The sequence below is a fragment of the Python bivittatus genome, unplaced genomic scaffold (genome assembly GCF_059951505.1).
Source record: "Python bivittatus isolate LINGU-HERP-01145 unplaced genomic scaffold, Pbiv_v1 ctg000470_np1212, whole genome shotgun sequence".
In the NCBI taxonomy this organism is placed as follows: domain Eukaryota; kingdom Metazoa; phylum Chordata; class Lepidosauria; order Squamata; family Pythonidae; genus Python; species Python bivittatus.
The window spans coordinates 3674381-3735416 of record NW_028277065.1 but is presented as its reverse complement, the minus strand read 5'-3'; the positions used below and the strand labels follow the sequence as shown (position 1 = coordinate 3735416).

The following is a 61036-nucleotide window of genomic DNA, read 5'->3' as shown; positions in this document are numbered from 1 at the left end:
GCCTCCTTCTTAGGGGTTGCAGAAAGTGACTAGCCCAAGGTCACCCAGCTGGCTTTGTGCCTAGGCAGGATTAAAACACATGGTCTCTTTGTTTCTACCCTGATGCCTTAACCACTAAACCAAATAGGCTCTCATTTAACATTTAGGATACTCCTATTTTCCATATTTGTACACTGCATTTTCCTCAGGATTATCTTTCTCTCCAAGTGCCACATGATTGAAAAATAGCAGAGAATTTATCTGTTTTCAGTATAAACACTATTCAGTAAAGTGTAGAAATTGTCACAAAAAGCCAAGAAAAGGCATTTTTAATGGAATAATAGAAATCTCTTCGATTCATAGGGCTTCAGTAAAGGGGCCATTTACTATTAAACTCCAATGTTTGTAATAAATGAAAAATAAATACAATCAGAAAATTTTCTTACAAACTTCTACAACTGAACAAAGTCCGCTTTCTCTTTCTTGTTAAAGTACTGTGCACTCATGAGCTTTTGAACAACATATTTCTTATCTCAATGTATTTTCAGTTCATGTATGGATCTGGAAGGGGGATGCGGTGGCGCAGCGGCTTAATGACGCCGAAAGTTGCCGGCCAGAAATGGCTGACGCTTCGGCGGTTCGAGTCCAGCCTTCGCGTTAAACAGGGTGAGCTCCTGTTTCCTCCCCCCAGTTCCTGTCAACCCAACAGTTCGAAAACTTACGTGAGTAGATAAATGGGGACTCTCACTCCGGTGGGAGGAAAAATGCTGGCGTGGTGCCTTGCAAAAAAAAAAAGGAGTGGGGAGTAGTTGCCGGTAAGCGCGAAAAACCGCGTGCGCCCGAAAAGGGCGCTAAGCAACGGAAACCCCGCCTCCTGCGCTCGCCAGCTGGGCTCTGCCCTAGGAAGGAGGCTCTGGCAAACCACTTCCGAAAACAGTTGCCTTGAAAACTGCAAAGGACTTGTCCAAAAGCAGTCACTGCAGGGTCAGCCATGACTGAGCGCAGACAAAAAAAAAAAAAAAAAAATGGATCTGGAATGGCGGTAAGAGAAAAGAACCATCTGCTTTATTACTATCAGATGATTCCAAATGTACTTTATCAGTACAGAGGGATTATGAGATTACTTCAGCATTTTAAGTGGAACTGGATTGGATTCTTTCTTGCCAATGCAATGCATTTAGACAGTGTCATGCATGTCATCATTCCTGAATTTTTAAAAAATGGTATCTGTACTGCAAAAGTAGATACATTCATTTTTTGTTACGATGTAGAATATAAAAAATGTGCAACAAAATATTACTATCAAATCATGAATACCAAAGCCAACGTTCTGATTTTCAGTGGAGACATGCGTTCCATGATATTTCTGAGATGGTTGCTATCTTCTAAAGTTCAACATGTCATACAAAAACCCAAAGGTCATGTATGGCTTCTGACCACTGGGATGGAGCTGAAAACTTTGACCCAAAGGAAAGACTGGCCTATACGAGAATTCCATGGGGCTTTATCCTTTACAATTCATTCCCGTGAAGTCCAGGGATTCCAGGAATTTCTCCAGAAAAGAGACCCTTTGAATTCAGAAGGGGATGGTTTCATCAGAGATTTCTGGGTTCAGGCATTTGGCTGTCCCTTCTCGGACTCCAGGTTCCATCGTAAGAATGGGGATGCCTGCACAGGAATGGAAAAGCTGGAGAACCTTCCTGAGCACCTCTTTCCAATGAGGATCACAGGTCAAAGCTATAGCATCTACAACGCTGTCCATGCTATGGCTCATGCCTTACACATCATCTATTCCTCAATCTCCAGACACAAGGCAATGGGTGGAAGAGAGAGAAGGAAGCTTCTTAGTCAGCAGCTCTGGCAGGTAATAAACCCCATAGTTTAAGTGGAGAAGATGGCGATGATTTGTGGCCCTCTTGATGTTGCAGAGCTATAATCTCTGCCAACCCTGACCAGTATAATCAATGGGCATAGAGAGTTGGTTTTACAGGTCATAAAAATGTTACACTGGTCAGTTAAACCTTTACTGCTGCCCTGTATGCATTCCCATAAAATGACTAAAATTTCAATTAACAAAAAAATGTAGAAAATCTGTCCTGTGATGTTAAATTGTGAGGGTTTTTCTTAAGTAATATTTAGGAAACTCTCTGAGCATAACAAGGGTAAACCTAAACCACATCCTTTTAAAAACTTGTATTTAAAAGTAGGCAGGGAAAATGGTTTGAATCAGGAGATACGTGAATGGAAGTCTCTTATGCAGAGGATTTTCTATGTCTGGATCTCCCTATAGCTTAGCATCATCCCACCATCTAACATTCTGAGAAAAGTTCTGAATATATAGTGAGGGGTGAAGGAACCCTCACATTTGTAGAAAATTTTATTGGATGTTGGAAGCGGATATAGCAAGGAGTAAAGACAGAAATAGAAAACTCTTCAACCTCGGACATAATTTTGAAGAATAACATCATTCCCTTATTTTATTTCCTTAGATATTTGGTGTCATGGTTAAGTCATCAGGCTAGAAATCAGGATACTGTGAGTTGTAGTCCTGCCTTAGGCATGAAGCCAGCTGGGTGAACTAGGGCCAGTTACTTTCTCTTAGCCCTAGGAAGAAAGAAATGGCAAGCCACTTCTGAAAATCTTGCCAAGAAAACTGCAAGGAGATGCCAGGCAGCTGTCAGGAGTCAAAACTGATTTCAAGGCCCAAAACAAATAAGGAAACAAAAATTTATTGAAAGTAAACAGCTCTCAGCAGAGACATAAAAAGAACTACAGAAAAACTTGCCCTATAAACACTGACTTTAATAATAGAGGATTTTACTCTATACTTCATTTCTTTTTCAATAATTTTGTTTTAAGGCCATATTGAACTAATTTTTAGAAAAGGTTCATAAAATTAAATGTGTAAGAAGTTTTCGCAAATAAAGAAATGCTGTTCTGATGCTGAAATAAATGTCTTATATGTCTTAAATGTCAGGGGAGCCTCCTTCCAATGTCCCTCAATGTACAATTGGAGCCAACAGAACTTGAGTCATGTTTGTCCCTTTCTTTTCAATTCAGCTTTCTTATCTCCTGAAATCATTATTGTTTAACAACAGTGCTGGAGACAAAATTTCCTTTGACCAGGACGGCTATCTGCTTGCAGGATTTGACATCATCAATTGGGTCACATTCCCAAACCAGTCTTTCATTGGAGTGAAAGTTGGAAAGATGGATCCATGGGAACCTCCAGACAAAGAACTCCTAATTAAGGAAGAGGAGATAATATGGCATAGGGGATATAACCAGGTAGGTAAAATCTTATTACTATCTGTTGGAAACACTTGAGCGACATGATTTCTTTATTATATTCATATCATTAATTGCAGTAGATATAGTTTGAAATACACAGCCTTAATCAGGGCGTTCCAATATCAATTCTTCCAAAGAATACAATTTCTTCCTGCTTATAATTCTCCAGATTTCCTATGACTGCAGTCGATTAAAGGACAGAATTTATATCATTTTAACAAGAGCTTTAGATTTTTTCCTCAGGGTCGCTGGTGGCCCCAAAATGTAAAATCTTAGATTCCAGCACACCAAGAGCTCTCCGTCCATCATTCACAATTCCAACTTCAGAATTTCCATTGGGTTCAGCTTTCCGACAGAGGATTGTCTCCCTCTCACAAGATTCAAGCTTTTTCTTAAACTGTAGAAATCTCAGTTAAATCAATAACTTAATATTAGAAGAACATTGTTTCTTCTTCTTCATCCTAAACATTTCAGTAACAGTCATTCCATGTAGAAACTGGAAAAGCTCCTTGCATGTCATGTTCTGGCCTAAGCATTAATGATTCCAATGTCATGCCTTTGAGGATGATTTTCATCTGTTATTGCCAACAGACACAACCTATTTCTATGTGTAATGCCAAGTGTCAGCCTGGTTATCGGAAGGAAGCAAAGGAGGGAGAACCATTTTGTTGCTATAACTGTGTTCCTTGCTCAAATGAGTGGATATCTAATGAAACAGGTGAGATGTTGCCTGAGATATAAGGAGACTGAACGAAAGAAAGAAAGAAAGAAAGAAAGAAAGAAAGAAAGAAAGAAAGAAAGAAAGAAAGAAAGAAAGAAAGAAAGAAAGAGAAAAAGTTCCTATTGCAACTTGTTTTTTCTACAGCTATTTCCTTATAATATGAATAACCACATCATACTTCTGTATATGGTGTCCTACTTGTGTGCTGAAGAGAAGCCAATGTGCAGCAAAAATATTTCTAACTTCTGCTTAACACACTTGGATCACCTCTTAATTACGATAAATAGAAAATGGATTTAAATGATCTGGGTAATCCAATAATACTGGTCCCAAGGTTACACTTCCCACCGAGAGTTTAGGCTGCAGCACAAGCAAAATGTAGAAGTTGTAGTAGGAAGAACTTCACTCACCTTCAGCTAGTGTTCCATTTACACACCTATTTGAACCATAAAGCCCAGTGGCGGTAAAAAATTCTTTTATTGCCCACCCAATTGGACCAATCTTTGATCCTGTATGTGTGAGTGGCTTTGAAGATAACCATGAAGCTGCACCTGTTGTAATATTCAGGGTTAGAATTTTGGCGGTCAGATTCAACAGGTGTAGAAAAACCACAATATTAGTACTTTATTAATACTAGTGGTTACCAGGAAGGTTCTGCACCAAATTCAAAGTATAGGTTATTATCTTAAATGCAATATATATAGCATAGAACTGTGATCTATTAGTCAGTCTTGACATAATGGAATCTGCCTGGCTAGAGAGGAGCTCCAAGGAGCTAGGTACAGGCCTCCACAATGACAGTCTTTCCACTGTCAACAACCCTCCCTGTTGTGTGAATACATCCTATCCTGCTAGTGTTTCAGAAAGATGCACAATTGATGCTATTTTATGAAGCCTTCAGTTCTGCTTGACAATGGATTTCTATCACACTGATTATTGTATTGTATTGCATTTCCTATTTTGCTTTCAACATGCTTTGTTTGCAGTTCCTAAGTGTCCATACAGGTCTGGAATTATTGCAAATACTAAAAATAAATAAATACATACATAAATGGCTTCATCCTCCACAAAAGCACTCTCAGATTTGTCAGGAGATTTTAGTGCAAAAATCACAAATGGTGATATTGGTGTTTAATGTTAAGTCAGATGCACAAAAGAGAAGTTGTTATTAAAAAAGTGATAATCCTCCTTCATTCTAAGGTGTCATTCATTTAGTAACGGGCCAATTTTTATGTCTTTTCCCCTTGATCCCTAAAAAAAAAAAGAAGTAATTACCAATAGTAATATACTACTAAAAACTGTTTTATGTACTACTATCACTACTACTAATAAGAGAATGGAATAAAAATCACAAACTACTATTTTTTCCTACTAATCTTGGAAATTTTGCAGATATGCCTGACTGTTTCAGATGCCCACAAGATCACTATGCGAATGAGGAGCGGAATATATGCATTCCCAAGATCATAAGCTACTTGTCTTATGAAGAACCATTGGGTATCAGCATAGCAAGTTGTGCACTCTTGCTCTCTGCTATCACAGTTCTAGTCATAAAGACCTTTTGGAAGCATCACAGCACTCACATTGTGAAAGCAAACAATCGAGACCTTTCCTACGTTCTTCTCCTCTCACTTCTGCTCTCTTTCCTTTGTTCATTGCTCTTCCTTGGCAGACCAGGAACAATCACATGTCTCCTCCAACAAACTACCTTTGGGGTCATCTTCGCCATGGCGGTTTCCTGTGTGTTGGCAAAAACCATCATTGTAGTTCTGGCTTTCATGGCCACACAGCCAGGATCCAAGATGAAGAAGTGGACAGGGAGAAGACTGGCCAGCTCCATTGTTTTCTCTTGTACGTTTCTTCAAGTAGGCATCTGCCTTCTGTGGCTCACAACCTCTCCCCCCTTCCCAGATACTGACATGCTCTCCATGAGTGAAGAAGTTGTCCTCCAATGTAATGAGTCATCCCCCATCATGTTTTACTGTGTTTTGAGCTACATGGGCTTCCTGGCCATTGCCAGCTTCGGCGTAGCTTTCTTTGCTCGGAAGTTGCCAAACACCTTTAATGAAGCCAAGTTCATCACTTTTAGCATGTTGGTGTTTTGCAGTGTGTGGCTGACTTTTCTTCCAACTTACATGAGCACCAAAGGAAAATATGTGGTCACCGTGGAGATCTTTTCTATCTTATCCTCCAGTGCGGGTTTGCTGGGTTGCATCTTTGCTCCTAAATGCTACATCATTCTGTTGAGGCCTGAACTGAATAAAAGAGAGCAGTTAATCAGCAGGAAAATCTGAAGATTTCACAATGTTTGCCCCATGAATCTAACCAGGAATTGGTTGGGGTGATATAAAAGATGTTTATGTCAATTAACTGAGGATATTTATTATCTATTTTAAAAACAAAGAAGTCAACTTTTAGTCTATTCTGGTTACCCTGCTTAAAACTGTAGTCATTTCCTATGCACTGTATCTAGTCTTTTTTCTGACATGATAACTGTAAAATATGTTTCTGGTAGGTAATTCTGACATGGAACATTCAGCCCTGGAGATTTACTCCTATTCCTGGATGGATAGATATTAAACCTTGGATCCTACTCTAACTTTCCACTCACTGCCAAAAACCTGACAAACATTTGATATATAGATTGGTCATGTATCTTTACCCATCAAATTGAAGGCGAATATAGTTTACAAGAATTCCCAAACTTCATCAAATCAAATCAAATTAAATCACCTCTTCAAAGCTTTCCACACCAGTAATGAGCAGCTCAAAAGAAGAGTCAGTTAATCAATTTTATGACTCTCTTGAAGAAGAACTAAACTAATCTTTACTTGGAAAGTTATTTCATTCATTCACGTAGGCATGCATTCACTCAAAATATTTATATGGCCCCTCAACTTGTGGGGGACACCTCTGGCTGGTTAGAAATAGTAATAAAACTCAAAGAAAGAAAAAAATGCAAGAAAAATCTTCAATACAATCTATGTACCCAATCCATCTACTATGCCCTTTTAGCGATACAGTCACCTGGGCTCCAGCCTTACTATCCCAATGCCTGTGGGAAAAACCAGTTCTTCACGGATTTCCTGAAGGTTAACATGGTGGAGGCCTGACACATCTCAAGGGGAGGGATGTTCCACAGGTCAGGGGCTGCTATGGAAAAGGCAGGCTTTGTAGGTGCCATTAGATTGCAATAATTAAAGGGAGGGACATGGGACATGCCCACTCTATCTGAGTGAGTGGAGTGGGCAGATACAATCAGGGAGTGGAAGTACCACCAATAACCTTGGCCTGTGCCATGTAGGGTTTAAAAATGATAACCAGCCCTTGAATTACACAGAGAAAGAAACCAGGAGCCAGTGCAGCTCATACAGCAAGGGTTTCATATAGGCAAACTGAGGGGAACCCAGTACCATGTAAGCTGCCACGTTCTTGACCATTGTAACATCCATTTGGATTTTAGGGGATGTCCCATGAAGTATTGCAGTAGTCCAACCAGGAAGTGTCCAAGGCATGTCAGCATAACACAAAATACCTACTTCCCAACTTTTATGTTTGATGAAAGGACACAATGTGACCGGTGTGTACACATGGTACTGTAGTCCATTGAAACAGGCAAAACCAAACAGGCTCCTGTGCAACAGGCATGGAAGAATGGATTGATTGACCAAAGCAAAGCAAAAATGCCACTTTAATTATATAATTTAGTTAAGGTTTCCTCTTGACATACAGGTGGCTGCTGTGGCCAGAAAAGCAGTTGCACAGAGATATCCGGTGAACCTGTTGTGCGCATTTCTAGAATGGAAGGCCCTGTGGTAGTCACTCATGCCCCAGTCCTCTCAGGGATGGACTACTGCAACATGCTTTACATGGGGCTCCCCTTGAAGATTTCTTGGAAGCTATAGTTGGTCCAGAATGCAGAGGTTTGGGAGGGTCATAGGCATACCACATTAGTTCCCTGTGTCACCACTTCTTCCAAGACTATATTTGTTCTCATGTGGCCCCCAAGTGCAATTCAAGGTGCTGGTTATTTTTTTATTTATCCTATTTATATGGTTGTTCATAACACAAAAGGGACACTTTGTCCCTTATCACTTGGTCACTGTAGGTCATCACCTATACAGAAAGCCTGATTATTTGAGGGACAGCCTGTCTCCAATAGTTTCAGAGTGACCAGTAAGATTGACCAGCATAAGGATGCTTGAGGTCTTTTCAATTCAAGAATGTCATCCAGTGGGACCTAGGAATACTGCTATGCTGCAGCACCTGCCAGATAGAATAGGTTCCCTAAAGATGTCTTTACATCTTTACAGCTCCCATCATACAGAAGTTTGATAAGTCTCTGAAAACTTGGCTGTGCTTCCAGAGCTTAAGGGATCTGTAGTATCTCTGTCAGTTCTCTTTTGGTGTATCACATTGTTTGCTCTGGATATACACATGTCTTTTTCTTTCTTTCTTTCTTTCTTTCTTTCTTTCTTTTTCTCTTTCTTTCTTTCTTACTTTCTTTCTTTCTTTCTTTGTTCCCTCCCTCCCTCCCTCCCTCCCTCCTTCCTTCCTTCCTTCCTTCCTTCCTTCCTTCCTTCCTTCCTTCCTTCCTTTTCATTTTATTGTTTCCTAATTTTAATGATTCATGACCACAGAGTCACTGGGAATTGTGTGGCCTCTAAATCCAATAGGATTAATAAATAAATAGTGAATAACCTCACACAAGACCATCAAAATAGACATGGTTCCATTCAATAAAGAAATGGTAGTTCATGACATAATCTCACACCCCTTTGATTGCTCACCTCCGTTTTCCCTTGTAAGAGGTAGCAATAGAGGCTAATAAATGGCAACTAGGGATTTTGAGTATGTTGAGGCTGCTGGAAGTTGGGGCATCCAGGTTGCATTTGAAGCCTAGAAAGACCACAGCCACCTCTTAGGTTTGCCTAAACTTTTGCTCTCTTTCCTGGGGTTACTGAAGAGTGATGGGGTTCCCTGGAATCTGTTTTTGATACTAAGCTAAAACTCAATACAATCCTAATGTTCTACTTCACTACAATAAAATGTTCCAGCAACTGATAACGAGCACCCTTGTGAAACCTCTAGCTCGAACATGGGCTTGAGTTATTGGCATGCATAATTGCCTTTACATCTTATATCTATAAATTGCCCTCAACATATTCCAATACAAAGAAATCTAAGCAATTACAGACCCTATTAGAGGAAGATAGTTCTTTTCTCCTTTAAGCCTTCAGTCATTCCTTGATAAGCTGGACAGGTCTCATTAACTGTGCTGGAGGTCAGTAAATATATGTCTTGTTTCACTATGGGTGGAAGGAAAGAAGGGAGGGAGGGAGGGAGGGAGGGAGGGAGGGAGGGAGGGAGAAAGAAAGAAAGAAAGAAAGAAAGAAAGAAAGAAAGAAAGAAAGAAAGAAAGAAAGAAAGAAAGAAAGAAAGAAAGAAAGAAAATGCCATCAAAGCACAACTGAGACATTGGATACTGGAGACTTTTGGCATCCCAACAATTATCTACCATATACAAATCTGTTAAATCACATGTTCTCTTTTTCCCTAAACATTATCTTTAATTTAAAAGCCAATGACAAATAAAGAAGAGAAGAGGTGGTAATTTCATGAACAGAGCGGGGTGGGTGGGGTGGAAACTCCAGTAATATTATTGCTAAATTAACATGAAGAATTTTTTTCCCCTCTGCTGTTATTACTGAAACCTGCTATTTAGCAATGATACAGGGAATACAAGATTCTTACTGCAAAGGGACCAGAATCATTTTACTTGTAAAATCCTCTCTGGATCAGTCACAGAACTGCTGTAAGAGATTCTCATGAGAATTCAGGAAATGGGAGAAATAAGGAATGAACCTTCACAGGGCAGATGTGAATGTAGGATGTTGATATTAATACTCCTGCTGCTACTGTTTCCTGAGTTAATGAGACAAGCTCAGGTTGCTAAATGTAAGGCATGGCATTTCCTGCCAAGACTTCACAGATATTCACAGTCAGGGGATTTCATCTATGGAGGTATCGCTTCATTGAGCACCTCCGAAGCCAACCAAATTTTCTTCAACCAACTTCCTCCTGGACCTGTCTTATCTGAAATGTTGGTATTCCTTCCTTTTTTTTCCTCTTCCCTACTTATGTCTCATACTTGGTAGGGCCCAACATGTAGGAAACATCTCTAGCACTCCTTACACAGCATTTCTATTCCTTCCAAGAAGGCAAAGGGTAGCTGCCTTGGATGTTGATGTTATCTGTGAAACAATTTCTGCATTCAGGCACTGACCTATTTCATTTGAAAACAACTTTAACAAATCAAAAGGAGTTTTCAAAAAGCTTCTCTTCTTCCATGAAGTATTTTTTTTCCAAAATATAAATCTGTGTATATATATATATATTATCTCTGTGTGTCCTTTTTGAGTCCAGCCTGCCTGGACTAGTCACTGCAATTTTCTCGGAAAGATTTCAGAAGTGGTTTTCCATTGCCTGCTTCCTAGGGCTGAGAGAGAGTGACTGGCCCAAGGTCACCCAGATGGTTTGTGCCTAAGGTGGGGCTGGAACTCATGGTCTCCTGGTTTCTAGCCAGGTTCCTTAACCACTACACCACTCTGGCTCTCTGTGTTTATCTGGTTTGGGTTACTGTTGTTGCTCTTATTGCAAGTTGAACTTTGGAATTAAACTGTTAATTTATGTAAAGTTTTTTCAAACTGTGGAAATTTGGACAAAGATAATCAGAAGGAGCTTTTGTCACGATTATATTGCAGTGTATCTGTTATTTATTTCTGAAATTTGGGAAAACTGATATGGATCTGAATTTCAATAGCATATTACCTCTGAAGGTGTGATTCAGGACCAAGATGGAATGCCGCCAATGTATATACTTGAAATATGCTGCTGTTTTCAAATATCTCCTGACAATATTGGGTGAAATTGCCTGCTTAAATTATTATCATTTAAATTCTTCACCAGTTTATAGCTATCTTCTGAAATAGTGTTTCTACCATCAAATCTTTTTCTCATACTCTTTAGGAGTAATGGGCTAAGTCGTCTGGCTAACATCAGTAAAAGTTAAGCTATTCTGCTCCCACGTAACTCCCCCAAATATATCCTTACTGTAAACAAACTTACTAAGGTGGTCCACCATGTTCCCACTTAGATTCCCCAGATTGCATTGCATTCTGTCTTTTCCCCACATCCTTTGTAACTGTGATCATTAAAAAAGTGTTTCCTTCTCCATGTAAATTAGGCTAGCACACTGCTGTTAACAGGAGAAAAAAGCTGTTCTAATACTAGGAAATTTATGCCCTCAAGTGCAATACATCTTAAAAGAACAATTGCCTTCTTAATCAACATCTCACATTATTTTAGTGAACAATAAAGAACATTGTAATGAACAATATTGAAAAATTGACAGTACAAAACCAAACAGAAAATCTGTCCAATGCTAATAATATTTAATGGAAACCTTTTTGCAGGGTAGTGATGGAGAATTATCAGCACATCTTAGCTTTGGCTTTTGCTGTAAAGGAAATCAATGAAAACCCCAAGATGTTACCCAATATTACACTTGGATTCAATATTTATGACAAGTATTTAACTTCCAAGTGGACCTATCTTGCTGCAATACAATTTATCTCCTCCAACAACAACCTTGGGCCTAACTACAAGTGTGGCATCCAGGATACCCTATTGGCAGTTACCGAGGATCTGAGCTCTGAACGTTCTCATTGGAAACTCAATATTTTGGGCATCTACAAGATTCCACAGGTGGGACATGTATATAGAGAGAATAAGGTAGAAACTGCATGAGAGTTTTCATGCTAGCACATATTCCTTGTAGTTGCTCTTGAGAGTAGGGAGAAGGAGAAGGAGAAGGAGAAGGAGAAAAGGAAGAAGGCTCAGACAAAAATCAGTGAATGGCATTACTAGCTGGAGCATCCGAGTCATCTATGCGGGCACTGAAGTCAATCTTTTTTAGAGGAGAAAGAGAAATTCTGCCCATATATATGATGAGGCTCCAACTACCTATAGTCCTGAGTTTTATATTAATTAGCCTTAACGAGTCCCCCATTAGGGGACATGGGCAGCATACAAATTTAATAAATAAACAAACAAACAAACAAACTGGTTAATACTGCTGCTAGTGATTTGTAGCATTTTTTAATGCTGCCCAACCTTTGTTTCAGCTTTCTTTGTTTTCTGTTTAGGATACTCCTACTTTATGGACTTTACCACAGCCAGTTATAGAACAACCATGATTGATTTATTTATTGATTTGTTTAAGAAATTTATTTCAGCAATGTATTTGGCCTCTCACCTCACTCATGGTGACTCCGGGTGGCTTACAGGAAGCACTGGTGATCATCAGAGTTTACATCTCTTAATTAACATGGGTGATGGGATACATTTGACTAGGCCTAAGCGGCTCTGCTTTTTAAAAATGCCCAATATGTTAATTGCTGCTAAATATATGCAGTGATTTTTAATATAATATATACATTTGTTTTACTTTGCTTTATTTATCCCATTATTATCCATTCAATTGTGCCTGATTCTCAGAGACTGCCTGGACAATTCCCTGCAGTTTTCTTGGCAAGGTTCTTCACAAGTGGTTTCACACTGCCTCCTTCTTAGGACTTGGAGAAAGTGCCTGGCCCAAGGTCACCCAGCTGGCTTTCTGCCCAGATGGGACTAGAACTTACAGGTTCTATGTTTCTAGCCTGATGCCTTAACCACTTAAGCAAATTGGCTCTCATTTAATATTTAGGATACTCCTATTTTACATACAGTATTTGTACACTGCATTTTCCTCAGGATTCTCTTTTCTGAGTGCTACACTACTGAAAAGTAGGAAAGAATTTCTCTGTTTTCAGTTAAAACACTATTCAGTAAAGTGTAGACATTGGAAGTCAAGAAAAGACATTTTTAGTGGAATAATAAATATCTTTTCAATTCATAGGGCATCAGTAAAGGGGCCATTTACTGTTAAACTCCAATGTTTGTAATCAATGAAGGAGAAAAAAAACACAATCAGAAAATTGTCTTTCAAACTTCTACAACTGAACAAAGTCCACTTTCTCTTTCTTGTTAAAGTACTGGGCACTCATGAGCTTTTGAACAATATATTTCTTATCTCAATGTATTTTCAGTTCACATATGGCTCTGGAATGGCAGTAAGAGAAAAGAACCATCTGCTTTATTACTATCAGATGATTCCAAATGTACTTTATCAGTACAGAGGGATTATGAAATTCCTCCAGCATTTCAACTGGAATTGGATTGGATTCTTTGTTGGCAATGGAATGCATTTAGACAGTGTCATGCATGTCATCATTCCTGAATTTTCAAAACATGGTATCTGTACTGCAAAGGTAGAAACATTCATTTTTTGTTATGACGTAGATTATGAAAAATGTGCAACAAAATATTACTATCAAATCATGAACAGCAAAGCTAACGTTCTGATTTTCAGTGGAGACATGCGTTCCATGATATTTCTGAGATGGTTGCTATCTTCTAAAGTTCAACACGTCATAGAAAAACCCAAAGGTCATGTTTGGCTTCTGACCACTGGGATGGAGCTGAAAACTTTGTCCAAAGGAAAATACTGGCCTATAGAAGAATTCCATGGTGCGTTTTCCTTTACAGTTAATTCCAATGAAGTCCAGGGATTCCAGCAATTTCTCCAGAATAGAAGCCCTTTGAATTCAGAAGGGGATGGTTTCATCAGAGATTTCTGGGCTCTGGCATTTGACTGTCCCTTCCAGGGCTCCAGGTTCCATCATAAAAATGGGGATGGTTGCACAGGACTGGAAAAGCTGGAGAACCTTCCTGAGCATGTCTTTCCAATGAGGATCACAGGGGAAAGCTATAGCATCTACAATGCTGTCCATGCAGTGGCTCATGCTTTACACATCATCTATTCCTCAGTCTCCAGACACAAGGCAATGGATGGAAGAGAGACAAGGAAGCTTCTCAATCAGCAGCTCTGGCAGGTAATAAACCCCATAGTTTAAACAGAAAAGATGATAATGATTTATGACACTTTTGATGTTGGAATCTATGGTCTCTGCCTGTCCTGGCCAGTATAATTCAGGGGCACAGATAGTTGGTTTTACAGATAGTGGAAATTTTATTCATGTTGGTTGGAAGTTTACCTACTGCCTTGTGTGCATTCCCAGGAAATAACTAAAATTTTGTTGTTGTTCAGTCGTTAAATCGTGTCTGACTCTCCATGATCCCATGAACCGTATCGCGCTAGGCCTTCCTGTCCTTCACTGCCTCCCTGAGTTTCCTCAGTTTCATGCACATTGCTTCAGTGACGTTATCTAGCCATCTCATCCTCTGCTGCCCTCTTCTCTTTTTGCCTTCAATCATTCCCAGCATCAGGGTCTTTTCCAAAGAGTCCTCTCTTTGCATTAGGTGACAAAATTATCTGAGCCTGAGCTTCATTATCAATCCTTCCAATGAGCAATCAGGGTTGATTTCCTTTAAGATTGACTGGTTTGACCTCCTAGCAGTCCAGGGGATTCTTAAGAGTCTTCTCCAGCACCACAGTTCAAAGGCCTCAATTCTTCAGTGCTCAGCCTTCTTTATGGTCCAGCTCTCACAGCCATACATTGCTACTGGAAAAACCATAGCTCTGACTATGCAGATCTTTGTCGGCAAGGTGACGTCTCTGCTTTTTAATACGCTATCTAGGTTTGCCATAGCTTTCCTCCCAAGGAGCAAGCATCTTTTAATTTCATGGCTGCAGTCTCCATCTGCGGTGATCTTGGAGCCCAAATAAATGAAGTCTGTTACTGCTTCCATTTCTACCCCTTCTATTTGTCAGGAATTGATGGGTCCAGATGCCATGATCTTAGTTTTTTTGATGTTGAGTTTCAAGCCAGCTTTCACAGTCTCCTCTTTCACCCTCATCAAGAGGCTCTTTAGTTCTTCTTCACTTTCTGCCATTAGGGTGGTATCATCTGCATATCTGAGGTTGTTGATGTTTCTCCCTGCAATCTTAATTCCGGCTTGTGATTTTTCCAACCTGGCATTTCTCATGATAACTAAAATTACAATTAAACAAAACAAAAGAAAATCCTTTGAAATGAAAGAGTGATGTGCTAATATTATCAAATATTTATAAGGAAACATGTCAACTGATAGTTGGGAAAGCCCAAATGAGTAATAAGCTATTTAAAGCCAATAAAGGAAACAATCTTAAGTGAGACATAAAGACAACTGGAGATTAAAGTTGTGTTAGAGATAATGATTTTCAGATAGGGTATTTCCATTTCTTCTTTGTTTTATTTTTTTAAAAAAAGAAGTCTGTTTTGATGCTTAGTCAGGGGTGTCTCCTTTGAAACGTCCCTTAATGCAAAGTTGGAACCAACAGAACCTCAATCACTTTTGTCCCATCCTTTTCAATTCAGCTTTCTTCTCTCCTGAAATCGTTATTGTTTAACAACAGTGCCGGAGACAAAATTTCCTTTGACCAGGATGGCTATGTGCTTGCAGGACTTGACATCATAAACTGGGTCACGTTCCCAAACCAAACTTTTATTGGAGTAAAAGTTGGAAGGATGGATCCATGGGTACCTCCACATAAAGAACTCATCATTAATGAGGAGGCAATAATATGGCATAAGGGATTTAACCAGGTAGGTAAAATCTTGTTAGGATCTCTTAGAAAGACTCCAGACACTTGATTTCTTCATTTATACGTATTTCATTAATTCCACTGGCTGTAGATTGAAAAACCTCCCTGGATAGTCTACATCATTCCTCCAAATTTTCCTGAATCAATTCTTCCAAATAATATGATATGTTCCTGCATATCATTTTCTAGATTTCCTTCTAAGTACGGCCAATTAAATGGAAGGATTTAGACTATTTTATTAAATGCTCTTAGAATTGAAGACATCAATAATTCTTCATTGATCATTCACAATTAACCCCCAAATGTGGCAGTAGCAGTCTTATCGATGCTATGATTTTCAGGATGCTGTTCCAAAAGCATCACAATTGCAGCCTTAATTATTCAGAAACAATTATAACAATTTACTTATATTATAAACTCCTTTTTTTCCTTCTTTTCCTTGGTTAAATTTTCAATAATAACAATAATCCTTCTTATAAACAAGCAGAACCTCATTGCCCCAGGTATTAATGCCTCTGAGACCCTAACTTTGAGAATGATCCTTTTCATCTTATATTGCCAATAGGCACAGCCTATTTCTATGTGTAATGCCAACTGTCAGCCTGGTCATCGGAAGGAAACAAAGGAGGGAGAGCCGTTCTGCTGCTTTAATTGCATTCGTTGTCCAAATGGATGGATATCTAACAAAAAAGGTGAGTTGATACCTAAGATATATAGAGACAGAAGCAAAAGACCTACCTGCCTTTATAATGTCGTACTTTTGTGCAGAAAAAAGTGTAATGGGCAGGAAAAAAAATGTTTCTGTTTTGATACTCTTGGACAACTACTGAACTATGATTACTAGAAATTCTGTATAGATTTATTGGACAATCCAATAATCCTTGTCTCGGTACTGTGAAGGAGCAAGGTTGCATTGCCCACCTAGATTCCAGGCTCCAGCTTAAGTAGCATGTTGAAGTTTCAGCCAGAAGGCTTTCACCCACCTTCAGCTAGTGTTCCAGTTACAACGTCTACTTGAATCTTAATGCATACATTGGTAACTCAGGCCTTTATTGCCTATCCAATTGGACTAATCTATGACACTGTAGGTGGGACTGCCTTTGAAGATGACCCAGAAGCTGTACCTCTTATAAAATGCAGGGTCTAGAATGCTAACAGTCCCATCCCATAAATACAGAATAGCAACAATACTAATGCAACTGTGCTGGCTACCGGTAAAATTCTGGACCCAATTCAAAATAATGGTTATCATGTTTAATGCCCTTTGTGGCACACATCCATTATATATCAGGCAATCCCTTGACATAATAGAATTGGTTTGAAATTCAAGAGTGGATCCTGTTGTGAGTTCCCTTCCTCAAGAGGTCCAAAGGGCTAGTTGTGGGTCTTCTTAATGGACACCTTCCAGCTCTCAACAACCGTCCCTGCAGACTGTGTGCCTCCTATCCTGCTTGTGTTCAGAAAACAAGTGCAGTTGATAATGTTCCATGAAGCCTTTGCTTCTGGTTGACGATGGATTTCCATTGGGTGCTTTTCATTAATAACATTAGTTGCTTGTTTTGCTGGGTCCTGTGTAGCACTTAATATTTTGCAGCTGCCTGGAGTTGCAGATTAGGATAGACTGTAAATACTACAAATAAATAATTTTCACCATCTTTATTGCAGTCATTAATCAGCACAAGGGAATTAGTGTTTCCAAAACTAAATTGACAATATTAGGAAAGGTCCATTCAAAGAAAGAATGTTGGCTAAAAGACAATATTATATCAGAAAATGCTAGAAGGCTTGCTCAGGCTACACATGTGTGCCAACAGAGAAAAGAGAAAAATTAGCAATTCAGGTAATGTAAAATTTAAAATTGTAAAATAAAATGCAAAAGCAAAGATATATGGGTAGGTAAAACAATAAAATTATCCAAAAGGGATTTGAGGATTATAAACTTCCCTTACAGACCCTGTCAAACCTGGGAAGAATATAATACAACAGCTGATATGGCATGTGCACACCAAAGCATAAAAAAAGAAGTTAAAAAGTATCCAATGGCTATCCATACTCAGGCAGCTCCCATTGCTCTTAATTATCCTTTCCCTGATTTTGCATGCTGCCACGCAAAACCTGGCAACCTTATGTGTTATTTAAAGGTTGATGTCAGAAAGTAGAAATTGCTTCTACTGTTAATGGGTGATTTTGGAATTAATTAATCTTCCTGTGGGAAGGTCCTTTTGTTTTGAATACCCTTAAAAAAACCATGATAGTGTTAGACTTTGAAGGTTGGACACTAGGAAGAACCAGAAGGAACTGAAGATTATGATTAAAGGAGAAGAACACTTAAATTTGACTCATTGATACAGAATGAAGCAAAATATATTAATGTTGGACACAATGAAGGATATTTTTGAACGAGGGACTCAGAATTTAATTGTAATAGTGCCTTCCCTATAAATAGACCATTTTTAAAAGATTTTTTGAAAGAGGAACAATTTTTTTTGACAAGATTGATACTGATTTAAAAGTGAATTTAAACATGACAGGCTACAAGAATGATATAAAAAAACTACACTGCTACACTGGACATACAAAAGAAACTGTTTGATATCTTAATAATTAAAAGGGACATAGAAATAACAAACGAAGAGGGTGACCTGGATAATTTTCCTCTACTGTATTTACAAATGAGGTTTGTTAAAGCTTTCAAGAATTTTGTGAGAAGGGACAAAGACAAAAATGAAAAGAAATCAAGTGCTAGGACATTATTTGAAAGGTCTAAAGATTAAGATTGTTAAAAGTAAAAGGAAGGAATATAAAATAGATTTATTTGATCAAGGTTAAAATAGATACATTGTTATCTCTGGTGACCCTTAACATACTTTTGCTGATTACAACTGAAACAACAGTGCTTTAAGGATTTGTTTGTAGATAAGAGATGGGATATGGGAAGAAGAGATTATTTGTTTTATTTTAAGAGAAAGTGATAAGTTAGTAAAATTGTTTATACTTGTTGTGATCAAGGGGCAAGTCATTTCTTTAGGTATTTCTTTTCTTTTTCCTTACTATATTCCTTTTTTTTTCTTTCTTTTCTTCTTTCTATTTTTCTTTTCTTTTTTGCACTTTCTGTCTTTTTCTTTTCTTTTTCTTCTTTCAGTTTTTTGGGGTTTGAATTAGTTTCCACCTTTTTAACTGTAATTTTAAATAAAATTACTATATAAAAAAGGAGTGGAGTAATTAGAACATTTTGAGGTTCTGTATAAAACTGGCAATAGAGAAGAACACGTTTGATAGTTTTGACCTGCCCTGAGTTTCAGGGACATATTCATAATGGATATGGTATTTTTGTATATCTTCCAGCCAGAAGTGCTGAGGGGAGAGCATTACATCAAGCTAAGGTGAAGGAACTTCTCTGATTGAGGAAGTTTAGTTTCTCATAGGTTATAACTATTAAGTCCACCTTAAAATCCATTTCAGTTATCTTCCAAGGAGCTTGGTTCTCTTCAATAGCAACTTTTGATTCCAATATAGGTTAAATAGTCCCAGCATTTCTTGAGCCAGTTTATAGAACACTTCCTTGAAAGTTGCCATGTGGGGCTTTCTAGTGATTAAACTTTGAAGATTTTTTATCTGGGCAAAATATAAAAATGATTTTTTCCCCATCACACGAAAGTCTATTGGAAGTTAATTAACTTCCAAAGTCTTCCTTTAAATCAATCTCATCCAAATCCTCAACATTCAAATACTTTCCAAGAAACACTATAGACCCCCCCCCCTTTTGTTATATATTGCAATAAATAAAGATATAACAATGGTGGAAACAAAGAATGTTCTTTTTCTTTAAATGGATTGAGGAGGAACTCACCCAGCAAATGCCAATGTGCTGTTCTGAAGGTTTTTCAATCTTGAAGAAGCACTGAGAAAAATATTCAAGTCCAAGATGATTAAATAGGTGAGGTGTAAGATGAACTTCTGGAATACATGAGAATAATCTCAAGATCTCTCTTTGATCCAGGGAGAATTATCGACAGTTTGGATCCACATCCAGCTGCCTTTTGGCCACAATGTCTCTCATGGAGCACAGGCATCAGTTTGCTACCTCACTGGAAGTGGGACTGGGCCTTCCCTGATTCAAGCTGGGAAATTCCATCCATAGCCTCCTTGGATTCTAATGGTTGCCAGATAGGAAGCTCTTCCATGCCAATATGTGGGGATCTGTGAGACACTGAGCTGTCTTTGTAGAGTTCCCTCTAGTGGTTTTCCCACACTTCTGGCAATATAAGGCTATCCAACTGACACACTGCAGGCTGCCTTCATTAACATGCCAGAAAAGAGATGAGTTATTTGTTTTAACTGAATGAATAAGACAAGTCCATGTTTTCATGTCCTCCATTTTCTTTTGCCCAATTAATTGCTTATAGCATCACTTCTGATTATTTATTTATTTGTTTATTTATTTCTCAAATTCGTCACCACACCACTCATCTCACTGTGGAATGATTTTGAGTGGTTTACAGTAAAAATAGAATTAACATTAATTAAAAGAGATAAATAGTAATTAATTAATTAAAATATGCTAAAAACACACTTCCTTTATACTACTTCCAAGAGGCAGATGTTAATTAGGTATTAATAAACTCAGGGAGCATCATCAAGATGCCAGCCATCCCCAAGGTCAATTGTATCTTTCCTCATCCGAGGCAAGTTGGCAGAGCCAAGTCTTCAATTCCCCCTGAAAAATTGGGAGGGTAGGGGCCTGCCTCACCTCTGAGGGGAGAGTATACCATAAGATGGGGGCAATGGCAGAGAAAGCTGTCCTCCTAGGACCCGCCGGTCAACATTCTCTCACTGACAGGATCTACAACATGCCCTCTCTGCCGGACCAGGTGGGACGGATTGATATGAAGGGGGTGAGATGGTCCCTCAGGTAACCTGGACCCATGCCATGTAGGACTTTAAAGGATAACCAACACCTTGAATTGGACCCAGAAACAAACTGGAATCCAATGTAGCTCCCGCAGCAAAGGTGTTACATTTGCCCTCCTTGGGGCACACAAGATTGCCCATGCGGCATTTCGAACCAGCTGTAGATTCCGGATACTCTTAAAGGGTAGCCGCATGTAGAGTGCATTGCAATAGTCTAAACGCGAGATGACCGTGGCATGAGTGACAGACTGGAGGGACTCCTGATCCAGGAAGGGGCATAACTGGTGCACAACACAAACATTTTTGTCCCACAATTTTGCTATTATTTGTCTTATATGAATTATAGCTAGCTATTCATCTTTTCCTGCACTGTGCGTCAAGCCATAAAAATCAATAAACTATTGCGTTCTCCTGCAAAGTTTTGGGAGATTTTGGTGAACTCCACAATATTAGTCTTTAATTTAGGGTCAGATTCACCACAGAGAACTTCTCATATAAAAAGTTATAGTCCTCCTTTGTTCCAAGGTACCATTTGCACAGTAACAGGCCAAGTATGATCTCCTTTTCCCTTCATATCTGAAAAAAAAAGTCATTACAGGTTCCACTACTACTGAACTACTACTACTATTATTACTACTACTATGAGAATGGAATGAAAATCACAACTATTATGTTTCTTAATTTTCTGAAAATTTGCAGATACAGCTGACTGTTTCAAATGCTCACAAGATCAGTATGCAAACAAGGAACGGAACTGGTGCATTCCCAAGATCATAAGCTACTTGTCTTACGAAGAACCATTAGGTATCAGCATATCCACTTGTGCGTTCTTGTTGTCTGCTATCACAGTTCTGATAATAAAGACATTCTGGAAGCATCACAACACTCACATTGTGAAAGCAAACAATCGAGACCTTTCCTACATTCTTCTTCTCTCACTTCTGCTCTGTTTCCTTTGTTCATTGCTCTTCCTTGGCAAACCAGGAACAATCACATGTCTCCTCCGCCAAACTACTTTTGGGGTCATCTTCACCATGGCGGTTTCCTGCGTGTTGGCAAAAACCATCATTGTAGTTCTTGCTTTCATGGCCACACAGCCAGGATCCAAAATGAAGAAGTGGACAGGGAGAAGACTGGCCAGCTCCATAGTTTTTTCTTGTACTTTTCTTCAAGTAGGCATCTGCCTTCTGTGGCTCACAACCTCTCCCCCCTTCCCAGATACTGATATGATTTCCATGAGTGAAGAAATTGTCCTCCAATGTAATGAGTCATCCCCCATCATGTTTTACTGTGTTTTGAGCTACATGGGCTTCCTGGTCATTGCCAGCTTCAGCGTAGCTTTCTTTGCTCGGAAGTTGCCAGACACCTTTAATGAAGCCAAATTCATCACTTTTAGCATGTTGGTTGTTTGCACTGTGTGACTGACTTTTGTTCCAACTTATACAAGTACGAAAGGAAAATATACGATCGCTGTGGAGATCTTCTCTATTTTATCCTCCAGTGCGGGATTGCTGGGTTGCATCTTTGCTCCCAAATGCTACATTATTCTGTTGAGGCCTGAACTGAATAAAAGAGAGCAGTTAATCAGCAGGAAAACCTGAAGATGCCACCTTCATAGCATTTGCTGTGTGAATCTAAGCAGGAGTGGGTTGGAATGATATGAAAGATATTTAAACCATTTAGCAGTGGATGTTCATTTTCTATTTCTTTTAAAACTTTTTTTTTTTAACTCTAACTTTTAGTCTGTTCTGGTTTCCCTGCTTAGAACTGTCGTCTTTATGTACTGTGCCTAATTTGATTTTTGACATTATCACACTAAAAGCTGCTTGTGGTAGGTAATTATGACAGGCGACAATCAGCCTAGAGATTCATTCATATTCTTGGAAGTGATATAACCAAATTGGACTTAATAGAGTTGGGGTCTGACCAGGGTCATAGACTACTGAATTTGCACCCCTCAACAGGACATGACAATGAGCTCTGTGGTTAAGTCTACAAATTGACTAGAACAGGAAGATGTTGATCGGGTGTGAAATCAGGTGTGAAGTTAGTTGGCACTCTGAGATTGAAGAAAAGGAAGAGAAAGGTAGATGTGAAACCAGACAAGACTTAAAATAAAAATGTTTGAAAACCACTAAGTCTCCCAGATACAGAACACCACCAGTTGTCATGGACACTGTTATACAGTATATGGTTTGAAAATGTGCTATGTTACAATGGGATGTTAGTTATTAAATACACATGCTCATCTATGTAACCAATCATGTATGATGCTGTCTTTGAAAAGGTATAAAAGATTCATGTTTCCTATTTTTGGGGCTCTCTTCTTTGGGAAGGGGTCCTCACTTTCTAAGCTGTCTTAATAAATGAGTAACTGAGTTACTCGAGTCCAGTCTTTCATTGGGCTGGGCTGGGCTGAAACCATGATTTTTGTGGCCAACAGAAGGGTAGAATGTATAATTTGGATTGTACTCTCACATTCCAGTCACTTACATGATGCTAATCTCACCATTCTAGTGGAAAAAAAATTATAAATCCTGAACTTAGTTTTCAAAGCACAAACATTCTTATGTAATTTTAGTATTTAAATAAAGTAAAGATAAAATATAATATAGGAATTCATGTTATAAGTTCTTTGAGGAGAACTTTGATTAGGAAAGGCTTGATATTAATAATGGTACCCAGTAGTGGATGTGAATCATACTAATCTGTCAGATTGAACTGTTGCAGTTTCAACTATCAAGTCTATTGGGGAAAAAATGTATTTCTGTCTGTCTGGCCATCTGTATAGAGAGATATAGGTCTCCACCTTGATCCCAAACCCTCTAAATCAGTTTCACACATTGAATATGTTTGTAAATCTATGTCAGATTGGAAACAGACCTCTTTAAAAGTCAAATAATTTATACAGTGATTGGAACAACACCATCACATTTCCAATGTTACTGGAATTATTCTCCGGCTTACCTTTCCAGTAATTGGTAGGTATTTCTGTCTTCACATTGATAACACTAATACTTTTCTGACAGCAGACGTGAAGCAAACAAATTAGATCTTGAGGTGCTTGATAATTGAACATTCCAGTGTTCAGTTTAGTCATGTGCTGCTGTTGTTGGACACTTTAAGGAGTCCTTGTTTAAGAATATCATGGACCGTATTCTGCCTAACATAAATGATCATGCTATCTCTTGTCCTTCCCCACTTCTTTCATCCCAGGAAAGACTGCAAGAAAGCTAGAAAGCAAGAAAGCAAGAAAGGAAGCAAGCAAGCAAGAAAACCTATTCTAAAAGCCTCATATTTTACTATTGTCTCAAATATTGATGTGAGAATTTCATTGTGAATCCTTTTAATTTGCTAGATTCTCCTAGAAATCTATTCGAAAAAACTGAGAGGAGAACAAGGATGCCTGGTAAATTGAGCAACTCTTCTCTTCTTCTTCTCTATCTCCTTAAATTTATCTAGTACTGTTTTGTCTCTCGATCTCGATCTCTGTCTCAGCAAGATATCCTGATGGATTTGGATTCAAATTAGGGAATCTGTGGTCATGAAACAAATTCAATGCCATGACCAAGGATATGGAATTCTCAACATTGTATTCCTCAGAGTTATCCTTCTGAAGATTTCTTTCATGGAGTCTCGTTCATATTGTTATACAAATCATTTTCCTTAGGATATTCACCTTTCAGTGATACTGTAAGTTTCAATTTTCCATATGGATCACATTTAGTTGCACCAGTGAAAAACATGATGAAGAAAGGAGCCTCTAGCGGAGAAAAAAGCTTTCTCTTTGCATAAGATCTACACCTGAGGTTGGGACATCCTGAATGTCAATGCTGGGAAAAGGATAGTTTGCTGTTCCAGGCAGGGTGGTCACCTGATTGTGTTGTAGTGACAGTGAGGGGAACAGTAGTGGTCCATGTGATGATGTCCATAGGCAGTCAAAGTGGAATCAGGCTAGAGGGGTGTTTGAGCACCAGGAGAGCTATCAGAAGCTCTTCTACCAGAAGTTGGGCTCCCGGTATTGGCCTTCATTTTGCCTTTATCTCACACATGTACTTTGCCCTTCCTGTAATCCCATTTTTAAAAAATCTATATTATTATGGTATCTATATTATCTATCTATAATTTGCCCTCCACGAAAGAAACCTAAGCAATTCCTGGCCATGGGAGCAATTTATGGCAGAATGTGTTTTGTCATCTACCTGATCATTTGTCAGGGTTAGTCCACTTGATATTGGTGCAATAAATAAGAAGATATGGCATTTTTCTTTCAAACATGAACAGGAATAAAACTTAACCATGACTTGAAATAACTACAGTTTTCAAAGTAACAGGGCTATAAATGAAACCTGATAGATTCTATGCTAATTTGCTCAGCAATACTATGAATCTAATGCAGCTTCAGGGTTAAAGAATGTTATGATTTCCTTTTTTTGCAAAATCAAACTGGAAATGATGTCATGCTACCACATTTCATTCTCAATGATTGGTGAAGTAGCTGATTCAGAAGGACCATTTTCCCTAACTATTTTTCAAAACAGTCCCAATTCCTTTGCTTTCCAAGGACAAAGGCTTCCCCCCACCCACCCACCCACCCACATTCAAAGGTAAGCATATTTCAGGGGATCAGTATAAGTTTTGATAGAAGGAAGGAAGGAAGGAAGGAAGGAAGGAAGGAAGGAAGGAAGGAAGGAAGGAAGGAAGGAAGGAAGGAAGGAAGGGAGGGAGCGAGGGTATTTCTAGCCATGTCATCAAGTCACTTGCTGGAGTCTCTAAGCATCCTCAAAAAAGAAAGCGGGGGGGGGGGGGGAACCATCCACTATGCATGAATGTATTAAATCCCCTGTTCTTCTTTCCCAAATATTGGTCTTCTTCTATCCACTAATTAAATACCAATGACAGATAAGGAAGATAAGGGAAATGGGATTTTATGGACATAACAGCTGGGGAAGAACTTCTCTATACTGTTTAAACAATCTGACGATAAACTGTGCTGTTATTACTGATAGCTACTATTTAGCCATACCAAAGGAACACAAGATTTTCACTCCAAAGGGACCAGAATAATTCTACATGCTAAATCCTCCCTGAGGTTGTAGTGACCAACAATAAAACTACAAAGTGTTGTAATCAGAGTTTCTCATGATAATTCAGGACACGGGGAAAAATAGGAATCAACCTGCTCAGGGCAGATGTGAATTCAGGATGTTGATATTAATACTTCTGCTGCTACTGCTTCCTCACACAGTGAGCCAAACTCAAGTTGCTAAATGTAAGGTATGGCAATCCTCGCCAACAGTTCACAGATATTCACAGTCTGCGGATTTCATTTATGGAGATATTGCTTTATTGAACATCTTCTTTCAAAACCAAATTTTCTTCAATCAACTTCCTCCTGAACCTGTCTTATCTGAGATGTTGGTATTCCTTCCTTTTTTTCCTCTTCCCTGCTTATGTCTCATACCTGGTAGGGCCAAACATGTAGGAAACTTCTCTAATGCTCCTTACACCTCGTTTCCATTCCCTCCAACAAGGCAAAGGGGAACTGCCTGGGATAGTCATGTTCTGGTGAAACAGGCTCTCCATTCAAGCTACGATTTGTTTGTTTTGTAGGCAACTTCAACAAATCAAAAGGAGAATTCAAAAAGCTTCTTTTTCCAATAAAAGACAGCTATATAGAAATTTTCGAACAGTATTATGTGCATATCTGGTTTGGCTTCCTACTGTTGTTGTTGTCATTATGATTACTGTAGCAGTAAATTCTCTTTTCAAATTAACATTTTAATTTAGGGATTAGGGAAAGTCCTTTTAACATACTACTGAGACATGTTTTAATCTGTTTTAAAATGTGAACATTTGGACAAAGATAGCTTGAATTTTCTCATGATTATAGTGCAGGGAAGTGGTTCTGTCATTCAGATCTGGAATATAGGAAGTCTGGTGGATAGCTGAATGTCAATATTTTATTTCTTCTTAAGATGCTATTAATATCAGTTCCAGAAAGAGGAAATGCCACCATGTATCTGCATGATTATGCTGACATTTTCAAATATGTCCTGACAATATTGTGTGAGATGGCCTGCTTAAAAAATTTTCATTTCAAATCTCCACCCATTCATAGATATTTTCTGACATAGTTTTTCCTCCATCATACCTATTTCTTATAGTTCTTAGACATAATGGACTAAGTCATCAGTCTAAAATGACTAGAAAGTAACCTATTCCAGTCACACATAACCTCCCAACATATCTGTTTACTATAAACAAGATTCCTAAAGCAGTCCATCATATTCCCACTTATATTTCCAAGACAACACACATTTCCATTTTTTCCAACGATCATTAAAAATTAAAAATTTAAGGAAGTCTTGGCTACTGATACTGCTCTTAATGGAAGAAAAAATCTAGCATCATATTATGCTAATTTCATTCTCAAGTGTAATACATAATAAAAGAAAGACTGCCTCCTTAATCAAAAACTCACAATATTTTAATAAAAAATAAAATGATAAAATGAACAATATTAACAAGCTGACAGTACAATAGTGAACAGAAAATATGTCAAATGCTGACAATACATAGTGGAAACCCTTTTGCAGGCTCGTGACGGAGAATTATCAGCACATCCTAGCTTTGGCCTTTGCTGTAAAGGAAATCAACGAAAACCCCAGGATGTTACCCAATATTACACTAGGATTCAATATTTATGACAGCTATTTAACTTCCAAGTGGACCTATCATGCGGCAATACAATTTCTCTCCTCCAACAACAACCTGGTGCCCAACTACAAGTGTGGTATCCAGGATATCCTGTTGGCAGTTACCGAGGATCTGAGCTCTGAACGTTCCCATTGGAAACCCAATATTTTGGGCATCTACAAGATTCCACAGGTAGGATGTGTATATGTAGAGAATAAGGTAGAAACTGCATGACAGTTTTCAAACTAACACCTATTGTAGTTGCTACTGACAGTAGTGTGAAAGAGAAGGAGGAAAAGGAAGAGGAGGAGAAGGAGAAGGAGAAGGAGAAGGAGAAGGAGAAGGAGAAGGAGAAGGAGAAGGAGAAGGAGAAGGAGAAGGAGAAGGAGAAGAACTGAGATAAAAATCAGTGACTGACACTACCAGCTGGAGCATCCAGGTCTTCTACCCGGGCTTTGAATTCAATCTGTATTAGAGGAGAATATCATGCTCTGCCCATATCTATGATAGTCCTCAGCTTTTAAAAATTGTTCAGTAAAGTAGTTCTTGGATACAAAATGTTTTTGCACTCTTTTATTTTCAGATATAGGACAACTATGTTGGGTTACACTGGTGATCATCCAAGCTTCCAACTTCTGCAATGAAATACATTTGACAGATTTCAGAATAGATTTATAATTAGGCATAAACATTTCCCGTTTTTAAAATGCCACGTATATTAATTGCTGCTACAAATTTGAAGCAATTTTGAATACTTTGTTTTACTTTGCTTTGCTTTATATTTAGAATAGTCCTGTCTTATGGACCTGAGCATTGTACTATCATTCTCTGATTGCTGCATTATTGTGAAATAGGAATGAATTTGAATCTTTCCACTTAAAACAGAAATTGGAAACCAACAAAAGGTTTTTTTTAATTGAATTATAAAAATCTCTTAAGTACAGAGGGATTCAGTAAAAAGGCCATTTACTATTAAACTCCAATGACTGCAATAAATGAAAAAGAATTCAATCAGAAATTCTCTTATAATTTTGTGCCCCTGATCAAGGCCCACTTTCTCTGGCTTATTAAAGTACTGGACACTCATGGTATTTTGAACAACATTGTATTTCTTATCTCAACGTATTTTCAGTTCATGTATGGCTCTGGAATGGTGGTAAGAGAAAAAAAACATCTGCTCTACTACTATCAGATGACTCCAAATGTACTTCATCAGTACAGAGGGATTATGAGATTACTCCAACATTTCAAATGGAATTGGATTGGATTCTTTGTTGCCAAAGGAATGCATTTAGAGAGTGTCATCAATGTGATCGTTCCAGAATTTTCAAAACATGGTATCTGTATTGCAAAGGTAGATACACTGGTGGCATGTTATGGCATAGAGTATAAAAAATGTGCAACAAATTATTACTATAAAATCATGAACAGCAAAGCCAACGTTCTGGTCTTCAGTGGAGACATGCGTTCCATGATATCTTTGAGATGGTTGCTCTCATCTGAAGTTCAACACATGATAGAAAAACCAAAAGGCCATGTTTGGTTTCTGACTGCTGGGATGGAGCTAAAAATCATTACTGGAAGAAATGACTGGCATATAGGAGAATTCCATGGTGCTTTATCCTTTACAGTTCATTCCAATGAAGTCCAGGGATTCCAGCAATTTCTCAAGGACAGAAACCCTTTGAATTCAGAAGGAGATGGTTTCATCAGAGATTTCTGGGCTCAGGCATTTGGCTGTCCCTTCCAGGGCTCCAGGTTCCATCGTAAGAATGGGGATGGCTGCACAGGAATGGAAAAGCTGGAGAACCTTCCTGAGCATGTCTTTCCAATGAGGATCACAGGCCAGAGCTATAGCATCTACAATGCTGTCCATGCGGTGGCTCATGCCTTACATGCCATCTATTCCTCAAACTCCAGACAAAAAGCAATGGGTGGAAGAGAGAGAAGGAAGCTCCTCCGTCAGCAGCTCTGGCAAGTAATACATTTAAATAGAGACAATGATTTGTGGCACTCTTGTTGCTGATCTTAGCCACGTTCCACCATATAATAAGTCAGGGAACCCGCTGTCTTGGAGGGAATGTCCCTGTAAGATACCAAAAGAGCTGCAGCTCTCTCCTTATGATGGGGGCACAACAGAAATGTGGGTCATCTGTTGGTGCATTGCCTTTTTAATAGGCATCAACAAGATATGTATATTTCCCCATGTATAACTCAATACCCAGGCAGGCCCAAGGCTGACTGCCTTAGTCTCCTGTTAGTTGACCAGCAGGCAGGGAATTCAGACAATGTAGCATGGTTCTGTGTTAGATCTATGATTAAATGTAAACTACTCCAAGTGAGTTGATGCTGAGCCTTATCTAGGCTTCCATATCTCAACATATTGTCTCTTCCTTTTCCCCCCATTTTTCTTCTTCCCCCTCCCTTTCCCTCCCTTTATTTTCCTCTTTTGCTTTCAAATACATACATACCATTTGATGTTTTGTTTTATTGCTCTTTCTTTGTTGTTCTAATTGGTTGGACCGTAATTGTCTGAATCCCGAACAAACCCAGCAGGGCTTCTGCAAGTATTAGACTTCATATAAGTTAATACAGCTTTACATTCTTTTAGTGTTTTATAAATGCTAGTGTTATTTATGTCCTTTAATATTTACCCAACCCAGTCATTTATAGCATTTTGATTATTCACTATAAAATTAATTTTAATTTGTTCAGGATGCTTTTGAGTTTTAATTCCTGTACTCTGTACTGTCACATTAAGAATTTTATCTTTACCTTACTTTATTTTGTCAACATAACTTTTTATCTTTATTTTCATTTTAGTGTAATTGCTTTGTTATTAGGTTATATGCTGGTCTAGGACCCAAGTAAAATTGATTCAACTGCTGCCCTGTATGCATTTCCACAAAAGTGTTAAAATATGAATTAACAAACAAAGAAGAAAATCAATCTTGTGACATAAAATTGTGATGGGCTTTTCTTAAATAATATTTAAAAGGAAACAATCTGAGAATAACAAGGGTAAACCTAAACCACATTCTTTTTAAAATGTATATTCTAAAGTAGGCAAGGAAAATGGTTTGAATCAGAAGATATGTGAATGGATGTCTCTTGTGCAAAAGGTTTTCTACATCTGGATCTACTTATAGTGTAGAATCATCCTACCATCCAACATCCTGAGAAAAGTCCTTTATATATATTGAGAAGTGAAAGAACCCTCACATTAGTAGAAAATGTTCTTGGATGTTGGAAGGAGATATAGCAAAGAAAGAAGTAGAAAATCTACAGCCATGGACTTAATTTTGAATAGCAATATCATTCCCTTATTGTATTTGATGAGCCACTTTGGTGTAGTTTTTAAACCATGAGCCTAGAAATTGGGAGACTGTGAGTTCTAGTCCTGCCTTAGGCTTGAAGCCAGCTGGGTGACCTTGGACCAGTCACTCTTTTTCAGCCCTAGGAAGAAGGCAATGGCAAGCCACCACTGAAAATCATGCCAAGAAAACTGTAGGGACTAGTTCAGGCAGGTGCTAGTACTCAATACTGACTCGAAGGCCAAAATCATAGATCTATAGAGGGAAAACAACTGTCAGTGGAGACATAAAGGTAACTGGGGATTAAAAGTTGTACTATAGATAATGACTTTAATAATAGAGCATTTCACTATTTCTTTTTTTTTTTAATTCATATTTCGGTTTCAAAGCCAAATTGAACCAATCTCAAGGTAAAGTAACTTAAAAAATGGTTCAGAGAATTAAAGGTATAAGAACCTTCAAGAAATAAATAAAAAAAAGAAATAAAGAATCTTGTTGTGATGCTGAAATGACTTCTTTGATGTCAGGTGAGCCACCTTTGAAATCTCCCTCAATTAAGAATTAGAGCCAACAGAACCTCAATCACGTTTGTCCCCTCCTTTTCATTTCAGCTTTCGTATCTCCTGAAATCATTATCCTTTAACAACAGTGCCGGAGATAGAGTTTCCTTTGACCAGGATGGCTATCTGGTTGCAGGATTTGACATCATAAATTGGGTCACATTCCCAAACCAATCTTTCATTGGAGTGAAAGTTGGAAAGGTGGATCCATGGGCACCTCCACACAAAGAATTCTTCATTAAGGAAGAGGAGATAGTGTGGCACAGGGGATATAACCAGGTAGGTAAAATCTTATTACTATCTGTTGGAAACACTTGAGCTATGTGATTCCTTGAATATATTCATCTCATTAATTCCACTGAGTATAGTTTGAAATACATTCCTGTCTTCATATTGTTACAATATCAATTCTTCCAAAGAACATTCATTCATTCATTCATTCATTCATTCAGTATGTACCAAGTGACTTGGTGTGGCAAAAAAAAAAAAAAAAAAATTAAAAGAATAAAAAACAATTACAATAATAGAAAATTAAAATACACAACAGCTGAGAATAAATCACACATCATAATCACTAAGTTAACAAAGAAATAGGTCCCTGAACATACTCAGGGCCCCAGGACTATGCAGAGAGCCAGGTCTTTAAGGACTTACAAAAAGGCAGCAAGGTCAGGGGCCTCCATATCTCTGCAGGGAGAATGTTCCATATGATAGGGACTACGGCAGAAAAGGCACGAGTTCTAGGCCCTACCAATGAGCATTCCTTACCCAACGGGACCCAAAGCATGCTTATCCTGCCTGACAAGATTGGAGGGGTAGAATCAACTGGGGAGAAACAGTCCCTCCAGTAACCTGGTCCAAAGCCATGAAGGGCTTTAAAGGTGACAAGCAGCACCTTGAATTACACCTGGAAGCACACTGGCAACTACTGCAGCTCACGGAATAGACATGTTACATATGCCGAATAACTGGAGCCATTTACTACATGTGCTGATGCCTTCTAGCCCAGTTGAAGTGTCCAAATGCTCTCCAAGGGCAGCCCCATATAGACCACATTGCAGTGGTACATATAGGAGGTGACAAGGGCATGAGTAACATGGAGCAGGGCCGCTTTGTCCAGGAACAGGTGCAATTGGTGAAAAACCCAAAGGTGTGCAAAAGCCCTCCTAGCCACACCTCCCACCTGATCTTTGAGCAGGAGCTATGAGTCCAGGAGGACCCCAGGCTGTGTACTGGGTCTGTTTGAGTTAGTCCCACCTCATCAAAGACCAGCTATGGAAAGTCCATGGGACCAGAGGCTCCATACACCCAAAGCCACTGAGTCTTGCTTGGGTTGAGCTAAAGCCTGTGGTGCCCCATCCAGGCTCCCACAGACTCCAGACACTGGCACAGGACATCCATGAGATCACTCAGGCAGCCTGGGATGGAGATATAAAGCTAAGCATTATAAGCAAACTGGTGACACCTCACCGCAAACCATTGGATGACCTCACCCAGTGGCCTCATTTACATTTTAAATGGAAGGGGAAAAAGAACTGAGCCCTGGGCCCCACACAAAGTAGGAGTCATGGACTGGACATCTCACCTCCTATTAACCCTGCCTGGAACCAGCCCCAGAGGAAGCAGAAGAACCAACATAGCACTGTGTCTCCCACCCCAAACTCCCAGAGCCAGTCCAGAAGCATACCATGATTGATGGTATCAAAAGCTGCTGAGAGGTCAAGAAGAGCTATGATGGATGCACTACCCCCATCCTGCTTCCTCCACAGGTCATCCAAGATGCAGCATGACCAATTTCTCCACAGACTTCCTTAAAAAGAGAAGGTTGGAACCTGGATGAAAACTGTCATGGCTGGTTGGATTGAGGGATGCCCCCTTAAGAGTTGGAAGAACAATTGTGTTCCCTGAGAACAGCCTGCCCCCTGTCTCCCATAATACCTCCCCTTATCTGTCACTACAAATATATTATAGCTTGCCCTCATCCCTTCAGAGACTTCGCCCCTCCCTGCACAGATTGGTCTATGCCCAGGCCCCTCTACCTTCCTCACAGAACCATATCACTCACACAACCAACGATCAGCCAACCAAGAGCCCCCTACAATCAGAGGCACTTCTGCAGAGTGCTCAGTGGGTCCAGCTGATCAGGGAAACCCCTAATACCCATATGCCTTCATGAAATGCCATCAGCCAATGTCCTGTCACTGGACTGCTTAGCGACCCAGATATTCACAATCCCAGTGATCCATAGTCCCCTCTCACCCAGCCCTCACCTGTGGAAAGGTAAGCAGAATCACAGTCCACAATTCCTACTTGATGACCATTCCAATGTCCAGTCAGAATCCTCACGGACAAAGCCATCTTCAGTCTCAATGATCTCCACATGAGAACAGTCTACACTAAAAGGGCTGTTACAAGGTCGTCTCCAGCTCCTAACCAGGGAGGAGGCAAGATGGCTACCCAACTGTGTTGGGGGGATAAAAGTTGCAGCCAACTGCCCCACTCCAGCCCTGCCTCTGCCATAACAAATTCCCCACCTCCACACTTCCATGATGAAACAAAAACACTGCTCCCAACTGGTCTCCTTCAGCACTTTCATCTCGGTCCAGAGCACATGTCCCCACCACAAGCCAATAGAGTGCCTCCTCCATCATCACCTGCACCAGCCTCCTACCTACTGCCAAACAGTTGAAAACTCATGGAGCATTCCCAGCGTGAAGCAGCTGATCTGTGCACCCAGCACTCCAACAATCCAGCCACCGCTGCTGGCTCCAGTCTGAGAAAACTGGTCCTCCAAAGCATGACCCATATAAAGAAGGGAGTGAGCCCTGGGAGCAACATGTTGTTCTGTCCCAAGCTGCATGGAGGGCTGGCAAGGGAAGCACACTGCGTGGGCCAGACAGAAGTCCAATCCTGCCTGGTCTGGTACGGAGAAGATCCCAGAAGACTCCTCCATCATCCAGTCCAAAACATAACAACTCCAACTATCCACAGCATGTAAAAAACTCCGAAAAGCAGAAGCTGCAATTCCATGCAAGCATCCCAACTTGGCGCCATGACATAGAGATGATGGTGATGATGATGATGATGATGATGGATGATGGATGATGGATGATGGATGATGGATGATGGATGATGGATGATGGATGATGGATCATGGATGATGGATCATGGATCATGGATCATGGATCATGGATCATGGATCATGGATCATGGATCATGGATCATGGATGATGTGTTCCTGTTTATAGTTCTCTAGATTTACTTCTGAGTGCAGCCAATTGAATAAAAAAAATTGGACCATTTTATCACCTGCTCTTATTCCCCCCCCTCCCTTGGTCAGTGGTGGCCAAAAACATAAACACTTTGTGACATAGGATTGTCTCCCTATCACAAGATTGCAGTTTTTTCCTGAATTGCAGCAGTTTCACTTAAATCAACCCGATGGCCTTGGAGATATTGTGTCAAAAGCTATAGCAACTTTAATTCAATTTTAATATATAACAGCAGCAAAAATAGCAGCAACAATTTAATATTGAAATAACTCCTTTTCTTCTTCTTCTTAGTAAAAATTCAGTAATAGATATTCTAATTGGAAATGAGAAAACCTCATTGCATGCCATGTTCTGCCCTAAGCATTAATCATTCCAAGGCCATACCTTTGAGGATGATCCTTTTCATCTCTTATTGCCAACAGACGCAACCTATTTCTGTGTGTAATGCCAATTGTCAGCCTGGTTTTTGGAAGGAAGCAAAGGAGGGAGAACCGTTTTGTTGTTACAATTGTGTTTCGTGTCCGAATGGATGGATATCTAACCAAAAAGGTGAGGTGGTACCGAAGATATAAAATGACTAAACAAAACAAAACAAAACAAAATGGGCTGCTAATGATTTTTATAGCTATTTCCTATCTTTATTATAGCATGAATAACCACAGCTTACTTATCTATGCAGAGTCCGATATGTGAGTGCAGAAAAAATGCAACAGGCAGCAAAAATTTTTTGTATAATAGACTTGGATCACCTTTTAATTAAGATTACAAGAAAATGATCTGGTAATCCAGTTGTACTGGTGCCAAGGTTGCACTCCCCACCTAGATTCTAGGCTCCATGTCAAGAAAATGTGGAAGTTGTAGCAGGAAGGCCTTCACTCAACTTTAGCTAGTGTCCCATTTCCCCACCTATTTGAACCATAATGCCCAGCAATGGTAAATTGTCATTTTATTGCCCATCCAATTTGACTAACCCATGACACTTCATGTGTTAGTCAAATTGGATGGGCAATAAAATGACAATTTACCATTGCTGGGCATTTACCATTGCTGCCTTTGAAGATAACCAAGAAGCTGTACCCGTTATAAAACTCAAGGGATCTCTCCCCTTGAACTCTGAGGGGAAAAAAACCCATTACCGGTTCTACTAAAACTACTACTCCTGTACTAATATTAATAGAATGGAATAAAAAGCCCACATCATTACATTTTTCTTATTTATCTTGGAAACTTTTGCAGATATGGCTGACTGTTTCAAATGCCCACAAGATCAGTATGCAAACAAGGAACGGAATGGATGTATTCCCAAGATCATAAGCTACTTGTCTTATGAAGAACCATTAGGTATCAGCATAGCAAGTTGTGCACTCTTGTTGTCTGCTGTCACAGTTCTGATCTTAAAGACATTCTGGAAGCATCACAACACTCACATTGTGAAAGCAAACAATCGAGACCTTTCCTACGTTCTTCTCCTCTCACTTCTGCTCTCTTTCCTTTGTTCATTGCTCTTCCTTGGCAGACCAGGAACAATCACATGTCTCCTCCGCCAAACTACCTTTGGGGTCATCTTCGCCATGGCGGTTTCCTGCGTGTTGGCAAAAACCATCACTGTAGTTCTTGCTTTCATGGCGACACAGCCAGGATCCAAGATGAGGAAGTGGACAGGGAGAAGACTGGCCAGCTCCATTGTTTTCTCTTGTACTTTTCTTCAAGTAGGCATCTGCCTTCTGTGGCTCACAACCTCTCCCCCCTTCCCAGATACTGACATGCTCTCCATGAGTGAAGAAGTTGTCCTCCAATGTAATGAGTCATCCCCCATCATGTTTTACTGTGTTTTGAGCTACATGGGCTTCCTGGCCATTGCCAGCTTCAGCGTAGCTTTCTTTGCTCGGAAGTTGCCAGACACCTTTAATGAAGCCAAATTCATCACTTTTAGCATGCTGGTGTTTTGTAGTGTGTGGCTGACTTTTGTTCCAACTTACATGAGCACCAAAGGAAAATACATGAACGCTGTGGAGATCTTCTCTATCTTATCGTCCAGTGCAGGATTGCTGGGTTGCATCTTTGTTCCCAAATGCTACATTATTCTGTTGAGGCCTGAACTGAATAAAAGAGAGCAGTTAATCAGCAGGAAAACCTGAAGATGCCACCTTTGCAATGTTAGATTCACCTGTGAATCTACCAGGAATTGGTTGGGGTGATATAAAAATATTTATGTCATTTAGCTGTGAGTATTTATTATCTATTTTCTTTTTTTTTAAGATTTTTTTTTTAAGTCAGCATTTACTCTAAACTTTTTGCCTTGCTTAGAACTATAGTCATTCTGTATGTACTGTACGTAATTTTCTTTCTGACATGATCACCAAAAAATCTGTTTGTGATAGGTTATTCTGACAGGGGACAAACGGCACTAGACATTCATTCCTATTCCTGGATTGATACATATTAAGCCTTGGATCCTATTCTAACATTCCACTCACTGCACATGCTTACATCATGGTTAATCTCACCTACTTGATAAAAACAAAATTGCAAATCCTGAATTTGGTTTTAGAACCACAGGCATTGCTATGTAATTTTAATGTTTGAAAGAAGGAAATTAAGATTTAGTAAATAAAAGTAAAATGACATTTAATGAACAATAGACATTTTAAAATTAATGTTGTAGGTTCTTTGACAAGGAAAGGCCTGATATTAGAGATGTGAATCACACAATTCAAATTGTCAGATTAAACTGTTGCAAATTGTACCCTCAATTCTGTTTGATAAAATATCTGTCTCTCTATCTCTCTCTATCTAAGCAGCCACAAAGTTCAGCACCTTGCTCCCAAAACCCCAAATTCACTTTCAGACACTGAATCAATTTCAAAGTTATGTTAAATTTGAAAGGAAGCTCTTTAAAACTCAGATCATTTCTAAGGGATTGCAACAGTCCCATAATACACCCAGTGTTACCTGAATTGTTTCTCCTCCATACGTTTCCAGCAAGATATCTATGTCTTCACATTGAGAAGACTAATAATCTCTTGATACCAAATGTGAAATAAATAAATTAGATCTTTAGGCACTGGGTATTTGAAAATAAGAGTGTTCTGTTTTGTCGTGGGCTGCTCTTGTTGGCCATTACAGGATATCCTTGCTTAAGGTTAGTGTTAACAATCTAAACTCTCACCAATTATTATGCTACCTCTTACCTTTCCACTATCCCTTCCCCTAGCAAAGAAAAAAAAATCCCTTTTTTGATACCATATATTTTACTAATATCCCAAATATTGTTCTTAGAATGTCATTGCAATTCCTTTTAATTTGCTAGATTATCTAGAAATGTTCTATCTCTCATTCCCTCCCTCCCTTTCTTTTCATTCAACATGGCTGTGGATGATAGAGGTGATGATATGATTGCCCTCTATGCCATTAATCTCAAGTATTTAATAAATTGCATTCATTCTGGATTCATGGTGTCAAGGACAAAAAGTTATGTTTCTATCCCACTATGGTTGTTAGCCAAAATAATGATGGGCCCTTTTAAATGTAATGCTCTAGGAATGTACCCAGTGAAGCAGGACATCAATTTTTGTCCCCAGATATAAAATCAAATGTATTTTACTAAGGGTAGCAAAACATGAACATGGGGTTGATAACTCCTTTTCTGACCAATATATTTTATTTTATTAATTTCATTAAAAGGCATAAGCTCAAGCTGCAACTCACAAAACTTCATGCTTTTACGTACATTTTCTGTGCCTTTCTTGGTCAAGCTAAATGTAACCCAGTTTACATTTATTTAACAGTTTTAAAATTTAAATTAAAATTTAAAACTGTTAAGCCTTAATTGTTACCATACAGCTATATCCTAGCTGTTTTGACAAGAGCAGCATGAAAGTGTAACATAAAAGAATACAAGAGAGAGCAAAGTTGCTCCATTTAAAACCTGACAAATGTTTGATATATAGATTGGTCATGTATCTTTACGTATCAGACTGAAGGTGCATGTAGTCTGTAAGAATTCTCAAATTTGAATAAAAGACCTAGAATCGACAAAGCAGTTCAGAAATTCTCAAGATGGTTCATTGCTTCAATGCAGGTCCTTACTTTAATTCAGAGATGGAGAGAGTTGATCTGATGGGGACACTTGATCAAAACTTCATCAAATCAAATCAAATCAAATCAAATCAAATCCTCTCTTCAAAGCTTTCCACACCAGAAACGAGCAGCTCAAGTTAAAAAAAAAAAGAAGAGTCAGTTAAGCAATTTTATGACTTTTTTTAAGAACCAAAGAAAGTTAACTTGGAAAGTTATTTCATTCATTCACACATGCATTCAGTCATTCAAAATATTTATATGTCCCCTCAACTTGTGCCAAACGCCTCTGGGTGGCTGAAAATAGTTCCACAGGGTAGGGGGTGCTATGGAAAAGGCAGGCTTCCTAGGTGCCACTAGATGGCAACATTTAAGGGAAGGGACATGGAGCATACCCACTCTATCTGATCGAGTGTAGTGGGTGATATTCTCAGGGAGTGGAAATCTCACCCATAGCCTTGCCCTGTAGGGGTTCAAAAGTGATAACCAGCTCTTTGAATTACACAGGGAAAGAAACCAGGACCCAGTGTAGCTCAGTTTAATGTAGGCAAACTCAGGGGAGCCCAGTTCTGTGCAAGCCGCCACGTTCTTGACCATTGTAACTTCCATTTGGAATTCAGGGACTGTCCCATGAAGAGTGCATTGCAGAAGTCCAACCAGGAAGTCTCCAAGGCATGACAGCATAATACAAAATATCTACTTCCCAACTTTTCTGTTTGATGAAAGGACACAATGTGACTGGGTGTGTACACACGGTTCTGTATGGCATTGAAACAGGCAAAACCAAACAGGCTCCAGTGCAACAGGCATGGAAAAATGGATTGATTAACTAGAACAAAGCAAAAATGGCACTTTAATTGCAAGATATAGGTAAGGCTTCCTCTTGAAGTACAGGTGGAAGTTGTGGTCAGAACTTCTTTTGCATAGAGATATCTGGTCAACCTGTTGTGCGCATTTTTAGAGCTGAAGGCCTTCTGGCAGTTAGTCATGCCCCAGTCCTCTCAGGGATGGACTACTGCTATATGCTCTACATGGGGCTGCCCTTGAAGATTTCTTGGAAGCTATATTTGTTCCAGAATGGAGTGGTGTGGGAAGGTCATAGGCATGCCCTGTTGCTCCCACGTGTCACCACTTCTTCACAGACTATATTTGTTCTCATTTGACTCCCAAGTGAAATTCAAGCTGCTGGTTAATTTTTTATTTATCCAATTTATATGGCTGTTCATAACACAAAAGTGACACTTGGTCATTTATCATTTTGTCACTATTGTTTATCACCTATACAGAAAGCATTATTCCTTAAGGGGCAGTCTGTCTCCAATAGTTTCAGCCTGACCTGTAAGTTTGGGCAATGTGGGCATGCAGGAGGTCTTTTCAATTATAGAATGTCATCCAAAGAGACCTAGGAATAGAGTCACCTTATGTGAGATGGGTGGCTTTATAAATATGATAAATAAATAAACAAGATAAATAAATACTGCTATGCTACAGCACCTGCCAGATGGAATAGATCTGTACAGCTCCCATTATACAGCTGTTCAACAAGTCTCTGAAAACTTGGCTGTGCTTCCAGGTTAAGGTGGCTGTTGTATCTCTGTCAGTTCTCCTTTGAGGTATTACATTGTTTGTTCTGGCTGTACATATATCTTTCCTTCCTTCCTTCCTTCCTTCCTTCCTTCCTTCCTTCCTTCCTTCCTTCCTTCCTTCCTTCCTTCCTTCCTTCCTTCTCTTCTCTTCTCTTCTCTTCTCTTCTCTTCTCTTCTCTTCTCTTCTCTTCTCTTCTCTTATTTCATTGTTTCCTACTTTAACAGATTCATGAGCACTAAGTCCCTGGGCCTTGGGTGGCCTCTAAATCCAAAAGAATGGGTAAATATGTAGTGAATAGCCACACATCCCTTTGGCTGCTCACACCCATTTCTCCTTGTAAGAGGTAGCAACAGAAGCTAGTAGATGGCAACAAGACATTATAAGTATGTTGAAGGTTCTGGAAGTTCTGGTATGCCAGGGTGCCTTTGAAGCCCAGAAAAATCATGGCCATCTGTTGTGTTTGCCTAACCTTGTAATCCTACAAGAGCTCTGTTTCCTGGGATTCCTGAAGGGTAATGGGGTTGCCTGGAATATCTTTTTGATACTATGCTAAAACTCACTACAATATTGTTATACTCACTACAATAAAATGTTTCAGCAATTGGTATCCAGGACTTGAAGCTGAAGATCCAGTATCTGTAATGTGATAGACATATAGTCTCATGTTGGCTTATCAAGGCTAAATATCTGATTTCTTTTCAGTCATCTTGTCTTTCACCCATTCTCCAAGAGTTCTAAAAAAAATATACATAAAGGGGCATCCAACCAGAATCTGGACCTGGAGATTTAAATCAATTCAGACTGAAAATTTATTCCAACATCACATTTTTATTCATCACTACTGTACACAGCATCAGTACTGACCTTCCAAGACGGTGTCTATAGTCTGGGACACTAGTATTCTTCAAGTAAATTGTAATCTCACCTTTCACAGTGATCTAGGTTGATATATTAATTTGAATTGAATTGAATTGAATTGTTTAGATGCCATCCAACTCCAGAATGACTGGGCAGTTGCTACCAGAGGCTGTGGTTTTGTAGCAGGAGGTATATGTCTTGTCTTACCGTTGTTGCAGAACAAGGTATCAATGGATTCTCACATTGACTGCACGGTTAGAATGATGTTTGGGACAGAAATTTGAGAAAGGAAAGAAAAGAAACCCCAAAATCATGTGGTAGATCTCAATGAGTTGCAAGACTGGTGCAACACATGGTGAACAGACTGGCCTCCAGTAGACAAAAAGCCTTTTCCTTGCATGAAATCTGCACCTGAGGCTTGGGAATCCCAGACTGGAATGGTGTGGAAAATGGTGGTGTTGTGTGGAGCATGGCTGGTCTGGTGGTGTTGCAGTGACAGTGAAGGCAATGGCAGTGATCAATGTGCTGATGGTCTTAGGCAGTGGAAGTGAGGTCAGGCTTGAGGGGTAACTGAACACCAGTGCTAACCCTCTAGCTACCAGAACATGGGCTCAAATTAATAATTTCCTTTATGTCTATAATTTGCCCTCAACATACTCCATTTTAATATAAAGGAAAGCTAAGCAATTTCTGGTCCTATCAAAGCCAGACATTTCTTCTTTCTTTTAAGCATTCAGTTGTTCCTTGGTAGGCTGGACAGGTTTCATTAGAGTCCTTGGGCACCCAAAGAATTATCCACCATACAGGAATCTGTTCAACTGATCTTCTGGTGGGTGACTAATGGCTGCTTAACCAATTCCTTTGTCTGGAAATCGATGCCACAGTTTTAGGGGCTAGGGCAGGATCCCTGTAGCCTGAAGAACTCTCTGAATGTAAAGGAGAATCCATGAAATCAACCCAGATGCTCTCGGCACAGCTGTTTCTTGCGAGGACACCCCGAAGCAGAAATCTTTGTGATCGATTTGTGGTGAGTGGCTGGAAGACAGGGCTTTTCCATCCTGTTCAAGGCTGTGGCGCAGCCAAAATTTAGGACACAAAAACTGACCTCCCCATTTCTAAAACACATCTTAAGTCGTCTATTCCTCTTTCAGATGAAGAGAGGCTTTTTTTGGCAACAGAGAAGTATATCTTCTTGGTGCTTTTCATATTTTCAGTGCTTACTTAAAAAAAAAACACTGATTTGGACTTTGGGATTTATATATTGAGCAACGGTTCAAAGGACTGGATTATGGAATGCCCAAATTTACAACAGAAATCTTTTTTGACAATATCCAGACCATAAAGCAGAATAGTATTTTGGCGATTTTTCCTTTTTGGATGCACAGGAAGGACTTATTAAAACTTGAAGACCTCTTTGATGGTAAGAAAGGACAAAGTGACAAGAAATTACTACTTGAGATGTCTCCTGAAGAAAAGGTTAAATGTCAAGCTCCCTGAAAAGAAGAGAAAGGAATTTAAAGTGGACTTATGGAACCAAGGGTAAAATGTACAAGTTATGATTTTGGATTGCTAATACTGGAATTTGTTCTTGGATTGGGATTGCATGATAATCTTTATGGATTTTATTCTTATAGAAAATAAATAGACTTAGGTTTTTAGTAACGATAGATCAACTGAGACTTCAAATGTTGGTAAGGTCGTTGAGATAATATGTCTGTATAAATTTATTTAACTTTGTATTGTCGAAGGCTTTCACGGCCGGCATACGATGGCTGGTGTGGGTCTTCCGGGCTGTGTGGCTGTGTTCTTGAAGTTTTGTTTCCTAACGTTTCGCCAGCACCTGTGACCGGCATCTTCAGAGTGCAGGAGCACAGACAGGAGCAGTTCTCTCTGTGTCCAGGGTGATGTGACCCTTCTCCGTGTCTGTCAGAAACAAAACTTCAAGAACACGGCCACACAGCCCGGAAGACCCACACCAGCCATCGTATGCCAGCTGTGAAAGCCTTCGACAATACATTGAACGCCTCTACGGGGAGGAAATGTTCTGACAGACACGGAGAAAGGTCACATCACCCTGGGCACAGAGAGAACTGCTCCTGTCTGTGCTCCTGCACTCTGAAGATGCCGGTCACAGGTGCTGGCGAAACGTTAGGAAACAAAACTTCAAAAACACGGCCACACAGCCCGGAAGACCCACACCAGCCATTATTTAACTTTGTTTCTATTTAGAATCTGATTCTCAGAGACTGCCTGGATATATCCCTGCAGTTTTCTTGGCAAGGTTTTTCAGAAGTGGTTTGCCATTGCCTCCTTCCTAGGGCTGAGAGAGAGTGACTGGCCCAAGATCACTCAGCTGTCTTTGTACATAGGTGGGACTAGAACTCACGGTCCCCCAATTTCTAGCCTGAAGCCTTAACCACTGCAGCATACTGGCTCTCATTTAATATTTAGGATACTCCTACTTTACAAAATTGTACACTGTATTTTGCTCAGAACTACCTTTCTCTGAATGCTACACTATTCAAAAATACAAAAGAATTTCACATTTTTCACTTGAAACACTATTCAGTAAAGTGTAGAAACTGGAAGCCAGGAAAAATAATTTTTAATGGAATTACAAAAAATCTCTTCAATGCATATGGCTTCAGTAAAGGGTCCATTTACTATTAAACTCCAATGATTGTAATAGATGAAAAAAATGCAATCAGAAAATTGTACCACTGAACAAAGCCCACTTTCTCTGGCTTATTAAAGTCCTGGACAATCATGACATTTTGAACAACAAGGTATTTCTTATCTCAATGTATTTTCAGTTCATGTATGGCTCTGGAATGGTGGTAACAGAAAAGAACCATCTGCTGGACTATTATCAGATTATTCCAAATGTAATTTATCAGTACAGCAGGATTATGAAATTACTCCAGTATTTCAAATGGAATTGGATTGGATTCATTGTTGCCAATGGAATGCATTTAGAGAGTGTCATGAATGTGATCATTCCATAATTTTCAAAAAATGGTATCTGTACAGCAAAGATAGATATACTAATTTTATGTTATGATGTAGAGTATCACAAATGTGGAAGAAACCATTACTATCAAGTCATGAGTACCAAAGCCAACGTCCTTGTTTTCAGTGGAGACATGCGTTCCATGACATTCTTGAGATGGTTGCTTTCTTCTGAAGTCCAACAAGTCACAGAAAAACCCAAAGAACATGTTTGGCTTCTGACTGCTGGAATGGAGCCAAAAAGCTTTATCCAGACTGAAGAATGGCCTATATGAGAATTCCATGGGGCTTTATCCTTTGCAGTTCATTCCAATGAAGTCCAGGGATTCCTGCAATTTCTCCAGAACAGAAACCTTTTGAATTCAGAAGGGGATGGTTTCATCAGAGATGTCTGGGCTCAGGCATTTGACTGTCCCTTCTCAGACTCCAGGTTCCATCCTAAGAATGGGGATGGCTGCACAGGAATGGAAAAGCTAGAACAACCTCCTGAGTACATCTTTCCAATGAGGATCACAGGCCACAGCTATAGCATCTACAATGCTATTCATGCTGTGGCTGGTGCCTTACAAGTCATCTATTCCTCAATCTCCAGATACAACACAATGGATGGAAGAGAGAGAAGGAAGTGCCTGAAGCAGCAGCTCTGGCAGGTAATAAATTTAAATAGAGAAAATGCTTTGTGGCACTCTTCTTGCTGATGTTAGGCAGGTTCCACCATATGTTAATTCAGGGAACCTACAAAACAGTGTCGCTCCTATACATTACCTCTACAATATTGTTCCTCAAAAGAACAGTAGAGCTTTTACTCTTGCTCTTGTATTTCCAGAAAATGACTAAAATTTCAATTAAGAAAAAAATAAGAAAATCTGTCATGTGACTTAAAATTGTGATGGGCTTTTTTAAAGTAATATTTAAAAGCAAACAATCTGAGAATAACAAGGGTAAACCTAAACCACATTATTTTAAAAAACGTATATTCTAAAGTAGGCAGGGAAAATGGTTTGAATCAGAAGACATGAGAATGGGAGTCTCTTGTCCAGAGGATCTCCCTATAGTGTAGAATCATTTCACCATCCAACAGGATGAGAAAAGTCCTGAATATAGAGTGAGAGGTGAAAGAACCCTGACATTAGTAGAAAATTTTATTGGATGTTGGAAGCGGATATAGCAAGGCATCAAGAAAGAAGTAGAAAAGTATTCAGCCATGGAGAGAATTTTGAATAGTAGCATCATTCCCTTATTATATTTCATGAGACACTTTGGTGTCATGGTTAAATCATCAGGCTACAAACCAGGAGAGTGTGAGTTGTAGTCCTGCCCTCAGCATGAAGCCAGCTGGGTGACCTTGGGCCAGTCACTTTCTCTCAGGCCTAGGAAGAAGGCAATGGCACGCTCCTTCTGAAAATCTTGCCAAGAAAACTGCAGGGACACTCCAGGCTGCTGCCAGGAGTCAAAACTGAGGCCCAAAAACAAATAAGCAAATAAACATCCCTAGAAAGAAAACAGCTCTCAGTGGAGACATAAAGGCAACTGGAGATAAAGTTGTACTATAAGCAATGACTTTAATAATAAAGGGTTTTACTTTATAGTTCATTTCCTTTTCAAAATTTTCATAATTTTGTTTTAAAACCAAATTGAAGAATTTTTTAAAAAGGTTGATAAAATTAAAGGTGTAACAAGCTTTAACAAATAAAGAATTCCTGTTGTGATGCTGAAATGACTGTCTTAAATGTCTTAAATGTCAGGGGAGCCTCTTTGCAATGTGCCTATATCTTGAATTTCAGCTAACAGAACCTCAAACACTTTTTCCCTTTCCTCTTCTATTCAGTTTTCTTATCTCCTGAAATCTTTATTGTTTAAAAACACTGCTGGAGAAAAAATGTCCTTTGACCCGGATGGCTATCTGCTTGCAGGATTTGACATCATAAATTGGATCATGTTCCCAAACCAATCTTTTATTGAAGGGAAAACTGGATCAATGGATCCCTGGGCACCTCCACACCAAGAACTCTTAATTAAGGAAGAGGAGATAATATGGCATAGGGGATATAACCAGGTAGGTAAAATCTCATTACTATCTGCTGGAAACACTTGAGCTATGTGATTTCTTGATGATATTCATATAATTAAGTCCAGTGAATATAGTTTGGAATACATACCTTTCCTCAGAGGGTTCCACTATGAATTCTTCCAAAGAATACGAGTTCTCCAGATTTTCCTGTAACTGTAGTCAATTAAAGAAAAGAATTTAGGCCATTTTGGTCAAAAGCTCTTGATTTTCTCTAGGGCTCAATGGTGGCTGAAAGCATAAGCATTTAGGTTTCAGCACACCAAGCGTTCTCCATTGATCATTCAGAATTCCAACATCAGCATTTCCATTATCCCCAAAACACCTTTTAGAGATGCTGACTGAAATTGGTTGGGCTTTCTGACAGAGGATTTTCTCCCTCTCAAAAGATTCAAGCTTTTTCCTAAGCTGTATAAATCTCAGTTAAATTAATAATTTAGTATAGGAACATGCTGCAATGTTCTTCTTCTTCTTCTTCTCCTTCTCCTTCGTAAAAGTTTCAGTAACAGTCATTCTGCATAGAAACTGGAAAAGCTCATTGCATGCCATGTTCTGGCCCAAGCATTAATGATTGCGACACCATGCCTTGGAGGATGACTTTCATCTCTTATTGCCAACAGACACAACCTATTTCTATGTGTAATGGCAGTTGTCAACCTGGTTATCAGAAGGAAACAAAGGAGTGAGAAACATTTTGTTGCTATAATTGTGTCCCTTGTGCAAACAGGTTGATATCTAACGAAACAGGTGAGGTGAAACCTAAGATATAAGGAGAATGAACCAAAAAAAAAGGGGGGGGGCTGCTAATACAATCTGTTTTTCTACAGCTATTTCCTTCCTTTCTTATAATATCAATAACCACATCCAACTTCTCTACACAGTGACGAACCTATGTGCAGAAGAGAATGTAACGTGCAGCAAAAGTATTTTCAACTTCTTTTAACACACTTGGACCACCTCTTAATTAAGATTCCTAGAAAATCTATTTAGATGATTTGAGTAATCCAATAATACTAGTCCCATGGTTGCACTTCCCACCCAGACTTTTCCACCTATTATAACCTATTATGTCATAATAGTCTGGGGCTAGAATGTTGGCAGTCAGATTCAACAGGCGCAGAAAAACAATATTAACGTTTTATTAATACTAGAGCTGATTACCAGGATGGTTCTGGAGCCAATTCAGAGTATAGCTTGTTTCCTGAAATGCACTATATGGCATAAAACTGTGATATATCAGTCACAGTCTTGACATAATGGATTCTGCCTGACTAGAGAAGACTTCTAGTGTGGGCCATGTTGTGAGGTCCAAAGTGCTAGGTGCGGGCCTGATCAATAGCAGCCTTTCCACCCTCAACAACCCTCCCCATTGTGTTTATAAATCCTATCCAGCTAGTCTTTCAAAAAGAAGCACAACTGATACTGTGTCATGAAGCCTTTGGTTCTGCTTGACGATAGATTTCTATCACACGAATTATTTGTTTTACTTTATTGGTCCTGTATTGTATTTTCTATTTTCCTTTCAATATTCTTTGTTTGTACTTACCAGGTATCCATACAGATCTGGAATTATTGCAAATATTAAAAAGAAACAAATTGCTGCATCCTGCACAGAACCACTCCCAAATTTTTCACGAGATTTTGGGGCAAAAATCACAAATGGTGATTTCAGATTTCAGACTTACTAAAAACAGCATGTCATTAAAAAGGTGTTAATCCTCCTTCATTTTATGGTGTCATTCATTCAGTAACAGGCCAACTTTTATGTCTTTTCCCCTTGATCTCTGGAAAAAAAAATGTTATTACAGGTTCCAGCAGTAATAATGTACTACTAAAAAACCATTTTATGCACTATTATTACTACTGCTACTAAGATAATTGAATAAAAATCACAGGCTATTATGTTTTTCTATTAATCTTCCAAATATTTGCAGATATGGCCAACTGTTTCAAATACTGACAACATCAGTACGTGAACAAGGAATGGAATGGATGCATTCCCATGATCATAAGGTACTTTTCTTATGAAGAACCATTACGTATCAGCATAGCAAGTTGTGCACTCTTGTTGTCTGCTATCACAGTTCTGATCTTAAAGACATTCTGGAAACATCACAACACTCACATTGTGAAAGCAAACAATTGAGACCTTTCCTATGTTCTTCTCCTCTCACTTCTGCTCTGTTTCCTTTGTTGGTTGCTCTTCCTTGGCAGACCAGTCACAATCACATGTCTCCTCCACCAAACTACCTTTGGCATTGTCTTCACCATGCAGGTTTCTTGCATGTTGGCAAAAACCGTCATTGTAGTTCTGGCTTTCATGGCCACACAGCCAGGATCCCTGATGAAGAAGTGGACAGGGAGAAGACTGGCCAGCTCCATTGTTTTTTCTTGTACTTTTCTTCAAGTAGGGATCTGCCTTCTGTGGCTCACAACCTCTCCCCCAGATACTGATATGATTTCCATGAGTGAAGAAATTGTCCTCCAATGTAATGAGTCATCCCCCATCATGTTTTACTGTGTTTTGAGCTACATGGGCTTCCTGGCCATTGCCAGCTTCAGCGTAGCTTTCTTTGCTCGGAAGTTGCCAGACACCTTTAATGAAGCCAAATTAATCACTTTTAGCATGTTGGTTGTTTGCACTATGTGGATGAATTTGTTCCAACTTATACAAGTACGAAAGGAAAATACATGAACGCTGTGGAGATCTTCTCTATCTTATCCTCCAGTGCGGGATTGCTGGGTTGCATCTTTGCTCCTAAATGCTACATTATTCTGTTGAGGCCTGAACTGAATAAAAGAGAGCAGTTAATCAGCAGGAAAACCTGAAGATGCCACCTTCACAGCACTTGGTGTCTGAATCTAAGCAGGAGTGGGTTGGAATGATATGAAAGATATTTAAACCATTTAGCAGTGGATGTTCATTTTCTATTTCTTTTAAAACTTTTTTTTTTAATTCTAACTTTTAGTCTATTCTGGTTTCCCTGCTTAAAACTGTCGTCTTTCTCTATGTACTGTGCCTAATTTGAGTTTTGACATTATCACTGTAAAACTGTTTGTGGTAGGTAATTCTGACAGGGGACAATCAGCCTAGAGATTCATTCCTATTCTTGGAAGGGTAGAATGTATAATTCGGATTGTACTCTCACATTCCAGTCACTTACATGATGCTAATCTCACCTTTCTAGAGAAAATAAAATTATAAATCCTGAACTTAGTTTTAGAAGCACAAACATTCTTATGTAATTTTAGTATTTAAATAAAGTAAAGATAAAATATATTATAGGAATTCATATTATACATTCTTTAGGGAGAACTTTGATTATGAAAGGCTTGATATTAATAATGGTACCCAGTAGTGAATGTGAATTGTACTAATCAAAGTGTCAGATTGAACTGTTGCAGTTTCAACTAACAAATTTATTGGGAAAAATGTATTTCTGTCTGTCTGGCCATCTGCATGCAGAGAGATAGGTCTCCACCTTGATCCCAAACCCTCTAAATCAATTTCACACATTGAATCTGTTTGGAAATCTATCTTAAATTGGAAACAGACCTCTTTAAAACTAAAATAATGTATACAGTGATTGGAACAACACCATCACATTTCCAATGTTACTGGAATTATTTCCCTGCTTATCTTCCCAGTAATTGGTAGATATTTCTATCTTCACATTGACAATACCAATATTTTTCTGGCAGCAAATGTGAAGCAACAAATTAGATCATGAGGTGTTTGATAACTGAACATTCCAGTGTTCAGTTTAGTCATGTGCTGCTGTTGTTGGACACTTTAAGAAGTCCTTGTGTAAGATTATCATGGACCATGATGTCCATAGGCAGTCAAAGTGGAGTCAGGCTAGAGGGGTGTTTGAGCACCAGGAGAGCTATCAGAAGCTCTTCTACAGAGGGTGGGCTCCAGGTATTGGCCTTCATTTTGCCTTTATCTCACATATGTACTTTGCCCTTCCTGTAATCCCATTTTAAAAAATCTATATTATTATGGTATCTATATTATCTATCTATAATTTGCCCTCCACGAAAGAAACCTAAGCAATTCCTGGCCATGGGAGCAACTTATGGCAGAATGTGTTTTGTCATCTACCTGATCATTTGTCAGGGTTAGTCCACTTGATATTGGTGCAACAAGTAAGAAGATATGGCATTTTTCTTTCAAACTGAACAGGAATAAAACTTAACCATGACTTGAAATAACTACATTTTTCAAAGTAACAGGACTATAAATGAAACCTGATAGATTCTATGCTAATTTGTTCAGGAATATTATGAATCTAATGCAGCTTCAGGGTTAAAGCATATTATGCTTTCCTTTTTTTGCAAAATCAAACTGGAAATGATGTCATGCTACTACATTTCATTCTCAATGATTGGTGGAGTAGGAGATTCAGAAGGACCATTTTCCCTAACTATTTTTCAAAACAGTCCCAATTCCTTTGCTTTCACAGGACAAAGGCTCCCCCCCCCACCCACATTCAAAGGCAAGCATATTTCAGGTGATCAGTATAAGTTTTGATAGAAGTAAGTAAGGAAGGAAGGAAGGAAGGAAGGAAGGAAGGAAGGAAGGAAGGAAGGAAGGAAGGAAGGAAGGAAGGAAGGAAGGAAGGAAGGAAGGAAGGAAGGTATTTTCAGCCATGTCATCAAATCACTTGCTGGAGTCTCTAGGCATCCTCAGAAAAGAAGGGGGGGGGGGGAACCAACCACTATGCATGAATGTATTAAATCCCCTGTCCTTCTTTCCCAAATATTGGCCTTCTTCTATCCACTAATTAAATACCAATGACAGATAAAGAAGACAAGGGAAATGGGGATTTTATGGACATAACAGCTGGGGAAGAACTTCTCTATACTGTTTAAACAATCTGACGATAAACTGTGCTGTTATTACTGATAGCTACTATTTAGCCATACCACAGGAACACAAGATTTTCACTCCAAAGGGAACAGACTAATTCTACATGCAAAATCCTCCCTGAGATTGTAGTGATTAATAATAAAACTACAAAGTGTTGTAATCAGAGTTTCTCATGATAATTGAGGACACGGGAAAAAAAGGGAATCAATCTTCTCAGGGCAGATGTGAATGCAGGATGTTGATATTAATACTTCTGCTGCTACTGTTTCCTCACACAGTGAGCCAAACTCAGGTTTCTAAATGTAGGGTATGGCAATCCTCGCCAACAGTTCACAGATATTCACAGTCTGGGGATTTCATTTACGGAGGTATCCCTTTATTGAACATCTTCTTTCAAAACCAAATTTTCTTCAATCAACTTCCTCCTGAACCTGTCTTATCTGAGATGTTCGTATTCCTTCTTTTTTTTCCTCTCCCCTGCCTACGTCTCACACCTGGTAGGGCCAAACCTGTAGGAAACTTCTCTAATGCTCCTTACACATTGTTTCCATTCCCTCCAACGAGGCAAAGGGGAGCTGCCTGGGATGGTCATGTTCTGGTGAAACAGGCTCTGCATTCAAGCTACGATTTGTTTGTTTTGTAGGCAACTTCAACAAATCAAAAGGAGAATTCAAAAAGCTTCTTTTTCTGATAAAATACAAGTATACAAAAATTTTCGAACAATTATTATGTGTATATCTGGTTTGGGTTTTACTGTTGTTGTCATTATGATTACTGTACATTTTAATTTAGGGATTAGGGAAAGTCCTTTTAACAAACTACTGAGACATGTTTTAATCTGTTTTAAAATGTGAACATTTGGACAAAGATAGCTTGAATTTTCTCATGATTATACTGCAGGGAAGTGGTTTTGTCCTTAAGATCTGGAATATGGGAAATCTGGTGGATAGCTGAATGTCAATATTTTATTTCTTCTTCAGATGCTATGAATATCATTTCCAGAAAGAGGAAATACTGCCATGTATATGCATGATTATGCTACCGTTTTCAAACAGGTCCTGACAATATCGTGTGAGATGGGCTGCTTAAATTATTTTCATTCCAGATCTCCACCCATTCATAGCTATTTTCTGACATCGTTTTTCCTCCATCATACCTATTTGTCATAGTCATAATGGGCTACGTCATCTGTCTAAAGTGACTAGAAAGTAACCTATTCCAGTCACCCATAACCCCCCAAAATATCTGTTTACTGTAAACAAGAATCCTAAGGCAGTCCACCATATTCCCACGTAAATTCCCAAGGCTTCCTTTTCCCTATTTCCTTGGTACCATGATCATTAAAAAAAAAAAAAAAAGGTCATCCATGTGGGTTAGGGTAGTCACACTGCTCTTAACAGGAGAAAAAAGGCTGGTGTTATGTTAGGCTAATTTCATTCTCAAGTGTACTACATAATAAAAGAAAGACTTCCTCCTTAATCCAAAACTCACAATATTTTAATGAAAAATAAAATGATAACATGAACAATATTAACAATCTGACAGTACGATAACGAACAGAAAATCTGTCAAATGCTGACAATATATAATGGAACCCTTTTTCCAGTGTAGTGACGGAGAATTATCAGCACATCTTGGCTTTAGCTTTTGCTGTAAAGGAAATGAATGAAAACCACAGGATCTTACCCAATATTACACTGGGATTCAATATTTATGACAGCTATTTAACTTCCAAGTGGACCTATCATGCAGCAGTACGATTTCTCTCCTCCAACAACAACCTGGTGCCCAACTACAAGTGTGGCATCCAGGATACCCTATTGGCAGTTACTGAGGATCTGAGCTCTGAACGTTCCCATTGGAAACCCAATATTTTGGGCATCTACAAGATTCCACAGGTAGGATGTGTATATGTAGAGAATAAGGTAGAAACTGCATGACAGTTTTCAAACTAAAACCTATTGTAGTTGCTACTGACAGTAGTGTGAAGGAGGAGGAGGAGGAGGAGAAGGAGAAGGAGAAGGAGAAGGAGAAGGAGAAGGAGAAGGAGAAGGAGAAGGAGAAGGAGAAGGAGAAGGAGAAGGAGAAGGAGAAGGAGAAGGAGAAGGAGAAGGAGAAGGAGAAGGAGAAGGAGAAGAACTGAGATAAAAATCAGTGACTGGCACTACCAGGTGGAGCATCCAAATCTTCTCCCTGGGCTTTGAATTCAATCTGTATTAGAGGAGAATACCGTGCTCTGCCCATATATATGATAGTCCTCAGCTTTTAAAAATTGTCCAGTAAAGTAGTTCTTGGACACAAAATGTTTTTGCACTCTTTTATTTTCAGATATAGGACAACTATGTTGTGTTACACTGGTGATCATCAAAGTTTCCAACTTCTGAAATTGAATACATTTGACAGGTTTCAGAATAGATTTATAAATAGGCACAAACTTTTCCAGTTTTTAAAAATGCCACATATATTAATAGCTGCTACAGATTTGCAGCAATTTTGAATATTTTGTTTTATTTTGCTTTGTTTTATATTTAGGATAGTCCTGTCTTATAGACCTGAGCATTGTACTATCATTCTCTGATTGCTAAAATATTGTGAAATAGGAATGAATTTCATTCTTTCCACTTAAAACAGAAATTGGAAACCAACAAAAGGTTTTTTTAATTGAACGATAAAAATCTCTTAAGTACACAGGGATTCAGTAAAAAGGCCATTTACTCTTAAACTCCAATGATTGTGATAAATGAAAAATAATTCAATCAGAAATTCTCTTATAATTTTGTGCCCCTGATCAAGGCCCACTTTCTCTGACTTATTAAACTACTGGACACTCATGATATTTTGAACAACATGGTATTTCTTATCTCAACGTATTTCCAGTTCATGTATGGCTCTGGAATGGTGATAAGAGAAAAGAACCATCTGCTCCACTACTATCAGATGACTCCAAATGTGCTTTATCAGTACAGAGGGATTATGAGAGTTCTCCAGCATTTCAAATGGAATTGGATTGGATTCTTTGTTGCCAATGGAATGCATTTAGAGAGTGTCATGAATGTCATCATTCCAGAATTTTCAAAAAATGGTATCTGTACTGCAAAGGTAGATACACTAATTTTATGTTTTGATGTAGAGTATAAAAAATGTGCCACACAATTTTACTATCAAGTCATGAACAGCAAAGCCAATGTGCTGGTTTTCAGTGGAGACATGTGTTCCATGGTACTTTTGAGATGGTTGCTATCTTCTGAAGTTCAACACATGATAGAAAAACCCAAAGGCCATGTTTGGTTTCTGACTGCTGGGATGGAGCTAAAAACCATGACTGGAAAAAATGGCTGGCATATAGGAGAATTCCATGGTGCTTTATCCTTTGCAGTTCATTCCAATGAAGTCCAGGGATTCCAGCAATTTCTCAAGGACAGAAACCCTTTGAATTCAGAAGGAGATGGTTTCATCAGAGATTTCTGGGCTCAGGCATTTGGCTGTCCCTTCCAGGGCTCCAGGTTCCATCGTAAGAATGGGGATGCCTGCACAGGAATGGAAAAGCTGGAGAACCTTCCTGAGCACGTCTTTCCAATGAGGATCACAGGCCAGAGCTATAGCATCTACAATGCTGTCCATGCTGTGGCTCATGCCTTACATGCCATCTATTCCTCAATCTCCAGACACAAGGCAATGGGTGGAAGAGAGAGAAGGAAGCGCCTGAATCAGCAGCTCTGGCAGGTAATAAGTTTACATAGAGACAATGATTTGTGGCACTCTTGTTGCTGATCTTACCCAGGTTCCACTATATATTCATTCAGGCAACCAACAAAAAAGTATTGCTCTGCACATTTCCTCTACAGTACTGCTCCCCAAAGCAACAGAAGAGCTTTTACTCTTGCTCAATGTAATGTCCTCCCTCTTGGAGGGAACGTCCTGTAAGATACCAAAAGAGCTGCAGCTCTCTCCTTATGATGGGTACACAACAGAAATGTGGGTCATATGTTGCTGCATTGCCTTTTTAATAGAAATCTACAAGATATGTATATTTTCCCATGTATAACTCAATACCCAGGGTAACTACCTTAGTCTCCTGCTAGCTGATCAGGAGACAGGGAATTCAGACGATGTAGCACGGTTCTGTGCTGGATCTATGATTAAATGTAAACAACTCCAATGAGTTGATGTTGAGCCTTAACTAGGCTTCCATATCTCAATATATATTCTCTTCCTTTTTTCCCCCTTTTCTTCTTCCCCCCTCCTTTGTTTTCCTCTTTTCCTTTTAAATACACACATACCATTTGATGTTCTGTTTTATTGTTATTTATTTGTTTTTCTAACTGGTTGGATCATGATTGTCTGAATCCCAAACAAACCCAGCAGGGCTTCAGCAAGTATTAGACTTCATGTAAGTTAGCATAGCTTTACATTCTCTTAGTGTTTTATAAATTCTACTGTTACTCAAGTCCTTTTAAAGTTACCTGTCCTAGTTACAGTATTTATAGCATTTAGATTATCCATTGTAAAATTAATTGCAATTTTATAGAATACTTTTGAGTTTTAATTCCTGTACTCTTTAATTTTAGATTAATCACTTTATCTTTACCTTATTTTTCTATCAATATGACTGTTTGTTTTTATCTCTATTTTAGTGTAATTGTTCTGTTGTTAGTTGTATGCTGGTCTAGGACTGAACTAAAATTCATTCAGCTGCTGCCCTCTAAGCATTTCCATAAGATGACTAAAATTTCCATTAACAAAGAAAGAAGAAAATCAATTGTGTGACATAAAATTGTGATGGGCTTTTGTTAAGTAATATTTAAAAGGAAACACTCTGAGAATAACAAGGGTAAACCTGTATAACATTCTCTTTAAAGCATATATTCCCTTACTGTATTTGATGAGCCACTTTGTTACAGTGGTTAAGGCACCAGGCTAGTAACTGGCAGGCTTTGAGTTCTAGTCCTGCCTTAGCACTGAAGCCAGCTTGGTGACCTTGGGCCGGTCACTCCCCCTCAGCCCTAGGAAGGAGGCAATGGCAAGCCACTATTGAAAATCATGCCAAGAAAACTGCAGGGTCTAGTCCAGGCAGTTGCTAGTAGTCAACAATGACTTGAAGGCCCAAAAGCATAGAAGATGCTTCTATAGAAGGAAAGCAACTGTCAGTGGAGACATAAAGATAACTGGCGATTAGAAGTTATACTATCGATAATGACTTTTATAATAGAGCATTTCACTATTTCATTTTTTTTTCAAAAGTTTCATGTTTTGGTTTCAAAGCCAAATTTAACCAATGTCAAGGTAAAGTAACTTAAGAAATGGTTCAGAGAATTAAAGGTATAAGAAACTTCAAGAAATAAATTATCCTGTTGTGATGCTGAAATGATTTCTTTGCTATCAGGTGAGCCTCCTTTGAAATCTCCCTCAAATGAGAATTAGAGCCAACAGAACCTCAATCACGTTTGCTGCTTTCTTTTCAATTCAGCTTTCTTATCTCCTGAAATCATTATCCTTTAACAACAGTGCCGGAGATAGAGTTTCCTTTGACCAGGATGGCTATCTGGTTGCAGGATTTGACATCATAAATTGGGTCACATTCCCTAACCAATCTTTCACTGGAGTGAAAGTTGGAAAGATGGATCCATGGGCACCTCCACACAAAGAATTCTTCATTAAGGAAGAGGAGATAGTGTGGCACAGGGGATATAACCAGGTAGGTAAAGTATTACTATCTGTTGGAAACAGTTGAGCTACATGATTCCTTGATTATATTCATATCATTAATTCCAATGAGTATACTTTGAGATACAGGCCTGTCTTCATATTGTTCCAATATCAATTCTTCCAAAGAACATTCATTCATTCATTCATTCATTCATTCATTCATTCATTCATTCATTCATTCATTCATTTTGTATCACTGCCCATCTCACCAAGTGACTCTGGGTGGCTAAATAAATAAATGAATAAATAACATTTACAATAATTGAAAAATTAAAGTACATAGCAGCTGAGAATAAATAACACATAATAATCACTATTTTAACAAAGAAATAGGTTCCTGAACACATTTGGGGTCCCAGGACTATGGCTAGAGCCAGGTCTCTAAGGGCTTACAAAAGCCAGCAAGGTCAGGACCCTCCATATCTCTGCAGGGAGAATGTTCCATAAGTTGGGCACTACTGCAGAAAGGGAATGTGTTCTTGGCACTGCCAACCAGCATTCCTTAGCCAATGGGACCCAAAACATGCCCATCCTGCCAGACCTGATTGGATGAGTAGAAACAACTGGGGAGAGAGAGTCCCTCCAGTAACACCTGGAAGCACACTGGCAACTAGTGCAGCTCACGGAATAGACATGTTACATACACCAAAAAACTGGAGCAATTTACTACATGTGCTGCTGCATTCTAGCCCAGTTGAAGTGTCCAAATGCTCTCCAAGGGCAGCCCCATATAGACCACATTGCAGTGGTACATATAGGAGGTGACAAGGGCATGAGTAACATGAAGCAGGGCCTCTTGGTCTAGGAATGGGTGCAATTGGTGAAAAACCCAAAGGTGTGCAAAACCCCTCCTAGCCACAGCTGCCACCTGATCTTTGAGCAGGAGCCGTGAGTCCAGGAGGACCCCAGATTGTGCACTGGGTCCATCTGAGGCAGTACCACCTCATCCAAGACCTGCTATAGAAAGTCCATGGCACCAGAGGGTCCATACACCCAAAGCCACTGAGTCTTGCTTGGGTTGAGCTAAAGCCTGTGGTGCCCCATCCAGGCTCCCACAGACTCCAGACACTGGCACAGGACATCCATGAGATCACTCAGGCAGCCTGGGGTGGAGGTATAAAGCTAGGCATTATAAGCAAACTGGTGACATCCTCACCGCAAACCATTGGATGACCTCACCCAGTGGCCTCATTTACATTTTAAACGGAAGGGGAAAGGGAATGGGCTCTGAGGCCCCACACAAGGTAGGACTTATGGACTGGACCTTTCACCTTCTATTAACACTGCCTGGAACCAGCCCCAGAGGAAGCAGGAGAACCAACATAGCACTGTGTCACCTGGAACTAGTCCAGAAGTATATCATGATTGACGGTATCAAAAGCTGCTGAGTGGCCAAGAAGAGGTACGATGGATGCACTACCCCCATCCTGCTCCTGCCAGAGGTCATCCAAGCTGCAGCATGACCACTTTCTCTACAGACTTACTTAAAAAGAGAAGGTTGGAAACTGAATTAAAACTGTCCAAGCTGACTGGATTGAGGGATGGCCCTTAAGAGCTGGTAGTAGCATTGTGGTCCCCGAGAACAGCCTGCCCCTTGTCTCCCATTATACCCCCCCACCTGTCACTACAAAGATATTGTAGCTTGCCCTCATCCCTTCAGAGACTTCTCCCCTCCCTGCACAGATTGGTCTATGCCTAGGCCCCTCTACGTTCCTCACAGAACCATATCACTCACACAACCAACAATCAGCCAACCAAGAGCCCCCTACAATCAGAGGCACTTCTGCAGAGCACTCAGTAGGTCCAGCTAACCAGGGAAAACCCTAATACCCATATGCCTTCATGAAATGCCATCAGCCAATGTCCTCTCACTGGACTGGTTAGCGGCCCAGATATTCACAATCCCAATGATCCATAGTCCCCTCTCTCCCAGCTATCAGCTGTGGAAAGGTAAGCAGAATCACAGTCCACAATTCCTACTTGATGACCAGTCCAATGTCCAGTCAGAATCCTCACGGACAAAGCCATCTTCAGTCTCAATGACTTCCACTTGAGAGCAGCCCACACTAAAAGGGCTGTTACAAGGTCCCCTCCAGCTCCCAGCCAGGAAGGAGGCAAGATGGCTACCCAACTGTGTTGGGGAGATAGAAGTTGCAGCCAACTGCCCCACTCCAGCCCTCCCTCTTCCATAACAAAATTCCCCACCTCCACGCATCCATGATGAAACAAAAAGACTGCCCCCAGTTGGTCTCCTTCAGCACTTTCATCTCGATCCAGAGCACATGTCCCCTCTGCAAGTTGATAGAGTGCCTCCTCCATCATCACCTGCACCAGCCTCCTACCTATTGCCGCGTTGCTGAACAGTTGAAAACGCATGGAGCATTCCCAGCGTGAAGCAGCTGATCTGTGCACCCAGCACTCCAACAATCCAGCCACCACTGGTGTCTCCAGTCCCAGAAAACTGGTCCTCCAAAGCATGACCCATGCAAAGAAGGGAGAAAGCACTGGGAGCAACATGCCATTCTGTCTCAAGCTGCCAGAAGGGCCAGGAAGGGATACACATTGCGTGGGCAAGCCAGAAGTCTGATCCTGCCTGGTCTGGTAGAGAAATGATCCCACAAGATTCCTCTAGCATCTAGTCCAAAACATAACAACTCCATCCATCCACAGCATGTAGAAAACTCCAAGCAGCAGAAGCTCTCATTCTATACAGGCATCTCCACTTGTTGCCATGAGATAGAGATGACGATAGATAGATAGATAGATAGATAGATAGATAGATAGATAGATAGATAGATAGATAGATGATAGATAGATAGATAGATAGATAGATAGATAGATAGATAGATGATAGAAATAATGTGTTTCTTTTTATAGTTTTCTACATTTACTTCTAGATGCATCCAATTGAATAAAAAAAAATGGACCATTTTATCAACTGCTTTTTTTTTTCCCCCCTTGGTCAGTGGTGGCCAAAAACATAAACACTTTGTGACATAGGATTGTCTCCCTGTCACAAGATTTCAGCTTTTTCCTGAACTGCAGCAGTCTCAGTTAGATCAATCCAATGGCTTTGGAGATACTGTGCGAAAAGCTATAGCACTGCAAATTTAATTCAATTTTATTATACAACAGCAACAAAAACAGCAACAACAATTTAATATTAAAATTCTTCTTCTTCTTCTTCTTCTTCTTCTTCTTCTTCTTCTTCTTCTTCTTCTTCTTCTTCTTCTTCGTTCAGTAATAGATATTCTAATTAGAAATGAGAGAACCTCATTGCATGCCATGTTCTGCCCTAAGCATTAATCATTCCAAGGCCATACCTTTGAGGATGATCCTTTTCATCTCTTATTGCCAACAGACGCAACCTATTTCTGTGTGTAATGCCAATTGTCAGCCTGGTTTTCGGAAGGAAGCAAAGGAGGGAGAACTGTTTTGTTGTTACAATTGTGTTCCGTGTCCAAATGGATGGATATCTAACCAAAAAGGTGAGGTGGTACCGAAGATATAAAGAGACTAAACGAAACAAAAATGGGCTGCTAATGATTTTTATAGCTATTTCCTATCTTTATTATAGCATGAATAACCACAGCTTACTTATCTATGCAGAGTCCGATATGTGAGTGCAGAAAAAATGCAACAGGCAGCAAAATTTTTTTGTATAATAGACTTGGATCACCTTTTAATTAAGATTACAAGAAAATGATCTGGTAATCCAGTTGTACTGGTGCCAAGGTTGCACTCCCCACCTAGATTCTAGGCTCCATGTCAAGAAAATGTGGAAGTTGTAGCAGGAAGGCCTTCACTCAACTTTAGCTAGTGTCCCATTTCCCCACCTATATGAACCATAATGCCCAGCAATGGTAAATTGTCATTTTATTGCCCATCCAATTTGACTAACCCATGACACTTCATGTGGGACTGCCTTTGAAGATAACCAAGAAGCTGTACCCGTTATAAAACTCAAGGGATCTCTCCCCTTGAACTCTGAAGGGAAAAAAAACCCTCATTACCGGTTCTACTAAAACTACTACTCCTGTACTAATACTAATAGAATGGAATAAAAATCCCACATCATTACATTTTTCTTATTTATCTTGGAAACTTTTGCAGATATGGCTGACTGTTTCAGATGCCCACAAGATCAGTATGCAAACAAGGAACGGAATGGATGTATTCCCAAGATCATAAGCTACTTGTCTTATGAAGAACCATTAGGTATCAGCATAGCAAGTTGTGCACTCTTGTTGTCTGCTATCACAGTTCTGATCTTAAAGACATTCTGGAAGCATCACAACACTCACATTGTGAAAGCAAACAATCGAGACCTTTCCTACGTTCTTCTCCTCTCACTTCTGCTCTCTTTCCTTTGTTCATTGCTCTTCCTTGGCAGACCAGGAACAATCACATGTCTCCTCCGCCAAACTACCTTTGGGGTCATCTTCGCCATGGCGGTTTCCTGCG

The 61036-nt window shown here is 39.3% G+C and overlaps 7 protein-coding genes and 1 pseudogene across 7 annotated transcripts in view; all 8 read left to right on the top strand.

The window, feature by feature from the left end:
• Window positions 1–1015: 1015 nt before the first annotated feature.
• Window positions 1016–1864, top strand: LOC148215660 (vomeronasal type-2 receptor 26-like). The gene has a single exon (XM_088143149.1). It carries the CDS (start codon window positions 1016–1018, stop codon window positions 1862–1864), a length of 849 nt encoding a protein of 282 aa, XP_087999275.1.
• Window positions 1865–3189: 1325 nt separating this feature from the next.
• Window positions 3190–6285, top strand: LOC148215659 (vomeronasal type-2 receptor 26-like). The gene is made up of 3 exons (XM_088143148.1): window positions 3190–3267; window positions 3862–3988; window positions 5384–6285. Exons 1-3 carry the CDS (start codon window positions 3190–3192, stop codon window positions 6283–6285), a joined length of 1107 nt encoding a protein of 368 aa, XP_087999274.1.
• A 5188-nt stretch (window positions 6286–11473) lies between these two features.
• LOC148215658 (vomeronasal type-2 receptor 26-like) lies at window positions 11474–14007 on the top strand. The gene is made up of 2 exons (XM_088143146.1): window positions 11474–11758; window positions 13141–14007. The coding sequence occupies exons 1-2, from the start codon at window positions 11474–11476 to the stop codon at window positions 14005–14007; spliced, it is 1152 nt and encodes a 383-aa protein (XP_087999272.1).
• A 1554-nt stretch (window positions 14008–15561) lies between these two features.
• On the top strand, window positions 15562–22150 carry LOC148215657 (vomeronasal type-2 receptor 26-like; annotated as a pseudogene).
• A 4601-nt stretch (window positions 22151–26751) lies between these two features.
• On the top strand, window positions 26752–33298 carry LOC148215656 (extracellular calcium-sensing receptor-like). The gene is made up of 5 exons (XM_088143145.1): window positions 26752–26762; window positions 27149–27440; window positions 28381–29226; window positions 31174–31401; window positions 33113–33298. Exons 1-5 carry the CDS (start codon window positions 26752–26754, stop codon window positions 33296–33298), a joined length of 1563 nt encoding a protein of 520 aa, XP_087999271.1.
• Window positions 33299–34834: 1536 nt separating this feature from the next.
• Window positions 34835–36532, top strand: LOC148215655 (vomeronasal type-2 receptor 26-like). Its single transcript, XM_088143072.1, has 2 exons — window positions 34835–34943; window positions 35631–36532. Exon 2 carries the CDS (start codon window positions 35633–35635, stop codon window positions 36530–36532), a length of 900 nt encoding a protein of 299 aa, XP_087999198.1. The 5' UTR covers window positions 34835–34943; window positions 35631–35632.
• Window positions 36533–51175: 14643 nt separating this feature from the next.
• LOC112542235 (extracellular calcium-sensing receptor-like) lies at window positions 51176–59487 on the top strand. The gene is made up of 5 exons (XM_088143144.1): window positions 51176–51234; window positions 52473–52764; window positions 53744–54589; window positions 56334–56561; window positions 59470–59487. Exons 1-5 carry the CDS (start codon window positions 51176–51178, stop codon window positions 59485–59487), a joined length of 1443 nt encoding a protein of 480 aa, XP_087999270.1.
• A 464-nt stretch (window positions 59488–59951) lies between these two features.
• LOC148215654 (vomeronasal type-2 receptor 26-like) overlaps window positions 59952–61036 on the top strand; it is a 1636-nt gene continuing 551 nt past the window's right edge. Inside the window, exons 1-2 of the mRNA XM_088143071.1 lie at window positions 59952–60060; window positions 60686–61036. The exon at window positions 60686–61036 is cut by the window's right edge and continues 551 nt beyond it. Coding sequence (XP_087999197.1) covers window positions 60688–61036 — 349 coding nt within the window. The 5' untranslated portion in view covers window positions 59952–60060; window positions 60686–60687. The remainder of the gene's footprint in view (window positions 60061–60685) is intronic.

What these genes read in the sequence shown, in the direction of transcription:
- LOC148215660 (XM_088143149.1), top strand. Translation starts at nt 1,016, where the DNA reads ATGGCGGTAAGAGAAAAGAACCATCTGCTTTATTACTATCAGATGATT.
- LOC148215659 (XM_088143148.1), top strand. Translation starts at nt 3,190, where the DNA reads ATGGATCCATGGGAACCTCCAGACAAAGAACTCCTAATTAAGGAAGAG. An exon ending in GGCATAGGGGATATAACCAG is followed by an intron (nt 3,268 to 3,861) that starts GTAGGTAAAATC and finishes TATTGCCAACAG; the next exon opens with ACACAACCTATTTCTATGTG. An exon ending in GTGGATATCTAATGAAACAG is followed by an intron (nt 3,989 to 5,383) that starts GTGAGATGTTGC and finishes GAAATTTTGCAG; the next exon opens with ATATGCCTGACTGTTTCAGA.
- LOC148215658 (XM_088143146.1), top strand. Translation starts at nt 11,474, where the DNA reads ATGGAGAATTATCAGCACATCTTAGCTTTGGCTTTTGCTGTAAAGGAA. An exon ending in GCATCTACAAGATTCCACAG is followed by an intron (nt 11,759 to 13,140) that starts GTGGGACATGTA and finishes ATGTATTTTCAG; the next exon opens with TTCACATATGGCTCTGGAAT.
- LOC148215656 (XM_088143145.1), top strand. An exon ending in TCCGTCAGCAGCTCTGGCAA is followed by an intron (nt 29,227 to 31,173) that starts GTAATACATTTA and finishes TTTTCATTTCAG; the next exon opens with CTTTCGTATCTCCTGAAATC. An exon ending in GGCACAGGGGATATAACCAG is followed by an intron (nt 31,402 to 33,112) that starts GTAGGTAAAATC and finishes TCATCCCTTCAG; the next exon opens with AGACTTCGCCCCTCCCTGCA.
- LOC148215655 (XM_088143072.1), top strand. Translation starts at nt 35,633, where the DNA reads ATGGCTGACTGTTTCAAATGCCCACAAGATCAGTATGCAAACAAGGAA.
- LOC112542235 (XM_088143144.1), top strand. Translation starts at nt 51,176, where the DNA reads ATGGCAATCCTCGCCAACAGTTCACAGATATTCACAGTCTGGGGATTT. An exon ending in GCATCTACAAGATTCCACAG is followed by an intron (nt 52,765 to 53,743) that starts GTAGGATGTGTA and finishes ACGTATTTCCAG; the next exon opens with TTCATGTATGGCTCTGGAAT. An exon ending in TGAATCAGCAGCTCTGGCAG is followed by an intron (nt 54,590 to 56,333) that starts GTAATAAGTTTA and finishes TTTTCAATTCAG; the next exon opens with CTTTCTTATCTCCTGAAATC.